The sequence below is a fragment of the Hesperophylax consimilis genome, chromosome 17 (assembly GCF_061612785.1).
Source record: "Hesperophylax consimilis isolate HC1 chromosome 17, BYU_Hcon_1.0, whole genome shotgun sequence".
Taxonomy (NCBI): Eukaryota; Metazoa; Arthropoda; class Insecta; order Trichoptera; family Limnephilidae; genus Hesperophylax; species Hesperophylax consimilis.
In genome coordinates this window covers 15,017,238-15,079,854 of record NC_142852.1, presented here as the reverse complement: position 1 = coordinate 15,079,854, position 62,617 = coordinate 15,017,238, and the positions used below count along the sequence as shown (strand labels likewise).

At 36.6% G+C, this 62,617-nt stretch overlaps 1 protein-coding gene and 1 long non-coding RNA gene across 3 annotated transcripts; both read left to right on the top strand.

Annotated features, from left to right (window-relative positions):
* Positions 1-1,949: 1,949 nt before the first annotated feature.
* Positions 1,950-43,311, top strand: Tcs4 (Threonyl-carbamoyl synthesis 4). Of its 2 annotated transcripts, none has more exons than XM_089642043.1 (9): positions 1,950-2,265; positions 5,253-5,386; positions 13,299-13,414; positions 14,631-14,768; positions 17,355-17,488; positions 19,976-20,049; positions 23,324-23,472; positions 24,465-24,610; positions 43,078-43,311. In XM_089642043.1, the coding sequence occupies exons 1-9, from the start codon at positions 2,021-2,023 to the stop codon at positions 43,103-43,105; spliced, it is 1,164 nt and encodes a 387-aa protein (XP_089498169.1). In that variant the 5' UTR covers positions 1,950-2,020; the 3' UTR covers positions 43,106-43,311. The 2 variants fall into 2 exon arrangements, with proteins under 2 accessions (XP_089498169.1, XP_089498168.1); XM_089642042.1 differs by lacking the exon at positions 43,078-43,311 and adding an exon at positions 27,099-27,381.
* A 7,301-nt stretch (positions 43,312-50,612) lies between these two features.
* LOC149416073 (uncharacterized) lies at positions 50,613-57,805 on the top strand. Its single transcript, XR_016303635.1, has 3 exons — positions 50,613-50,752; positions 52,248-52,522; positions 55,724-57,805. It is a non-coding gene; the product is annotated as an uncharacterized LOC149416073 (long non-coding RNA).
* Positions 57,806-62,617: the final 4,812 nt, after the last annotated feature.

Genomic DNA, 62,617 nt, shown 5'->3' with positions numbered 1-62,617 from the left:
ACTACGACAAATCTTCCAGCGGAAAAAAGTTGAACTAGCGCACTGCTCATACAAAGCACGTTATTAGAAGTTTATATAACTATTTTTTGTTGTAGTTATAATTCTCACCGCTAAAGCGCTAACAATTGAAAAGAAAAATTTCGTTTTTCGACAAAATGTTTGCTAAACTTAGCCCGTCGTTCCACGGGTGGGGAAGGGCAAGAAATCGACATAAACCGTAAGATCCTGTTTAGAAAAGTCACAGGTTAAAAATAAAGAACTTCATTCAATTCCATCGTTATTGAACAAAGCAAACGCGCGTGGAGAATTTTGTTCCTCTCATCTCAAGCCAACTTCTATTCAAACACATTATTTGGACCTTTTTGCCTTGTTTTATGTGAATACTGCACCTGGATCCAGTGAGACCATGGCATCCCCAATCAGGTAATGTTGTGAGGCTGAAGATGGGTGAGTACCTGGCTATTTAGATTTGGTCACCAAACACAGCTAAAGTCGTTTCAAGCAACGTTTCAATTCTGAATGGTGGTCTTATACAAGGATGATAATGAAATAATCTTCCACTCTGAAACTTGCCGAAAGTTTACATTTAAGTTTAAATTTACTTGCGCAAGCCGGGATCTGAACCCGCAACCTTCAGCTTGCTAGTCAATAGCCTTACCCCTAGACAACGGAGTAGTGGTGAGTCCAAAAACGACAAACACGTTTGCACAACATGTTTGGAGTTAAAAAATGCCCAAACTGTTATTTATAATCCGCACAAACAGTTTGTCCGTTTTGTCGCCTCTTCTAACTTATATCAAAAAAGCACGAGTATGAATGAAAAAGAACTATTCCAAACGAATAACATTATATTACTCTCTCGCACTAACGTCGTAATAATATGTAAGAGTGAGATAGGTCTGTTGCAGGCGAAAAACAGTACCTGTTTTTTCCGGGAAAAAACACTATCTTAACGTTTCACACTTAAGGCCCATTACGGGTAAAGAGCGAGAAGGCAATCCACAACAGGTAAGGGTTGTTTTCTATAAGGCACCCTGTTTAGCTGTTTTTTCCAGGAAAAAACACTATCTTAACGTTTCACACTTAACACCCATTACGGGCAAAGAGTGAGAAGGCAATCCTGTTATTTTTAAAACGGGTTGAAATTGAAATCACATAAATAAGGGGCTGTTTTCCGTTTTCCATTCAGTTGTTTATTATTACAAAACGAGAACGAGAGTAACGAGAAAAACGAACAGACCTCACCAAACGGCTCGTATACTTGATAATGTAAAGTTGTTTATTTTCTGAACGACGAATTCTTGGTTTTGTGAATATAACTTAATTTTAATGATACGTAGCTATCTCGCCCCTATAGATAGCAGGGTATTATTACTTTTATTGTTATGGACTGTAACTTACAGTTACGCAACTAACCCATTACTAATTCACACAAATTACCTCATAAAACGGCTCGTTTTTTTTCAACAGTTTGGGCAAACAGTTGACGTTTTACAAATAACAGTTCGTTTTCGTTTTTTAAAAAGAACAAAAACGCCCACCACTACAACGGAGGCCGTTAAAGTATACAGTAAATTTGACATCAGAAAATCGTTATTGATAGAAAAATAAAATTACCGCGTAAGTTAAACGTTCTAAGAACTTCCGTGAGAATTGATTATCATAAGTCGGATGAATATATAAATACTCCTGTGAGTAATTTCAAAAACTTACGTAAGCTGTAACTTTTACAATTCGCAGGGTTTTACAGCATCGATTTATTACCGGACCATGGGACAACGGGCTTATACAAACATTAATAATTTGTTAGATTGAAGTGTTCATAACTATTTTTATTTTAGGTTCTCGTCGGAAAAGTACCTATGTTTTAAAGAAATAAATATTTGAGGATTTTTTTGACCTAACGACCGGCAACACTAATCTATGGTTATGATCTGTCAAAACAAAATTAAAATCAGTTTTAAAAGCGTAAACATTACCAATCAATATATCCTTGTATTTAATACTTCAACGTTATAAAATGAAAGGTTTGATGTCATTTCTAAATATGCGTTCACGTATTTCATCTTCTTACAAGTTAGTCAGTAACAATGGGCAAAGTTTTCGGAACTTAACTCGGAGTTATTCGAGTAATAATAATATTCCAAGAAAGCCCATTATTTTTGGTATCGAGACATCTTGTGACGACACGGGCTGTGCCATTGTTGATGGGAATGGAAATATATTGGGAGAAGCTATTAATTCACAAACTCTTATACACCTAAGGTAAATAATACTGCAATACAGTTGTGCACGTTGAATGCTTGGAGCAGGTGGATGAGTTTGTGTTTTTGGAAAGCGTGTTTACGAGATATGTGTGAAAGAAGGGTTAATGCAGTAAACTACATTTATTAGACCCAACCCATCCCTGTATTTGTATTGGGGTTTGCAAACTGTTCCAGCGGGTCGATATTGATATATTTTACATCAAAAAAGCATAGTTTTATCGTCAAGCTTTGTTGATATCTGCTTTTATATATTTACACTGATAGATATAATCTTTAAGAGGAAGCTACAAGCCAAAAATGTGTATATTCTCGGTATACCTTATATTGTAGGTAATAGGCATTCAAATCGCTTGATAAACGGAGTCTAGAAACATTCGATTTTAAGCACAAAACTGGTTTTTATTTATTTTGTAAACAATTTTATAAGAAAGCAAAAAAAATAATCACGTGAAACTGTCACAGATAATCTTAGCTATAATACTGTATTTTTAAAAAGTTGTTTCCTTTACGTGTTCATACATTTCTATTGAAAAAAATTTTTTTTTAGTAGTTTACATTTATATTTTTTATTGAGTAATTTATTTTTTTATTTATATTCTACTCAAGCGAAACGATAGGAAAATCTTCAATTTATCTAAAGCATATTTTTTGGTATTCATAATGTACACCAATTCGTTTTAAAGATTGATCAAAATAATGATTTGGCATTAAGCTTTGCCTTAACAGAAATCGTTGTATCTACCTTACTGTCATGGTGAGAAATATGATATAAACGGTGTTAGAAAGAGAAAACACCACGCTTTATATTCAAATATAGAAATTAACCACAAAAGAATTAAAATGTGTTCCTTTATGAAACCAAAGGTATTGACCACAATTTGCAAAAAATTTAACGAGACTTGTGAATTTTTTATTAAATATTTTTATATTAAACTATAAAAATGTGAGGTGATGATTCCATTTGTAATACATTTCTCTAATAAAATAAGTGTGTGTTTTTATATATTTTTTCATTATCAGTAATTTTAGTTACAAAAACGTAAAGTGAGCAATTTAATTTATTTTTTATGTTTATATCCTAAATTTTTTAATTTAAAAAATGGATTTATTTATTTCTAATAATGAAATATGGGATGGAATTTCATCACTTTTCAAAAACAGTTCTTAGTTTTCGGATACATTCATAAATACAGTCAAACTTGGTTATAACGAGCACGAGGGGACCAACTAAATTTGCTCCATATAGCCGTTAATCTTTATATCCAAATAGGTTTTTTTTAAAGTCGTATGTACCTAGTAATTGCCTCTACTATCAATATATTCGCAAATGTGCAGTATATTTTCAAAATACGAGTAGGTATTACCTATTAACAAAATAAATTTGAAAAATACACTTATGTTAGTCAAATTTATTATCAATGATTTTTTTAAGATTTTGCTTTTATGCTTCTCAATTTCCTCTTCAAAACAATCTACGCATTATAACTATCATCGCCTGATTCAAGGCTTCCAAGAAAAATATCACTGAATTGTGTATCTTTTATCACTAGTTTGTGCGTACTGTACCTACTACCTACCGCTTGTAAAATTGCACTTGTCACAAATGCGGGATTGTTTTGGTTTTCAGATGTAAAAAAATATTTGTCACAAACCAGTGATGCACAACCCGCAGCCACATTCTTGCGGCCGAGAGAGAAAATCTAAATGTTTGGGATAATTCTTGAAAACCCTGGCTGAGAACATTTTTTAATAGAATTTTGGTTAATTTACGCTGCATTTCCTAAATGGAACCGAATTTGAAGAACCAGTTTGTATAACACAAAATTCAACAGAAACCTTAACTCTTGAATTTCGCTGTCAACCCCCTCCCCCTCAATAAAAAACAAAAAAAAAACTGTTTGTAAGGTTGCACCTGTTCACGAAAATAGGCAAAGCGGTCCCTCTGTTGAAAAAGTTGTGCAGGGATGTACTCGTAACTAGGTACCTTCACAAACATATTTATTGGTTTTTAAAACAAAATTGACGATGAGTTGTAATACAAAAAAAAGATGTAAAAAAGGAACAAATTTGCGAAGCTCAAATTTTGCAGATTTTTTGACAATTTTACATTGTGCCCGATGGATAGTAAATGGTTCACATAGCCGACAATCTTACACAGGTAGTGCCATAAAAAATATGAATCCGTCCCTAACTTGACGGCCGGCATAGTCCAGTGGTAACACATTGGACTGCCATTCCAAAGGTCGCGGGTTCGAACCCGGCGTGCGCAAATAAATTTTATTTGATTAATTTGTGTTATTTCACAATTAATTAATTAAATTAATACATAGTATATTTGCGGCACGTTCCAGAGTGGAAGATACTACCAGTATCGCCCTGGTGTAAGACCACCATTCAGAATTGAAACGTTGCTCCAAATGGCTTTAGCCGTGTTTAGTGACTAGATCTGAATAGCCAGGTACTTCCCCACCTTCCTCTTTCCCTTCCCCACTTACCTTCAGCCTCACAACATCCCCCAATCGGGGATGCCATAGTCTCACTGGCTCCAGACGGGAGCAGTTGGGACTCTTGTGAGGTATTCACTATAAAAAAAATAAAAAAAAAACGGGATAGGAAATTACCGGCCCTTTGTTTGTACACTACTTACTTCCAGAATAATTCTTGAATAATTTAAACTACTTTTCAGACCCATTCATGTATATACAAACTGTGTTGACAAAATTATTTGCTCGGTATATCAGTGAATCGACCTCGTTATAATATTCAATAATTATATGAAGAAAAGCCTGAACTAAAATATGGTTTTGTAATTGCTCATTATAGCCATTAACTCGTTATTGCCGTGATCGTTATAACCAAGTTCGACTGTATTCCATTTATTTGTATTTTTGATTATGTCTGAGGAGTTGAAAAATTAATAATATGATTGAACTGAAGTCAGAGGCAATTTATGACATTAAATGTTGTGTATTTTTTTATTTTTAGAAATGGTGGTATTCTGCCTCCCGTTGCCCAGGACTTGCACAGAAGTAATATGGAACTGATAGCGGACCAGGCCTTCCAAGATGCAGGACTGACGGGCGCTGATATAGACGCTGTGGCTGTTACTGTCAAACCAGGTGCTGTACTTGAGACATGATTTTAGATTTTCACGGCCAAAAGTAATATCTTTATTGATTTTCAGGTAATTTTACCGTGTAGTGCTTTCTCATTCTTAACAAAGTTTTTAATACTTGCTTGTCAACATTTTTGGGTATCTGGTAAGGAGACAATGAAAGATGATAGTGTGTTCTGTCACAGTGTTTATTCTGAGTCAGAAGAGTTGCGTAGTTAGGAGATGACGGACCGATGAGGATGACACCAGGTGTAGACGGCAATGACGGTGATGGAGAGGTCGAGGCGCAGGTCAGTGAGTCGACACAGCGTTGGTGGAGACCGGACTCGTGGATGTGTTCAGCACTGGTGAAGACGTGGAGTTTTCCGGCTACTCCAGTGTGAACGAGGTAGCCGAAGGTGCGATGGACCTGGTGGGCAGATAAGCGGGAGATGCAGGCCAGGGCGCTGATGTGATCCCGAGGAGTCCATATTGATTTGTAGTCCGTGCAGAACCAGGTGTAGGTGATGGTCCTGTAGCAGCGCGGTGAAGAAAGACCGGGGCGCGACGTGGGGGGAAACGGCGGTCGGTGGTCGGCTGCTTCAGTATGCAGCAAGCAGTCGCAGCGCTCGCTTGCTGGCCACTCGTAAAAACTGCTAATTAATGATTACATCTCGATGCGCCTCATTATATAGCCGCTCCGTGCATTCGAGAACATTTTGATCTGTAGGGGAATTCTGAAAGCTCGCATTGTGTCTAGAGCGTTCTCGCTACATTGCGTTTTGCATTGGCGAGCGTTCCAGAATATTCTCGTAGCATCGCTACACATTCATATGTGAACAACTGTAAAAATCAGTAGCGGAACACCCATTCACAGTTGATGTCGGCTTCATATGTTATGGCTCGTATGTGGAACAAGCTACCGGCATCAGTTATTCCTCTTTTATATAATACGGCCCTTTTCAAGACCTGCATTAATAAATCCCTTCCTACAGTTCCTACCTTAACCCTTCTCACAATGCTGTCAAACCAGGTGGCAACTTAGTTCCCCTGTCTTTGCACTATACAGAAAAGGGAGCTCTTGTTAGGTGTCACATAAAAAATAGGTGTAATAATTAGTCGACATGTCAAGGGGCGCAGAATAACATAAGAGTATTCATGAGACGATGTATGAATGTGATTCAAGCAAGGAGTGTGTCAAGACAGTTATGTCTGTAGCTCTATCAGCTCTGCTTACCCATGCAGTAACACCGTGATGGTTGCTTAGTAAATACATAACTCCTTATTTCTAATTTTATCTTATTTAATGAATCACAACTAAAATTTCTCACGCTATCCCCTACAATTTTAGAAGGTATCGGAATCCTTAAAAGTCATTCCAATCTCCCGGCCCGTACTATCAAGAATATGTTCAATGACATTATTTAATCTAAATAACCCAACTCTTCTTCTCTTTTATTTACTGATGGATCCAAATCTCCATCATCAAAGATAGATCCTGCAATGTTTGGGCAGAGTATTGGCACATTGCTAGTCAATCCAAGGGAGCCTGCTATGCCTCAATACAAAGGACTATCCCAGCAAAACCGTGGTTTGAACAATTCCCCCATTTTTCCAAAAAATTAATTTCTTCTCTTATTCGAATGAGGATCGGACATTGTTACGTTCCTTCCCACCTTTTTGATTGTACATTCTGTGGTCTAGAAGTAGGAACTTTAGATCACATATTTTTTGGTTGTCGCTCTCTAAACCAATATCCTCTCTAATATCAAGCCTTATCTAAAATTGCCTCCCCTCCATCAACATCTCATCTCTTTTAAGTCTGAACTTAACTCCAATTTTCATTATTATTTTGAAATTTGCCTATTTAAATAAAATTAATATTTAAATTCACCTTTCATTTCTCCATAATTTTAAATGATGTCCAAGAACACCATTGAAAAGGTGAACACCGATGAAAGCCAGAAATAATGAAAACTAAAATTTCCTCTGAAATCATAAGATTTGTGAGTACTGTTTGAAATCATAACTTTCTTCAGACAGGTAGATACTATAATATTGATTAATCCAATTTGACAGCTCATAGGGCCCGTTCCCACTTCCGTTTTAAAAACGGAGGCGGGTCCCGTTTTAAAAACGGATGCCCCAGTGGCTGTAGTGGATGTATGGAGCTGTTCACACTTGTCCGACACGATTTGAATACGGATCTGAAATTTTTTGTCGGATGGATCGCCAGCGCAGCGCGTCCGTTTTCAAATCGTGTCGGAATACGCTCGCTCATAGTGTTGTATGGAGCTGTTCACACTTGTCGTCTAGTCGTTCCGGCAGAGTCCCCTCCACACCCCGACCCCTCCCCGCCCGCTCCCAGTCGCAAGGAAGCAGGCACGCTGCATGCTTGTATTTGGTTATTTTGGTAAATAAATCAAAACTCTAATAATGGATAAGGAAATAAATCCCGAAAATTTAATACCACTGGTCGAAGAAAGAGTGTAGTAATATTTTATTTTTAACTAAATAAAAACAAAACACTTGGTGTACACAACTTTTGTATATCAAAATTTAAATTTTAATTTTTTAATGTTTACTTTTTTTTAAATTTTAAAGCTTTAATGAGATGCACGATGCACGGAAGAGCGTATTAGTTTAATAAACACATAATAAAAAATATTTGAGTTGTTATTGTTTTCTTACTTTAAAATATCGATAGCCTTTCTTCAGGACAAATGCACTTTCTCAATTTTGTATTTTGATATGTTAAGCTCTCTGAAACTCATTCCAGTAGATGGTTAAAGGAAGTGATAGACATTCTCTTAAACCATTAAGCGCCTTTGAGGTGATTTTCTCACGGTGAAAACGGCGCTATATAAATAATCCAATCATTATTATTCTCAAATAATTAAAGAACTTTACTTTATCACTTCTCAACTCACTAATTAACACTTGGAAAATTCCTACAGAAAATCATTCAGCTATGATTGGGTGAACCCAAAATTTTCTTTTCACTTTTTTCCTTCTTTTTAATAAGTACCACATGACAACAAGAGCTTCATCGTCGTCCATTGCGCACCATTACTGAAGAATGAGCAAATAACATGTTTTTGTTGAATCGACAATTATTTTTTTTCGTAGAGTATGGTCCGTTTTTAAAACGGAAGTGTGAACAGGGCCATTGGCCATCCGTTTTTAAAACGGGACCCGCCTCCGATTTGAAAACGGAAGTGAGAACGGGCCCATAGTAGGAACCATAATCTTGCAAACTCACTGCCTTCTGTATTAATACAGGCCATGCTGTAGAAACTGAAGTGACAGAAAGAGACCTATTTTCGGACTTACTGCACTGGGTTTAGCAGCGTTTAGTATCTAACTCTGCTAAACGCAGTGCAAGAAATCTGAAAACAGACATTTTTCAACACATATTCAACAAGTTATAACTAAAAAAAGAGTAGGTAGTTAAAAACATGAAAATGTGGCAGTGACTGTTAGTTCAGTTTCTACAGCATGACTTTTATTAATGAAGATGGCAGTGGCAAACTCTGTTGGGATAAAAGGTACTATCTAACGCGGCCACCATCTTAAGTTAAAACAGGACCAATTAATTAAATACAGAATGATTATTTTCACAACATGTAATAATAATAATAATAGTAAAAATAAAAAATAAAAATAAAATAAAATAAATTCTCAGACTATAAAAATATTACCATTCGTTATTTCGGCTACTGGCATTATACCTAGCTCTCTCATTCAAAATTTAGGAGTATTAGATCTATCAAAAAATTTATATATAAAGATGCAAAAGTCGATCATTTTAAATACATGTAGGATAACGAAAGATTTTTTAAATATTTATGTTGAGGGATCAGTAGGATTTATAGGCCCTATTAGAAGTTCTACTGAGCCGAACCCTCTGATATGAAAATATCTGGAGTCGGTGAATTATTTTCCCATTTGATCTTTGGTGAGTTGACGTGTTGTTCTTGTATTGTTTTGTATTTATTTTGCTTATATAATACACTTACATAATGTTGATTGACCAGATGATCATTTGTGGAAAAGTGTGTGGAAGGGTTTAGTTTTTCCTATGGGGAAGATTTAACCCGGACAATAAAATCGGAAGTTTAAATAAGTGTTTATTCCGGTATGTGGGGAAGTTAGTGCAGTCCCACACATTCCATATAGAGATACATACAGTATAAAAATATGATAAAAAACAAAAAAACAGAAACAAAAACATAAAACTAAAAAAACTATCGATATCATCATCATCCATCAGATTACTGGTGATTATGTGTCCAAGGTATTTAGTTCCTTCGGTCACCTTCAAGTTCACACCGTTCAAGGTAGCTGGAGGAATATTTTTCGGGCCTTTCCCATGTCTTATGACCAATAGAGCCATTTTAGCGGGGTTATACAACATATTTGTTTCTTCAGCATACTCTTCACAGATTTTTAGAAAAATGCGCAGTCCCCTTATAGATGAGTCGTATAGTTCCTATCTACGATAAGTCCACTTTCGTGAAATGTTGGCAAATTGATATTTTTTAATTACAAGGTTTTTTAAATAAAAACTAGAGAATTATTTATTAAGTGGGCTTTGTTGTCAAACTACAGATGTAAATAATAAGATAAAACCATGAATTTCTTAATAGTTTAGGAGTAATTACGTAAATAATGATGGACTTATCGGCATTTGAAAGTAACTGTCAAATTAATCGTATATAGGAACTCACAGCCTGTGACTTATCGGTGTTTGTTTCTCAACACCGTTGACATGTGAATGACAAGTATAGGGCCAGCAAAAAAATTGATTTAAAGGAAACGAAAATATTTAATAATTATTTTTTTTTCACAAAAGTTAGTTAAGAAAAGTGCATAGAAGAAAAATAAAATAAAATACAAATGTGCTTACGTATTTTTTTTTTTCGATTTTTTTTTTCATAAGTTTTTTACAAAAAAATACGATGGATTAGAATATGTGTTTACAAAAAGAAAACCTAAAAATAATTTTTTTATTGTTTTCCTAAAAAAATAAACAAAATATTTTTTATACTCTAAACAAAAGTAAACAATATTTGCAATATTTAAGAATTAAACAAAACCAATTTATAGAACGAAACATAATATTATTATAAAAAAGTAAATGCAGATATTTTATGATTACGATTTTTCTGTATTTATCACAAAATATTCAAAAACTATTGTGCCAATCAACTAAATTATAGAACAAAACTCAACAATATTATAAAAAAAGAAATGCAAATATTTTGTGATTACAATTTTTCTGTATTTATCACAATAAATTCAAAAGCTATTGTGCGAATAAACTAAATTATAGAACAATATATATTATTAAAATGATTAAAGAAATGTAACAATTTTATGATGATAATATTTTTTTGTATTCATCTCGATAAATTCAAAAACAGATATTTTTTACACAAAAATCGAGGATTTTAAATTATTAATTCTTAATAAAAACTCGTGGTTTTAAACAAAACAAGTGTATTATTTTTATTAAAAAAACTTTGGTTAATTTGCCAATAATATTATGTACCTTACTTATTACAAGAAATAAACAAATAAAATAAAAACTTTTGTTAATTTGTTAATAGTATTGTGTACCTTACTTATTATTAGAAATAATAATAAAAAACTGTAATAAAAATTAAACTTGAAAACAATAGATACAAACTTAAAAATTATTAAAAACAACTGAGCGAAGTTTTGAGATCACCCAGTAATGACCGACTCTCAATGAATGATTCCACTCAAAATAGGAGATTTTTAAGGACCTATTACGGCTATCCACGTGTTTTTTCCAAGATTCCTTGATGATAACTCGCTTTCTAGATGTATTACCCGCCACTTGAACAACATTTGTGGTTAGATTGGACATTATTTAGCTGTAAAAACGTATAAAAAGGCAGACACTTTTACAAAACAACTGCTTCAGCGGCCATGTTAGAATTTGAAAAATGCTTCCCCCCCATTGGCTGCCTGGACGAAATCTTTCTCGCTCATTGGCTGCCTACACGAGCGGTGGACTTATTGGCTTTTGGAACATACTGCTCCGTGGATTTATCGTTGTTTGGAACTCATTGCGATTTTTAAATCCACTTTTCGTAGGATTTTACGGCCGTTTTGAACTCATTGATATTTGACTAGTATGCTAAAGAGCCGCTAGAGTAAAACTGCATCATTAGTTCATTTTTGGAAAATAGTGGACTTATCGTAGATAGGAACTATACGACTCAGATGGTGCCATCAGGACCATGTCGTCCGCATAACTGACGTTATTCAGACACTGTCCTCCGATGTGGCAACCTACTCCTGCATTGTTTAGCCTTTCGGTGAGTTCGTCCATGTACAGATTGAACAGTATCGGTGACATGCATCCTCCCTGTCTGACGCCACTCTTTAGGAGGAAAGGTTCGGAAAAATCATCCTTCCATCTTACTAGGTTTTCCTGCTGTCTGTGCTACGAGTCGAGGATATGTATGACCTCCGATGATATGCCTCTTTCTCTGAGTTTAGCCCATAGCCGAGGGTGAGAAACTCTGTCTTCTCAGGTCTTTTCTGTCAAGAAACATGCATATGAGGTGGTCTTTTTATTCCTGTAGTATTCCAGGGTTCTTTTTACCGTAAATAAAGCAGTATCGCTAGCAGTTTGCTCTTTGAATCCCATTTGGTTGTCATAAGTTGTTATGATGCAGGGCTAGACTCTTTTTGTTTTAATATTTTATTCATTAATTTGTTCTGCATCATCACATTTATCCTCGCCGATTCTCTAACCTAGTTAGGAACTGGGCGATTGTCGCTGGTATTGGTTTTGGTAAAATTTCGAATCATAATTTAAAATTTAACATCTGAACCGGGCGGAAACAAAAATCACTTCTTGGCTGGACAGTCAACGTGTGGGATTCGTGGACTGTACAGACGATGGTCGCAGTGCTTTTCGTTTTTTGAATAATTAATTGTACGGAATGTAATTCCCTTTTTTGTCGCCGATGAGTGCGATTTTGCTTACGGGCACGGCGGTAAACGTTTTTGTGACCGAAAAATAACCATTCCCGAAGTGGGTAATAGTGATTTCGCTGGACGGAAGTTGTTACGGACGGACCACGCGACCGCCGTTATACGAGTGAACGGGAATCCGTAAAGTAACGGTCAATCCTGCGTAGGATTGGATCATACGCGATTTATATTTTGTGCTATGCATGGCTGTCAAGCGGGAACTTCGTTCTTTTTGATTTCTGGAGTTTGAATCCCGACATCGCACGTGTTCGACGGGCCGAGAAAGAGCCCTATGTATGGGTTGCAGCATCCCCAGGAACGGCTACCCGCTTATAGATAGCTGGAGTTTATGGATGTGGCCAGGAGGAGTATATCCACCTTTCCAGAAGACGGATCACGCTTCTACGGAGTTACGTCAGCCGCCGAATGGGTGTGCGGGACGTTCCGTCGCTTCTCCCATCAAGAAAAGCAGTGTTTTGCATTAGAAAACGCGATGTTTGGCACCCGTAGTTTAGATACAGATAGCTAAAAACTGGTCGGTCTTTGGGGTAAGTCAAAATTATATAATTCTGTTAATCTGTTGAGCTAGGGCTCATCAGCAAAATGTCCAAAAGGTTTCCAATACATGTAATATCAATCCATGCACCGCCTTTTATTTATGTACATTGAGATATCTTCCTAAAAAAGAAACTATCGTGATACTGACACGCGACCTTGGTTGCGAACTTTCACACCTGAGATTATTGAGTATAAACATTCTAGATGATTAATTCTAACCTAGATTGGCGCGTTCTACCGAACAAAGTTTATACAATTATTATTGTTTGTACCCTGGGTCAAACCCGCTTAACAAAGTTTCCAAGCTGGGTCCGATCCTGTTTAGTAATAAACGTTTGAATAATCGTGATATTTGTATGTTCTAGGATTGCCAATGAGTTTGGTGATAGGAATGAAATATGCCAAACATCTCTGTCGTAAGTTTAATAAACCGATGATTCCAATTCATCACATGGAGGCCCACGCCTTGACAGCCAGAATGGTAAGTGCCCACCTACCTAATGCCGCATACTCACTTTTGAGCTGTACTGCGGTGTAAGCCGACGCCTGTATAACAGATCTAGAGTACACACTAGAGCCTGGTTGCCGAGTCTGCAAAGGTTACCAACGGTTAAGGCTTGCAGGTGAATACTCGGCCATGATAATTCCTCATACTGCCGCCATCCAAATATATAAAAATGAATGTTTCTTTGTTCGACCCGAAAGCGTACATATACCATTCATCCGATTTCGGTGAAATTTCAAAATTAGATATTATTAGTATCAAGAGTAGTTTGAATTGTAAAAAAAGTTGGGAACGCCATTATCTCTGCACTGGAATGAGAAACAGAGTCGAATTATGGTCGACATGATGTAGTTTTTTAAAATGAATGGTAGAAAATGATGGCAATGCCGAAGAAGACATTAATCAAATAATTATTTGTGGTAAATTGAGACGTAAATGATGATGAAAGAAAGAGGTTTAAGAAGTAAGTAAGGCTTGGAAGTGAATTGTTGAAGAGATCGAAGACGCCCGAGGAAGACATGGCATGATTAAGTGCAACAAATACATTTTAAAATACAATAATGCAGGGTTTTCCAATAAGAGGTATTATTTTGAATAGCCCGCTATTTCGGTAGATGTTACTTTTGAAGCTGCCATTTTTTGACATTTGACAAGTAGAAACTACGCCATTAGTAAAAATGGAACGATACACGCTTCAACAACGCATTGAAATTATTAAAATTCACTTGAGTGAATCAAATGCAAATCATCTTGAGTGATGAGGCCCATTTCCACCTCGGTGGCTTCGTCAACAAGCAAAATTGTCTCATCTGGGGCTCGGCAAACCCAAGAGTTATTGTTGAAAAGCCTCTCTATCTTCAAAGTGGGACTATCTAGTTTCTAAAATGGTATTTATTTTTACGACAACTTCAAAAATAAGAAATTTGTAGCACTTTTTAGATATCTACTAGACTCAAAGGTAAAAATAGTATATGGGTAAACATGTGAAACGCCAGTGTGTCCATATGAATAATTTCTATGATTACAAGTAACCATTCTGCAGCATTTACGTATGGTAGATTATATACTATTTTTGTAAATATATAAACACATTTTTTAGTTAGACAGTATAACTTACAGCAAAAAACAACTGATGAAAATTCTTAATTCAATTTTTAGCCTTGGTATTTATGGTATGTTATTTGATTTGCAGGAGAACGATGTAGAATTCCCATTCCTGGTTCTTTTAATATCAGGTGGTCATTGTCTCTTGTCTCTGGTTAAAGACGTGGATGATTTTCAACTTCTTGGAACAAGTATTGACGATTCTCCAGGAGAAGCATTTGATAAAGTAAGAAAAAATATATTAATTTATCTCACCATATTCTAGAGTACCTCAAGTGTTAACTTAGAATTATTCATAAACTGCTCATTCATTAAATTATTTTAGGTGTTAATTAATTAATTCTTACTATTGTGGTGAGAAATATGATCTAACCGGTAATAGAAAGTGAAAAAAACACGCTTTATATTCAAATCTATAACGAAACCTAAGGTACTGACCAAAATTTAAAAAAACACTTTTAATAGTGACATTTTTTATTAATTATTTTTATATGAAACAACAAATAAGTGAGGTAACGAAAACATATGTAATATATTTTTTTTAAATATATTTTTTCAATGTAGGTAATTTTGGGTACAAAAATCGTAAAACGAGATACTTTTATGGTTGCATTAAAATGTTTATCACAAGTAGTAAAATATGAGAGCGTTTTTCATCACAATAGTTTTTAGTTTTCCCTGACAATTGATCTTCCGAGAGTGGACGATTGATCCCTCAAATCTTCCGACAGTTGATCCCATGGTCAATAGAGCCCTCTGCCAGTTGATCCCCCGAAGGAATGTAGGAACTGCTCGCGTAAATAATTTTTAGTTTCTGGGAAGGTCCACCATTTGGCAACACCGAAACTATGCCACATTCTATTGCGGCCGATTTTGGAACTTCGTTCCGATCCGAGTGTAACTCTGCTGAGGACACACATACTTTCTCCCCGTGTTCCTGCCGTTCAACTGCCCCTTCGAACACTTGATCCCTCGGACACTTGATTCCTCGGACACTTGTTCCCTCGATGATTTGATCCCTTAAACACTTGAATCCTCGGATACTTGCTCTTTCGGACACATTATCCCTTAGACACTTATTTCTCAGACACTTGCTCTTTTGGACCATTGATCCTTCAGACACTTATTCCCTGGAAGATTTGATCCCTTAAACACTTGAATCCTCGTATACTTGCTCTTTCAGACACTTTATCCCTAAGACACTTTAATTCTCAGACTCCTTGTTCTTTTGGACCATTGATCCCTCGGACACTAAATAACTTCTACTTGAAGGGGAATAGTGACTGGCATATTGTATGTGTATATATTATACAGTCATCATCATCGCTTTTGGCTCTACAACCCCTGGTGGGTCTTGGCCTCCTCAAGAGTCTTCCTCCACTCATCTCGGTCCCGCGCCAGCTCTCTCCAGTTTCGAAGCTCCAAGGCAGACAGATCGTTGAGGACGTTGTCGCTCCATCTTAACCTTGGCCTTCCCAGGCTCCTTCTCCCTATCGGTCTTGAGCTCAGCAGGGACTTTGGTTCTTGATGCTCGGTCATTCTCTCCACATGACCTAGCCACCGATATATTATACAGTAAGGGAGATAATATATCGCCTTGGGGTAGACCCTTCCAAATAGGTACATTTTGAGGAGATATATTTTCAGGATTTATACCGAAAGATTGTCAAAGGCGCCTTCTATATCTATAAAGACTGCATTTCATTATCTAAAAAGCGATTGGCATTTAAAATTTGAAACCAGGATGTCACTTGTATGTCAGTTTTTCGTTTTAAGCCGACGTCAGACCCGCCGTGCCCACATGCTTTGAGTTGACAGCAGTGCACGGTTTGACGCCAATGGTTTAGTTGGCAGAGGGATCAACTGTTCATGGGATGAACTGTCGGGGGAACAACTGTCGAGGATCAAGAGTCAACATATTTTTTTGCAAAGAATAATAATAATAATAAATTAAATTTCAAATCAAAAATATTACCATTCGTTATTACGGCTACTGGCATTATACCTAGCTCTCTCATTGAAAATTTAGGTGTATTAGATCTATCAAAAAATTTATTTATAAAGATGCAAAAGTCGGTCCATTTTGAATACATATAGGATTACGAAAGATTTTTTAAATATTTATGTTGAGGGATCAGTAGGATTTATAGGCCCTGTTAGGAGTTTTACCGAGCCGAACCCTCTGATATGAAAATATCTGGAATCGGTGAATTATTTTCCCATTTGATCTCTGGTGAGTTGACGTGTTGTTGTTCTTGTATTGTTTTGTATTTATTTTGCTTATATAATGCACTTGCATAGTGTTGATTGACTAGATGATCATTTGTGGAAAAGTGTGTGGAAGGGTTTAGTTTTTCCTATGGGGAAGATTTAACCCGGACAACAAAATCGGAAGAATTAAAAAAAAAAAAAAAAATTTATTGTCTTCTTTTCTTAGTAACATATAGAGATAATGATATCCTCACTGGGATCTCCCGTGCTGAGGATTTCATTTACATATTATAATTTAATTATAAGAAATTAATATTACAACAAAGTAACATATGAATTTAATTATAAATATATATTATGTAGTATAATTTTTTTAAATAATATTAAAATAAGTAAGATAGTGTTTTTTTGTATGGTTCAGCTTAGTAGATTCGGTTTTAGTCTGTGTTTGATATCAGTATATTTTTTATTTCAGATCTCCCTATATTAAGAATCCAGCTTTTTATTTTTTTATTTTTATGTATTAATCCAACGTGTAAAACAGATTTAAGTGCATGTTTCATCGACATGTTTTCATTATTATTTAATTTCCTTCGTTTAGACAGCCAGGAGGATGAAACTTCGCAACGTGGAAATGTTTTCTCAATTGTCGGGAGGCCGGGCCATTGAACTCGCCGCTACATTTTCTAAAAATCCAGAATTCTTTGAATTTCCACTACCAATGGCGACTTACAGGTAAAATAAACCATATATACACACGCAATCTTACTTATAAAGATTCATTAATATGCCGCTGTAGCGCTGGTTTACCTATTCGGTGAGGAAGGCCGTATACTGCTTGGCCGTATACTGCTATACTGCTTGCTTGCTCGTATACCTTAAAATATTTGCTCATAAAATATTCATGGAAGATTTTTTTATACTTGCACCACTTTGTTCCAATCCTCAAAAACACGGTCATTTTTGCATTTCGCGTTTAGTTGCTAACTCGGTCTGCTTTGAATTTTATTTATTTATTTATTGACGCCCTATTGGGCTTTTAAGTACATAACAATTACAAATTTCGTTTAACAACAGTATAAAACAAACAATTGAAAATCGAAATAAAATGTAATGAGATCTCATAAATTATTTACATTTAAAAAATGGTGGACTAATTTGGCTTTAAATGTATTGAAGTTTAAATTAAATATGTCAGCGACATCACTTAGTTCATTACCCAACCTATGTATTCTTTCTAACACAGAATTCGTAGCGAAGTTATTGTTGTAGAATAAAATATTCCGTCTAGTATATTTTGGAGGTATATGTAAAGATAGCAAGTTTATAGTGTCAGGGCAGTCTAACCTTGAATGAACAATTTTATATAATGAAAGGAGATCAAATATTTTTCGCCTTTCAGATAATTTCGATAAGTTAAGTTTACTGCGTAAATTGACATAATTGATTTCAATAATAGGAATACCAATTTCGCTTCGAAATTTGGCCAATTTGATTATGCGTTCCGTATTTGCTTTGGTAAATCGATTTAAAATATTCCTCTGAAAGTGCTACCAATGGGTATTACTGCTTTTTTATATTTTCACTTATTTGTCAATTCAACAAGATTTTTTAGCAAAGTCCACAATCTCCGTCTTAATACCATAATAATACGTCCCTAATCCTTGAGGTTGGGCAGTTTAAAAATCTGTCAGCCACTAATACTGCGGTATGTATTAGGAACTAGCTCAGAATAAAATTTAAATAAATTGCTGTTTTAAACTTGCCTTTCCAGTCGTATACTCTTTCTCCACTTTGCCTTCTCACCAATTTGGGTCGCCTGGGTCCCCGGGGACAAGGGAGATGAATTTAATTATTATTATTATTATTTTTTTTTTTTAATGCAATAAACAACATAATATATTATAATTTTACTGGTCTTCCATTAAAAGCCTTAGCTTGTGGATGGAAGAAGAGTTAACATTTCACATATTATGTACAAATAAAGTCACGTGTACAGTTAATACAATGCAGTTAATACAGTTAATACATTTCATATAATTACAATTACTATTATAAATATCTAATTAACCCTTGAGACGTTGTTGATTTGCACGGATCGAACCTTCTACAAGTTTCCATTTTTTCAAAGACACTATTTCGTTCTCTTTCTGACATAAAAGAAATAATTAATTTTTAGATGAGAGGAAGAGAGATATATGCATTTTAATAATGTGTGGTCGTTCTGGGACAAATATGGTCTTAGGAGAGTATAATGCGCGCACGGCATTTGGGACTGTTTGGGTCTTAGAAGGTCCCAAGGGTTAAGTACATGGATTTTAATTATGTTTGACACAATCTTTTAAATGTTAATTATGCTTAGGTCCACTTATATCTAAATCTTAACTAGTTATCACATGGTTTGGGGTTAATTCTCAATTGTTCATATCGTCAATGTTAATTAAACGCACATATCGTTCATCGTTAATACCTTGTTGTCACTTATACGTGGGCCTTAGTAATGCCGAGGTCCGCTTCTGATGGTAACTTCTGCAATTCACCAGCTCAGGCCCTCCTAGCCGAGTCTCCAGCGTCTTCATACTTCGCACTTTGGCCATTGGCACCGCATTTACATTGACTCATGCCCACTTTACGTCGCCAAGCAGAGAAACACGTATCTAAAATTCAACTGCACTACTTCATGCATCGCCCAGCATTATGCCGACGGGCGAGGAACACGTACTTGGTGTTTCACCACCTTTCAGTTTCAGTCTCGACTATCCTTTCTCTTCTCTTGGTCTTGACGAGCTCCTCGATGAGCTTGTAGGACCTGTCGCTCTACCCCGCACTTCTCACTTCTTTCCTTGCAACCCACGTCTGCAAATCACTTGTGACGAAATTTGATTCGTCACAGTATGCTTGGAATCAACCATCTACGAGTCAGGAGGGATGTACACGTTGCTACACGTTTCTTCAGACTGATTCGTAAATGCTTTGAAAACTCGGCAATCGTGGGTAGCATTCTTTTCTATGTTCCCAATAGTTATCTCCGTTACCCACAGTGTAGACCAGCCCGCAGGACTAACTGATTGCCTGCAGGTCATGCCGGTGGGGAGAGCAATCTTGCTGTTGAACAGAATCAATTCGGATATCGACATATTTAGCATCAATGAAATTGTCTTTAAAAAGGTAGTTAGTTCATACTGAAAACCAATAAATTGATAAATTGATGTTCTGTTTCAGAGATTGCAACTTCAGCTTTTCTGGACTAAAAAATTCAGTAATTCGACATATACAACAACAAGAAAGAATTCATGGCAAGTAACACATTTAATGGATAAGATTAAGAAAGGGCGCTTAGATGGTTTAAACACCTATTACGAGTGTGAAGAGAAAGGAGAATATATGACGCAGAAGCAATGACGTTACAATATAAATAGACGAGTTTTAGAGTTCTCAAAGTCGCAACCAAAAGAAACGATAATGGATTTCATGGTTTTGGTAATAAAATGTCATGCATCGCGTAAACTAAATTGCTAAAAAGGTGCCAAATGCCAGGTCAAAGCCAAGGAATAACTTTCCATTCGTAAATACACAGAAATTATTATAAGTTACCATGGGATTAAGTGGCAACAAATAAAAGTAAGGATGGGTTTATTATCTAGAAATATAAAATATTTAAGAATAAATGTATTACCACAAAAAAGACATAATAAAAAAGAAATTAATTAGCATCCTACTATTAAATCTGTCTGGCAAAGGGCTTGCATAGGTAAAATGAAGGTGTGATACCAGTTCGTTCTTGATGCGTTTATAATTTATCCAAAAAATAGTCTTGTAGTCCAATGCAAAACAGCCTCTCGCCGCTGGTCTCCAAAAGGGTCCCTCTTAACCAATGAGGATCGGCAGATGCCATCCGATTCCATCAATCCAATGGTCAATGCTCCATATGCAAAGCTGATGCTCACAAAAATTGGCGAACTGGTTCGTCGAACCTCAGCCAAGAGGAATGCCCGCTGCTCTGGGCTGGTGATCAAAGAATGCCCACTGCTTCCAATGCAAATCACAGATCCTTGCTTCCTCAGGTTTGGCAACTCTCCAAGTCAGAATTCCAGGCTGTCAATTCGACCGATAGCAAAATGACAATGCACACACACCTCGTTACAAATCTTATATGTATGGGAATTGGTAGTGAGACAATGAAAGATAAGGATGTTGTTGTTGTGGTGTTTATTGAGAGTCAGTTGCCGTGACGAGGAGATGATGTAGGACAGATGTTGAATACTCCGGTTGCTGCGATGATGTGGTGGTCAAGCGCGGGTCAGTGAGTCGACGCCGGGCGCTGGTGACCGGGACTCGATGAAGGTCAGGTACTGGCGAAGAACGTAGGTCTTCAGACACTTCAGTGCTGACGAGACGGCCAAAGGTGCGGTGGACCTTGTAGGCGGTTGAACGGGCGCGGTGTGACCAGTGAGGATGCTGCGTGTCCTCGTGGTGGTCACGATGCGTGGAAAAAACGCTGGTCAGAGACGCTGGGACCAGGGCGCTTGTAATCCGAGTAGCGCTTGCCAGGGACGGCGATCCGGACAAGGCGCTAGGTTGATGTCCCGGTAGAGTCCATGATGGTACGGGCGAAGCCGGGTATATGTCCTTCGCGGAGGGGCGCGGGGCCCCCCAGTTGTCACTCGTGAGATTAGTAAATTGTTGGCGGCAGATTGATGACTTACTGACTACTGACTACTGACTGACTTAGGTCCTCCACCGCTTATATAGCTGCTGATTTCTTTGTTCTCGTCTGCCACGGGTTGGAGTAGCGTCTGGACTTCGAACCCGCAGGACCGCTGACTCGGTTTATTGTCTGGGCGTTTGCATCACCCTATATGCAAGTCAGCAGTCTACGTATGGTGGTACCGATATTATTATTGAAGTCTCGAGAGAATAATTGCTGTCTCGGCTGTTTAACACATGCCGTCTGGTTATGATTTTGATGACTCTAGGAGCGGTGACATAACCGCTACATATGTAACAAATAATACAATCATTTCTAGAAGAGAAAGTGAGAAAGCGAACGTAGCAACACATAAGTAGGATGACCTACTAGCGGTAGATCGTCTTATACAGTATTCCATATTCGTATAAGTAAGTGAGCGTATCTTGGCATCTCAGTCACCCCTGTGATGTAGAATGTTTGCCGCCCCGTTCTTATCGTTAATACACACACTTGCTTTGTATGTCTATCTTTGTCGTACACGAAGTACGTTTGAATTAAGAATTCACTGAAAATGTATTTGTTTCTTACTTGGCTACATTTTGTGAAACAATTACAAGTCTATATTCATTGTGACGTCATGAAGAAATCGGAGACACCTCCGTGGTGGAGGGGTGAGGCTCTCGACTAGCAAGTTAGAGGCCGCAGTGCCCAAGTAAATTTAATTTGATTAATTTATGTTATTTGACAAATTACACATATAAAATAACATATATTATATTTGTGGCACGTCCCAGAGTGAAATATACTCTCAGTATCGCCCTGGTGTAAGACCACCATTCAGAATTGAAACGTTGCTTGAAATGGCTTTGGCCGTGTTTGGTGACCAGATCTGAATAGCCAGGTACTTCCCCACTTTCATCTTCCCCTTCTCCTATATCTCCGCACTACCTTAAGGGGGTATTTCACTATGTCGGGCTAAATATCTGACTAGCTAGCCGTTGGCTGGCTTTAAAGATCAGAATAACTTCGTTATTCAACGGCGACCGTTTCACCATTGTTGCCGAGCTTCCGGATAGATAACACTCGAAATAGTCTGGCAACATCGCAAAATGTTTGCAGTTACCCCATCTACTGCCACGCCTGTCATGTTTTGCCGCAATGTCTATGGAATGCTAGCGTCAACGCCAATTGATCTGTGGTCAACGCCGTCATCCAGTTTCCCGCCACAGTCCGCACACCGCAAAGTGTGCATTTTTTGGTTATGTTATGCTGATTATCAGGTCATTTTAGATAGATTCGTGTCGAATTAATACATTGTTTCTTATTTTGAACACAATCAAATAATTCAGGATGGATCATACAAGCATTCAAATACATTCAAGCTGTTAAAACTCGCGGCCTTCGCATCGCCGCCCTTTCACCTGCTTCTGTAAATCAAAAACCTCGGTATCCATAATAATTCGCAACAAAATTCAACTCACTTCTCCGCTGTCAAACTCGGAATGTTTTGACGCCATCTTTGATTCGAGGAATAGCGCCTAACGTGAGGTTCGAGCACTGATTAGTCAAATTGAACTTTAACCCGAGCGTTAGCGTTATTCAGATATAGTGAAAACGAAAAAATGACTAATCCGCGGATTAGTGCTTAGTCAGAACATAATCAGAGATAGTGAAATACCCCCTTAGTCTAATAACACACCCCGATTGGAACTTTTTGCGGTTTCAAACTAAAAAAATAAAATAAACATATCGGAGACGCCCGTTGAATAATAGTCGAGTATTTATGAGGCGATGTCTGAATGCGAAGAGTTGTGTTGCGATCTATCTTTTCTGCCCACCCCTGCGGAGAAACATAAAAATTTGATGTGTTTTTGTTGTAGAGATTGAGGGTGACGGGGTGATACCGGAAGTACACGACTTGTGCGCCGCGTTCCAACTGGCCGTCACCAGACATATATGTCACCGTACACAGAGGGCCATCGATTATTTAGACATACGCAATCTCATGCCCAACGAGAATAGAACTCTGGTGAGTCTGGAATTAATTAATCAATCGAAACTAATCGATCCGTGCGTAGGTGGGAAACGCTCCAAGCGCAAACCCAACATTTGTACACGGTTGACAATTTGTCACATGATAATGCGCCATTTCTACGACTTGTTCTTAAGTTTAACAGTTCGGCTGTGGTCTATGCCGGCTTCTGTGTTTCCTCTGTTATACAACATGAGTCGCCCCAAGAACCATGCTCACTCATTCCTCTCCTAAAAAAAGGCCCTCCACAAAGATGATTACGAATTAAGTTCCGTCAATCGCACGTAAGAACATTGACAACTGACTTTGTTCATCTTCTGACTCCATAACATTTTAATATATGTGAAAAAACTGGTCCTAATACAGGGTTTTCCAATAAGAGGTGTTATTTTGAATAGCCCGCTATTTCGGTAGATGTTACTTTTGAAGCTGTCATTTTTTGACATTTGACAAGTAGAAACTACGCCATTAATAAAAATGGAACGATACACGCTTTAACAACGCATTGAAATTATTAAAATTATCTTGAGTGAATCAAATGCAAATCATCTTGAGTGATGAGGCCCATTTCCACCTCGGTGGCTTCGTCAACAAGCAAAATTGTCGCATCTGGGGCTCGGAAAACCCAAGAGTTATTGTTGAAAACCTTTCTATCCTCAACGTGTGACTGTTTGGTGCGGTTTATGGTCCGGCGGAGTCATTGGACCTTACTTTTTCGAAAATGATGCTGGAGCAACAGTTACGGTGAATGGATTGCGCTATCGAGAGATGATTAATGATTTTTTATGGCCGGAATTGGATGGTATTGATCTGGACAACGTTTACTTTAAACAAGACGGCGCTACGTGCCACACAAGCAACGAAACCATTGATCTTTTACAATTGAATATCAAAATAACACCTCTTATTGGAAAACCCTGTAGATAAAATAAAACAATGTATTTTTTTTTATTATTATTTATAAAATAATGATTTTATTTATTTATTAGGTGGTTTCTGGTGGAGTAGCGTGCAATGATTTTATAGCTAAGAGTCTAGAGTTGGTCTGCAACGAGACTGGCTATAGACTAGTTCGTCCCAGACCAAAGCTCTGCACCGATAACGGAGTCATGATCGCTTGGAATGGTGTGGAAAGGTAATTATTTTATTTTTTATCTGACTCCTCGCGAGAATGCCCCGGTCTGTGCAGTATAAAGACAGGGGAACTCGGTTATGGGGCGAGGTAAGGTTTACAAGCTGCCCTGGAAACGTGGATAACCAACACCCGTGTCATGGGTCATCCGCTACGTTTGGTGACAGGGATGCTCGGTTTCATGGGGTGAAGTATGTCCCGGTCTTGGTGGCGGATACACCTGCCCGCTAACTGCGCGGCAGGCGAGATCGAAAGAGACTGGATGAAGGAGACATTTTGACCTCTCCAGCGTGCTCTATCGGAATATCGCTTGCACTTCTGGACACACTGTTCCTCAGATAACCTGATACCTTCTTACTTCTCAGAACTTCTTCTCCTTCCTTTCCTTAAAATGCCTTTTACGCAGCATCCTCAAAGAAGAAATTAGCCCCGAGGGGAATTATTTTTCTCAGTAGGAAGCACAGACATATGAATATATAGACTAGAAATTAAAGGTGAGGGGTAAAATCAACTGTTGAAGAACGAAGGGGGTAAAGCTGACTGTGATTCGTCAATAAATCAATCTGACAGTATATAGGCATCTCGCATTATAATATCACCATTTAGTTCTTAAAAGTAAAATCTGCTTTTGAATGAATAGACATTTTTACATGGGAGCGCAAATTACTCGCCACGTTATGAACAAATTTGCGAAGTCCAAATTCGGCAAAAAAAATTTTCTTCTATTTTCAGAGTCGAATATTTTGTTTACGTATTTAGTTAAGACACTTTTATAAGTGTTCATAATTTACTTCCCAGTAACAACGATGCGCACACTTGAGAATCGCTACATTCGACCAATGTTGGCTCGATGTGATAGTATATGTTTCTACAACTGATTCATATTATACGACGTGAATAAGCTTAAAATGATGCTTACATATGGAATGTAATACGACAATTGGGTTTATTCTCTTTTTCACATCTATTTTTACAAGTTTTCATATCACAAGCCACTATTTTGCCGTGTTATTTCATAAAATGCCTCGACCATAGCTCGACGCTAGTTCGAACAAGTATGATGCTTCTACAATATGGAATCCTCAATATAAGGTATACATAGATTTAGTAGAAAGTATACAGAATAAATTTTCGAAACATTTACTCAAGAAATACAACAATACTACAAATAATATGTTAACTCTACAAAAAAGACGCACATTGTCAGACCTGTTGTTTCTACATAATCTGCTAAATAATAAAATAGATAGTCCCGAATTACTTTCCGTCATTGGTTTAAATGTTCCAACGAGGCGTACCAGGCACACTACACTATTTCATATTGAAGCCAACAATACCAATGCAGCAAACAACTCAGTAATTACTCGCGCAATCACAACATACACCCATTACGAAAAATTACTACATTTAGACATCTTTCATGATTCCTTTCTAACATACAAAACTAACTTATTAAATTTCTTAGCATGACAAATTTCAAAAATATTTTCACATCATTTTTCAAAACTCCTATGTATTAACAGTCAATTACAATTCGTGAGCTTATTATAATTCTTATTTTCAATTCATTTATTATTATCTATCCACACACTTCCTTCCTTTTATAACAATCTCAGGCGAAATTACGTAATGACATTTTATGGACATACGTAATAGGTACTACAACTATGTAATAACTAAAAAAATTCTAACTGTATCTTATTGTACTGTGTATGTCTTAACAAATAAATAAATAAATAAATGATGACGTCACATTCTCAAGATTCACGGGAAGCCATACGCGAGCCCAGCCGGCTCCAATGGAACCGGTATGGGGAGTGGGGAATAATACGCTTTTAATCACTTAGGGCAGGTCTACTAATATTCATATGTCTATGGTAGGAAGGGATTTATTCTATTTATGTTTCTTCAGAATTTATTGTAGTAGGTATAAATATTAGTTGAACATTTTTTATTTATTTACAAATGAATTGTAAAAATTATATAGTATTTATTATACATTACTAAATTGCCTCAGTAACAATCTTTTGTATTTGTTAAGTGATAAATTGAAGATGTCCACTGACTCGGTATAATTATTTCCCTCCATAAGTATTCTGGGCAATGAGGAATACATATGGTAGTTAGTCCCAGAAATTCTGCACTGAAATAAATCCCGACTTCTATTATTACGTAGTTGAATCCGAAAGCTTATCAATGCAACCAATTCTGGATTATCTAATGGATTATTTAGAATTTTATTTAGAAATACCAGGTCAGTGAAAATCCTCCTGTCTGATATTTTGAGTAAGATCAGAACGAATTCATCTATAGGCGGTGATAATTTTTTTTTTACGCTTACTTTATGTCAACTAGGCTGGGATTTGTATAAAATATTTAATATAAGTTTTTTTTTGTATAAAACTGTATATATTAATTTATTTATTTCAATAGTTTGTATTTTATCAGAAATTTTAAAACTTGAATTGGGTGTTTTCCATTTTGTTTTCAGAGCAAGAAAAAACATTGGACTAACGTACGATTTGAACTCAGTAGACATCCAAGCGCAATGCGCGTTGGGAACAAACATTGTAAATGACGTCTTGGAACTGGCCATCAAATGTAGATGTATTCAAACCAAAAAAATATTACAAAATTTTTGTTGAATAAACCACATTTTTGTTATTAAATTGTAATATTATGAGTGCTTTATTATTAACATGTAGGAAAAATAAAAGTGATTTTTATTTTACGCAGCCATAATTAAAGTTTAATTGTTTTATATAAATAAAATAACAAACTAGGAATCCCAAATATCAGATCTTTCTCAAAGATATCACTGTGGAAAATGAATTAACATGCACAAATACACGTACTCCCAAGTGAATATTGTTTAGGCCAACTCTAATAATTGATAACGGCTAGTAAGTTATCTCATGCGATTTTCACACCATCTTGTATTAATAGTTGTGCTGAGTCAGATTGATGTGTCCTTTGAATGACGTTTCCGTTGAGCACACGTAACCATATTAGCAAAAAGGGAATAATTTTTTAAGATAATTATTTTATGCAGAGTGCGTGTTGTTTTGTGTTTTTAATGTTTTGTTTATGGACTTGAATACTGTATTAAAAACACGAGAAGTCGGTAAATATTGCTTAAAGAATTTTCTAGAAACTCAAAATGAAATGCTGTTGATACCAACCCTGATGTATATGACAGAAAGGGATGAAACTTGCAGAGGAAGTGACGAAAAAAGACAAAATTCTGTAAACTGAATGGAAATACCATGTGTGACCGTACTAAACATCTCCAGCATGGGTTCCAACATGCTTAACTAAACTTTATTTCAGTATGCAGTTGAAAGTACATTCCCAGCACTAAAATGGTTTTTCTACTTCGTGGGTTCTAGTATGAACAGCCAAATTGTTCTTTTGACTGCACCTGTAAGGGCATTCCGAGCACGAAAATGGTTTCTCTCCAGTGTGGGTTCTAGTATGAATAGCCAAAGCTGTTTTTTGACTGCTCTTGTAAGCACATTTAGTGCACGAGAATGGTTTTTCTCCAGTGTGGGTTCTAATATGAACTGCTAAATCGTTTTTTCGATTGGTCCTGTATTTGCATTCCAAACAAGAGAATGCTTTCTCTCCAGTGTGGGTTCCAGCATGCCTACCTAAATCACCTTTCCAGCTGCACCTGAAACTGCATTCCGTGCACGAGAATGGTTTCTGGTCATTGTGTGTTCTTATATGAGCAGTCAAAGTGATTTTATGACTCGAGCTGTATGAACAGGAAGGGCAGAAGAACGATTTCTTCTCTTTGACTGATGTTTTAGCTCTCGTTTTTTTTGTAACAATAGAAGATAATGTTGATGAAACGAAATCTGTAAAAATAAATTACAAATTAACAAATGCATTGAAGGTAATTGTTACATAAACGATATATTAAAATCAAAGTATAAGTGTTACAACCTTTCAGTTTTAACACTAATACACCTTGAACATGTTTGCATAGTTTCGAAAAACACTGAAAACCCTTAGATAACAAATAAATGAATAAAAAAATGTATATATATTTGCAACCATGACTTAAAACTATATGTAGAAATCAGGACGGTTCATTGTTATGTTCTCTCTAATATTTTGAGTGGCGTCTAAACCAGAGTGCTGCTTAGCTTTATTACAAACGATTTGAAAGAAAGAATTTAGGAATGTGGAAATATACAAACATACTTAAAATACCCTGGGGAGATAGAATGACTTGACCGAAGTCCCAATGCAGAGAGAAATGGAATAATGAGTCAATAGTTTACCTCGACTTTGGTCTGTTCTTTCAAGATGAACTAAACATTCGTTTTTAAAATCAGGAAAGTCAATATCTATTTTAGAGTATGCGCCACATTCTTGCGTATGTTCCTCCACCGCTAGAGTCCCAGGTTCACACTTGAACGCAGTAGCGTCTACTATCTCTTGTTTGACAATCCCAAACTGTAATACTGCATCACAAGGGGATGTTGGACTCTCTTCTTCGGGGATTGTGTCCGTTTCTGACTTTATGACACCGACATCTGAGCTCATAAGATCCATTTCAGGTGATTTCCTTTGTGATAGTATTCTGAAAACATCGTAAATGTAATATTGTGCTACGAAACCACACTGCGGTGGACGTCAAACTCGGACGTCGGCCTTTGTGTCAGAGTCATCATAGTTTTCTTAAAACCAGTTTTGTTTCCATTTTTAATTTTTTAGTTCCGCGTTTGAAGTGAAATAGCTTTTTGATAACATTGTTTTATTTTACTTGTAGTTCATTTTTGTATGTTTTATAAACGTTTCCCCAGATTTCAATCAAGTAATTTAAATGTGAATGTACGATATAGTGATTTGTTTTGGGGTATTATGCAGTATTGCGCTACTTCCTTCTTTAGCTAACGTTTCGGACAGCATTGCAGTGTCCATCATCAGGGCAGACGTGTAATCAGATTAGACATCTGCTCTGACGATGGACGCTGCATTGCAGTCCGAAACGTTGGCTAAAGAAGGAAGTAGCGCAACACGTCATAATACCCCAAAAAACAAATCACTTCATTACCTACTTTTGACCGTGAAAATGTCAAATCATATCATCCAGTGTTGGCATACTCAAATAAGTCACCACTGATTTAAAAAAAAAATCATAAAATCTATAATAGCAGCGCATCCGACTGCCTATAATGATATGGCATTAATCTGTACTCGCGTTGAGATTTTCTTATTTAATTCGTATTTACGAATATATATTTGTTTTTCCTCTTTCTTTTATAAATCTCTAAATAGTATAAAATAAAAGTAGCTATCCGCATCTGTCTATTTGTGCGCTTAGTGCTTCTAAACCAGTGGTTCTTAACCTTTTTGGGGGTACCGAACCCCACCAGTTACATATGCACATTCACCGAACCCCTCCTAATTTGAAAAATTAGGAGTAAATGTCTATGGTCCGTATATAATGACTATGGTCATTTTCGGGCGGCCATCTTGACCGGTAATCGCAAGCTCTACCGCTGCGTGATCACCTTTAGCCAATGATGGACAAGCGGGGCATGTCACCACGAATCATATAAGTCGGGGGTCTTGACCTCCACCGAACCCCCGAGACTGACTCACCGAACCCCTGGGGTTCGATCGAACCCAGGTTAAGAACCACTGTTCTAAACTGTGCAACGGATATTGATAGGGTTTTCACTTTCATTTAGAAATTTTCTTTCAGAACGCTTACATATATGATACGCGTGCATGCATATTATATTTATAGAAAGTAGAGAAAAGTCTATGTTTTATAAACAAGTCGTAAAAATATATTTATAGGTACTAAATTTCCAACGCTGGCTTGAGATACATCAAATTAATGTGCTACGGAATTGTATATCTTAAAAAGGCCTACAGCAATGTAAGTGATGGTATATGTCTATCTCCTAAGGACAATCCCTAGCAACGCTGGGTACACGTCAGCTAGTATTTAATAAAATAAAACACAGTTATTATTCATTTTCATTCAGTTATAATGTTAGAGAAAATTAAAATTATTCCTCAATTAATTGGAATACATATATAACTTACACTTGAATTATTCAATTTTACGAATCCATTTGTAAAAAAAACTAGGAACAAGGGAATGGTTTTTCTGGTGAGTTAACATAACTGCACTGGGTACAGCAGAATGCTTTGATAGGAAACACACAACTCTGCGTGGAACAAAATAAATATCGTCACCTTAAAGCAATAGTGGGATATCTTAAAAAATGCTGTTCTGAGATAATAGGACTTTTAGGTTTGCGTGAGCTCTAGCAGCATCAAATTAACTAATCTTGCAGATTAATGATATGGTAAAAGAGAGGTAAATTATTTAACATCAACACAGAATTGTAATAATAGAAAAATAATTAACTTTTTCATACTAATTTCGACAAAGTATACGTACATCTGGAAATATCTCACTGTTGCGTGGAGTGTTTGGTAATCATCTCAAATTATCTCAGTGTAGCATAGTAATAATATTACGAGTTTAGATGGATAAATGAATTAATAATTGTTTCTCGGGAGATTTTTTCAATGTGGACGACTGTTTCAGGCTAATTACTATTAACTATTGCTTAAAATAACTAATAATTCTTATTTCTGCATGTTTTTCCATACTGTTTATAATCATAAATACATTTTCAACAGTACACACGCAGTCACTCCGATAGTTTGTCAATACGACAATTGTAAGGTGGAATTTATTTATGAGAAGCGTATGTAACAAAAATAACAGAAAACCAAGAATAAAAAGTAGGTATGTATCAAAAATAACAGAAAAGTATGTAATTTTTTTTACAGAAAACTTTAAGAACAAAAAAAATAAAACAAATATGTGTTGATTCCCTGGAAACCTACAATGAACATTCGTCGTTATTTTCTTCTTGCACATCGCGGTCTGTATTGGCAGTATTAATTAATTCAAAAAAAATTATGAGGTTTTTTTGGTATAACACCACTTTGGCAAAGAAATAAGAAATCACGATTTTTATTGGGTGGAATTGTAGGTGGAACTTTATACTATTCTCATTCCGAACATTCTTTAGTCGCTCTCTCACATTAATACTCTGATTGAATGGATCCTCGGTGTAGGTGCTTTTGTATTTGATAACTGACGGTTCATCTTTAGTGATCTGTAAAATCTTAACTTTATTCCAAATACATTTATTTTTGTCCATGTTTATTGAGATTTTTTTTCCAGTCTTCTCACATACCTTCTTCCAGTCAATGAAGTCCGTTGTTTCCATTTCAGTTAACTTATAACGAGGTTCATTCTTCTTGGAACACTTTATGATCATTGCTAACTCCGTTGGAATAAATATTAGGCCTTGTTTTAAAACCCTGACCTTTTCTCTGTCGATGCAATAATGAATGGATTCTCCTTCGTTCTCTGAGTGCCCAACAATTAGATATTTAAGGGTAATGATTTGAATATCAAGTGTTCATAGTGCATGCATGTACATGGAACATAAAAATTTGTTTTTATTCTGTGCCACACAAAAGTCAAAAGTCTTTTAAAAATTTGTACACGCAGGTAGACATTTCAATTGCGCCTCTTTTAGCTACACCCTCATGCCGCATATAACAATGGCCCTGTTGTGTTTTGGTATTGTAAATACAGAAGTTTTAAAGTTTAACTTACTCTTATAAAAAAAATACATATATTGCCATTCGGCAACGGCACAACAGCTTGAAAGTCATAAATGGCAACTACAGTATCATCAGTGGTCTTGGTAATGTTTTTATCTTTTTCTTGTTGAGATAGCTTTACATTCTGAATGTGTTCAGAATATTATTATTTTTTCTAATTTCTCATTTGCAGTAATATAGTTGTAATATACACAAAATGCGCAAGGGTTCTTTTTTGGTTTAAAAAATTTTATTGAATTTGGTATTGACTATTTTCCCGTATGTAGAGTGTGTAACATAGAGATTAGCGACCGAGACACACTTCTATTTGTACAAATTGTACATCTTTTGGATATTTGGAGATCCGAGCTGATCCTGCACGACAATAGTGCGATTCCACTCTACTAAAGCTGTTGATGTGATTCATAACACCATCAACTAAATCATCCTTTTGCAGGAAGCTGTCTGTTTTCTTTTTTAATGCAGTGCTTAAGGAATTATTTCTTATATCTAAGGTTGCCATAAAAAATCTTACATACACGTATGTAATGTCCATCTCTCTCAAAATAATAACCACTATTAGCTAGCATTCATGGAATCATAAATATTAAAATATTTTAATCGATCAACTTCCAAAACAGATTCAGAACATTTGTATTTACAATTAGTACACAGTAGAGGCTTAATTTGTTTTGATCTGCGTACCTTTCCTGACTTTGCTACATACTCCTGACCAGTATTCACCTTCAGTTTCTTTATGTTTCTCTTCGAAGATCACCCAACTTATTGAAAACTATAGAGCATCAGTGAGACAATGAATTCATTTCAGTATTTTAAACGGCCTTTTGGAAGCAACAGTGGGACAACATCAATATCTCAGTGTTGCTCTGAGTGACCGAACATTTCAATACTGAGATTTTACTTGTAACACTGGCATTTTTTTTTACAAAATATCCCAGTAATGCATCACGTAGAGCACAAAATTTTACATCGAACTGCATACTTATCTCAAAAGTGTATTTTTCGAAGATATCCCACTATTGCTTTAAGGTGACGATATGTTACTAAGTCGTTTTTGTCGTGTTATATCTAATTATTTTGGTATTTCCAGTAGGCAAATTACCAGGGGTTGGTAGTTTGTTTTAATATTGTTCAGCGAAAAACCTTACAAGTAATATGAATTATTAATGATCGAATTTTATGGTCGAATCGTTATTATGATATATGGGATTATGGGATTTCTTTAAATTATTTTTTGTTGTATTTTGAAGGGATGTGTTTACATTGGTATAGGGATGGTCATTATATAAACTATATACATATTTTAATTTCGGAATTATTATGAAAGTTTTAATAGATTCAAAAGCGGAGACTTAACAGATGATTATAATTGCTTATTCATTACAATTTTTTTAGTGAAGCGGGTAATTTCAAAGGATTCTAGTCTATCAAGTTTATGACCTGTATTACAAGTATGGAGAATTTTACCTTCTCTGTCTTTATCAAACGAATGTTTGTTTATAATGAAGCATCAGACTTGCGTCCATCAGGAAGTGTTTAGGGAGTCTGTGTGTGATGTAATCTAAGATTATTTTTTGATTTTCCAGATACTTATTTTCCATGAAGGGGTGAATCATTTAAATTTACTGAATTTAATGTTTATGTTCTTTATACAAATATAACGGTGTCATATGAGCCTCACATTTTTTACCTCATATGGGTGTTTAAAATGTTACCTGGCTATTGTAGACTTAGAGCCTTTGTGTTTTCTCGGTAGGGAAAAAAATTGTTACCTTAATACCCTAATAATCTAAGGTTGATTTGATTTTAGATTTTATGGATTCTTTCGTAATCCTCTAACTGGCAAGGGTTTATAACAATACCGTTTTATTTTTCTAACTTACTAGTACTGCCGCCCATTTGGCCTTATTACTATTACCATCAGAATGTTGTACTTACTTGTCTGAATTTACCTTACATAAATGAGTTTTATAAATTCTTAACTGGATTAAAAACCTTACTTTAAACACAAGGACTTTTCAAAACATTTTTAAAACATTACAGCGGCGAGTAGCAGGCGTCCCCGGTGCGGGCCAAAACTGTTGGTAAATTTTGCCAACATTCGCGGCCTGCACACAAATTTAAATTCCGTCCATCACCATCTTTTGTCCCAACGTCCCAACCTTCTTTTCCTATCCGAAACTCAGATAGCCGAGCCGCCAGACTCCTCCTATCTGGACTGCCCGGGCTTTACCCTCGCAAGCAAATTCCGACTGAAAGGAGGAGTCTGCCTCTATAGTCGAGCTGACGTCAACTGTGTGCGACTATTGAGTCTGGAAAACTCCAGATTCGACGTAATGTGGGTGCGCGTCAATCTTGCCAGTACGGCAAGATTCTACGCATGTCTATACCGCTCACCGAACCATAGCGAATCAGACACTTCCGAGCTCTTCAAACATTTGAGCGATACTATTGATGATCTCTTGCCCCGCTACCCTTCGGCCGAGTTTGTTGTTCTGGGGGACTTCAACGTACATAACGAACCATGGTTGAAGTTCTCAGGCCCAACGGACTCGGCTGGCCGACAGGCGGAATCCTTTGCCATTTGCTACGGATTAGAGCAATTGGTTCAGGAGCCTACAAGGGTTCCTGATGTCCAGACTCACCGCTCCAATCTGTTAGACCTATTCTTAACTACTGTGCCACACGGTTATAAGATTGACGTCACAGCGCCTCTGGGATCATCTGACCACTGCCTAGTGACGACATCAATCCCCGTTAGCCTCAGACCAACCAATGAGAGGCTGAGGAGAAAAGTGTGGCACTATAGGTCAGCAGATTGGTTCGGTATGCGGGCCCATTTCAATGCTTTTCCGTGGTCAGCTGTTTGTTTTCGGACTTCGGACCCTTCAAGATGTGCCCAGGAGATTGGTGAAGTCATCAAATCGGCGATGGATGGCTTCATACAATCGACTACTAAAGAAACTGGTGTGGGCTCAAAGCCGTGGTTCAGTCGACAATGCTCCGAAGCAGTTCGACGAAAAAACGCGGCTTACTGAGCCTACAACACATCTCGAACGCCCGAAAGCAGATCAGCATACAACAAATCGGCAAAGGAATGCAAGAGAATCATCAATAGGTCAAAATTCGAACACGACCTGCAGATCAGCAAAAAGCTGGCTGCCTGCCCGCATGGCAGCAGAGCATTCTGGTCGCTTGCGGGCTCAATAGGTCGAAATTTTTGCAAACCCAGTTTGCCACCTCTTACCAGACCTGACGGCTCACTAGCAAACACCGCCACCGAAAAGGCAAACCTTTTAGGGAAAATGTTTGCGGAAAACTCGACCCTCGACGACCGGGGTGCTGTTCCGCCGTCGGTTCCTCACTGCGGCTTCTATATGAAAAAGCTGAGGATCCGGCATCGGGATGTACTCCACGTCATACGGGGGCTCAATGTTAACAAAGCTAGTGGACCTGATGGAATACCTGCCCTGGTATTGCAGAGGTGTGCTGCGGAAATAGTTCCAGTTTTGACAAAGCTCTTCAAAATGTCCCTGAAGTGTGGCACTGTGCCCGCTGGTTGGAAAAAAGCGGTAATTCACCCTATTCCCAAGAAAGGTGACCGCTCCAACCCGGCCCACTACCGCCCCATAGCGATCATATCAGTTCTGTCCAAAGTGATGGAACGTGTGATCAACGACAAACTGCTCACATACCTCGAGAAGAACAAAATTATCAACGACCGTCAATACGGATTCCGGCGGAACCGCTCGTGCGGTGATCTTCTCGTGTATGTGACGCATGTTTGGGGGCGGTGCCTGGAACGTCACGGTGAGACCCAAACGGTCGCACTAGACATATCCAAGGCCTTTGACCGGGTCTGGCACCGAGGACTTGTCAACAAATTGCATTCTTACGGACTTCCCGCATCCCTGTGTACGTGGATTGCTGACTTTTTAAGGGATAGGTCGATTCAGGCGGTAGCTGACGGTTTCACCTCTTCCTCGCACTCCATAAATGCTGGCGTCCCACAGGGATCGGTTCTGTCTCCGACTTTGTTTTTGTTGCACATCAATGACCTTTTGACATGTGCACCGATTCATTGTTACGCGGATGACAGTACAGTTCATGATAGCTTTTTGTTTGACAAGCCCCCAAAGGGCACACAAACTCCAACGGCTCGGAGGGCTTTGAAGCAGAGAATGGACGGTTATCTCGAGAGTATTTCCTCCTGGGGTAAAAATAATCTCGTCGAATTTAATGTTTCAAAGACCCAATCCTGTCTGATTACGTCTAAAAGGGATCCAAATGATAATCTAGTCTCCTTCAACGGAAGCAATCTTCCGAACAGGCCATCCATTGATATGCTTGGTGTAACTATAAGTGACCAGCTCAGGTACGGGGGCTCCATCGAAGTCATTGTAAAGTTGGCCTCTCAGAAGCTGGGCGTACTGTACAGGGCCCGCAGATACTTTAATAGTACACAGCTGCTCACCCTGTAAAAATCGCAAGTGCGCCCTACTGTCGAATTTGGCAGCCATCTCTGGTCTGGAGCCCCAAAATACCTGAAAAAAACCCTTGACTCTGTGCAGAAACGGGCGGTCCGTTTGATAGATTCCCCAATCTTAACAAACGGACTGCAATCTTTAGAGCACAGGCGTCAGGTAGGTATGCTGTCCTTGTTCTATCGGTATTACAATGGAAGATGCTCTGAGGAACTAGCGTCATTGATCCCTTCGGCACCGGTGCGTAGTCGGGATACACGCCAAACGCGCGCCCAACATTTGTACACAGTTGACACTTGTCACATGAGAACGGGTCGCTTCTACGATTCGTTCTTAAGTTCAACAGCTCGGCTGTGGAACGAACTGCCGGCCTCTGTGTTTCCTCCCTCCTACAACATGGGACACTTCAAGACCCATGTTCACTCCTTCCTCTCCACAAACAGACCCTCCACACAGCATCCCCAAATATGACATAGGCCCTGAGGGAAATTATTTTCTTCAGGGCCTCCTGTGTGGAGTAAATATAAAAAAAAAAAAGGTGCAAACTCATCTTAAGAATCACTTGAATCAAATTCATTTTAAGATTCACTTGACCCTTCAGATCGCCATAATATGTACTTTTTGAAGCGTCTGGAGCCAGTTTGACTAAGTCATCTCGAATTGGGGTATTTTGGGAAGCTGAAAGTAATTGGGAGGGTAAGGATTCATTTGAGATGTCACCAAACACGCGCAAAGTAATTTCAAGGAACATTTCAATTCTGAATTGTGGTCATACACTAGGGCGATACTGAGAGCATCGTCCATTCACGAACTTGCCGCAAATATATTGCATTTACATATACTTATAATAATGCCGGGATTAGAACCCGCGACCTTTGGTTTTTTAGTCGAGAGCCTTACTCTTCGACCACAAAGGCCGTCAAATTAATTAAATCACCACTTATATTTCTCATTTATTCGCTTAATATTAGAGTCAGGATCAGTAATTTGGAACGCGCCACATGATGTTAAGTTTGGTAGAATAGAAAAAATTTATTTTCTGAACCTGTTAGATTTGAAGTCCTACCATTAAATAAACTACTTACAAAAGAATGAACGATTGCAGGATAGTCATATTATTTTTTGTTCCGTTTCATGTACTAATGTGTTTTGTCTATGGTCGTATTTGTCTTTGACATCATTTTACCCATGGACCTATCTGTCATCACACGTCTCTCAATTTTCAATTAGTTTTTCAATAATTAAATTAGAAAAATACCCGCAACTGGCGATTCATGCTCGTCAACACAAAAACGAATGTGCATATATATGTCTCATTCTAACCAATCAGTCGAAACGGTAAGTGCAATTACTTTTATGTTGCGACCTCGTGAGACATTTATTCAATTAGCAATCTCAACAGGACTTGAAACTGTAATACCGGTTGTTTTGATCTCATTTCTACGTTTAGTACCCACCATTATAAAAAATAATCCACATCTCAAAAAACCGTAGTTGAGTCCCGGTATATCAGTAGCTCCGTATCCTCGCTAAGTACGATATGCATCACTCAAATTTAAGCAGACAAAATCGGCGGCTCAATCCTTGAGCCGCAAAGCTGTTCCATTTAAAGACGGCAAGCCGTTTGGAGTGACACTTGTTAAGTAGACATTTACATAAATAATACCTGCTTTCTTCGTCTCACAGAAATTTACGTACATTGCCTACTTTTATCATTATCAAATTTAATGCCTCATTGAGCTCAAACTCACTCTAAAACAGTCCGGTAAGGTATTTAAAAGATTTTAAAAGTTCTAATGTGGCAACAGTTTGTGTTCAGCGGTTATTTTGTCATAATTTTATTAATATAATTGAAATCCTTATTCCCACCACAAACCCGATAAATATTTTGACATCTGCTGATTATGAGTTTCATCGAATTTCTGTCGTCGTTGATTACATCATTTAAGGTGAGATATCAATATTTTCTACTCGAATTACAAATATTTTAACACATAAAGACGTGTTCTATAATAAAAACAACTGTTCGATTCACTGTTCACAGTAATTATCCAGAAAATCGTTAATGACTTTTAACGTTCATTCAAATTAAAAGAAAAAGGGTGAAAGGGTTAAAAGCAACCGATATTTACACACCTTTTTACATGTGATAAGTATAACGAAAGCATTAAGCAAATTAAACTCATGATTCGTTAATCGAGGCAATACTGTTTTCAATCAGAGGGGCGAGGATTTCATTTCTTTTATTAATGAAATCGCGACAACAATATACATGAGTTTGGTTTTGCAAAGATATCAATACACGTTTCTCTATGAAAATCTTATTTATGAAAACAACAATATGTTGGTGATATCTATAGAACTTATATACGGATTATATGCCTAACCGCGTTTAAAAACCACTGATATACCGAGCGTCAGACCCATTTTTGTACTTGATATCCGCTTAACTAGCACATCATACATACAAGTATTTAAAGCCCAACTAACTAGATAGTATTACAATAATCAACCGTTGGAAAAATAAACTGAATTATTATTAATGTTTGCAAAACCTGTCCATAAACAAGCTTATTCCATTTATGGGTGTATTATTTTAAATATGTGTTTTTGTTATTTATAGTGCTCCTCTCACTAGATAAAATTATATTTCATGCTATCGAATTGTTATAAATTACGATCTTGAAGCATTTTTGCATTCAAACTTCAATAAAATCCAATGTCTTGGATTAATATTCACGACAGAGTAGTCATCAAGTGCCATAGTAATATGGCATATCAACGATTATTTCGTTTTCCAGAATATCATGCTAAAATCAGAATTAAATTGCAGTTCACCTGAAATGGATCTTGTGACCTTAGATGTCGGTGTCATAAAGTCAGAACCGGACACTATCTCCCAAGAAGAATGTCCAACATCACCTTTTGAAGCACTATTGCCGTTTGGGACTGTCAAACAGGAGACCGATGAAGCTACTGCGATCGAGTGTGTCCCATGGACTCTAGTGGTAGAAGAACATGCCCAAGTATTCTCGGAAATAGATATTGATTATCCTGACATTAAAAAGGAATGTTTCGTTCATCTTGAAAGGATCGAACAAAGTCTTGGTAAGCTATTCACTTATTCTTCCGATGACCTCTCCTATCGAACATTAGTTTACCCCGCAGACTGCCGCCCTAAAAAGCTCAGGAGAAATAAAACAGACCGGTAACTTCGGTTTCGATACGTATCACCGCTAGAATTTGATTTGGTTTTGATGATCTTCAGTTGGAATTCCTAATTTAAAATTAATGAATCTCAGGAACTTATACTGCACTCTCTCAATTTTTAGTTAGAGAGCTTATAAAATGGAGCCCAGATTATTGCATTATACTAAAGATTACTTCTCACCAAACCAATGAATAGCAATTTAAAGAAGTTAATTAATTTTAAATCTTTCACCGTTCTCAAAATAAACCATAAACATTTCGTGGCCTTGTTAGTTATTTCATTTATATGAGGAATAAAATATAATGCACTGTCAAAATCAATCCCAAGGTCCTTAATTTGCTCTACTCTTTTAAGAAAATTTTGTTAATTCTATATTGATGCAATATGGGTTTTTGATTCGTGCAAAAGTTATTGTTTGACATTTTTCGATGTTAAGAAACAGTTCATTACGGGTGCACCACTCTTGTAGCCTCATAAGATTTTATTTTAATTCGTGACGGTCATTAGTAATAGTTTTGTAAATTTGAAGATCGTCTGCATATATGAGTATTTTAATATATGGAGTTATAACTCCATCAAAAACGGTAGTTATGTTGTTGATAAACAAGATAAACAATACTGGACCCAAATGTTACCCCTGTTGAACACTGGTGAAAATTTGAAATTGCTGTGAATTGTGTTAGTTGAGTTTGACTGATATTTTTCCGGTTATTCCAAGGATTCTTAGTTTATGTATGGGTATTTTATGTGAGACTTGGTCGAAGGCTTTACTTAAGTCAGTATACACCACGTCTGTTTGAAGACGCTTGTTCATGTTATTAAAAAGATATTCCTGATATATCATTAAATTTATAAGAGTCTATCTTTTGCCATGAAACCATGTTGTCGATGTGAAATCACTTTATTAAGCTCGGGCGATAGTTTTAAGAGAAGAACGGATTCTAATAATTTAGGGATTGACGACTGTATACATATAGGTTTATAGTTAGAAATGACTAATTTGTGACCTTTTATAAATATTGGACACAGAAAACTTGTTTTCCATTGTTTCGGTAAGGTACCACTTTTTAAAGACGAGTTAACAAGTTTTGTGAGAGGAGAAGTTAAGACTGATAAACATTTGGATAAGCATATTGGAAAAATGTTATCGGGGCCTGCCGATTTGTAAAGATCAAGGGATTTTAGTTTAGTTCTAATATCACTTTCTTCAAATATAAATCGATTATACTTGATCTTATTTTTATTTATAGCTGTTGTAGTGTCGTAACAATGGAGACTGTTTGAACAGATTCACGACTTCTTGTGGGTTATCGGCCATTTAATTATCTAAATACATGTTTGAGGGTATACTTGAATCATTGTAATTAAGCATGTTTGAAAATTTATAAATGTTCTGATAGCTGACAGAAGTCAATTCTTCGCTGTTACCGATGCATTTTTTGTAACATAACTTCATCATTTTTTGGTAATCTTTCTTAGTTCGCAAAATTTTGCATAATCATTAGCTTTATTTCTTATTACTCTAATAAGGTCGTTATTAAACCATTTTGGGTATTTATGCGAAATATTTTTAGACACGGGTAAATACAGATCGATAGCATTATTAAGAATAAAAAAAAATTATTTACCATTTCATTGACTTTTTCTTCAAAGTCCAAAAATTCCAGTGAGTAGAAGACAAAAATTGATAATTTGACTATAGTCTGTTTCGATATCGTTCGTTCACTTCGGATTTTCTACGTGTACAAGAAGTAATGTGCAAATAGAACTCCCTGTTCCAGACTAAGGAACCACTCATACATATAATATCGCAAACATACGAACGTATTTAATGAAACTAGGCACTCAAAAAAATTAAAACTCTTACAAATATATAAAAAAAATTCACATTTTTAATTAATGTTTATGAAAAAATTATTTCACTGTCGAATAGTGGGCGGGCACAAACGAATTGTTCCGCGGGCGCAATGGTGCCCGAGGGCACGGGGTTGGGAACCCCTGATGTAGACGGATGTTTTTTTATTATTGGAATGTAGAATTCAACCGTTAGAGGGGGATGATACTTTTTGATTGAGAGAATGAATTCGTCAGATGCGGATACTTTAACGGGGGAAGAATTGGAAAAATACAAGATCGAGAAGACGAGAGTTTGCACTGTATACATAGTTCAACTGCCGAAGGCTTAGAAAATTTGACATTTCGATTATTTCATGAGAAGCATGATTGATGTTGTCCGTGCACGAAGTTTTATTGTTTTCTATGTCCATGTAACATATGCTGATTTTAGTCTCCTGCCGAGATCATAGTGACATCAGGAAATTTTCTTCGGAATGTTTCAGCATCTAGGGTCTTTATAAAGTTGGGCGTCGGAAGATGGGGGAATACAGATACAGCCGATTATATTTTTTTCCTTTTTGGCAGACACCATTATGAATAGTTGTTCTAGATGTGGATTGATGCATTTGAGTTTTCTTGAATTAAATTTGTTATGTATGGATACTAACACAACACTTCCTCTAGCTTTATTGCTAGTGCTTCTATCTTTTCTATTTACGTATGTTCAAGGAAACCCAACTCTTTATTGTGTATGATTTTATTTAGCCATGTCTCAGTGAAGGTGTAAGAGTCGTAGTCCAAGTAAGGTAAGGTTGATTTCAGGTCCTGTAATTTAGTTCTTAGTCCACGTACGTTTGATAGAAAATTTTTATTTTAGAATTTAGGCTTTTGGGTACATTTTGACAATTGTTGGATTATTGGTAATTTATTTTTTTGTGGTGTCCGTTTCGCCAGATGTCTTTCTTTTTTCTAGTTCGTCTCTTAGGTCAGATAACTGCTTACGCTGTAGAATTATTTGATCATGGTAAAACCTTATATTGTTTAAAAATATGTTTCTTGCCTAGTCATATTTTATGCCACTTTGCTTCTGGAAAGTCGACATTTATTCCTCTCGGTTTGTCAACATTCCTTTTACGCATTCTATAAATTTTATGGTCTAGGTTTGTTGTTGAAATTTCAATGTCAACATTTTTTTCTTGACAGATGTTATGTTTTGCTGTCGATAACGACGATATCATTATAAATTATTTCTGTGTTTTCAGATTTCGTTTCATCAAAAATATCTGTTAGTGATTCAAAACACCCGAATGCAAAAAAGTCTTTCACAAGAAAAAACATATTTTCCCGCCCAACTTGTACCTACAGGGCTAGGAACAAAAGTGTTCTGATTACGCATATTAGAACACACACCGGCGAAAAACCATTCTCGTGCTCAATATGCACCTACAAAAGCTCTTCAAAATGGTATATGCTCTCTCATGCAAGAACCCACACCGATGAGAAACCATTCTCGTGCTCGGAATGCACGTACAAGTGCTCTATTAAAAGCAATATGGTTTCACATACTCGATCCCACACCGGTGAGAAACCATTCTCATGCTCGGAATGCACATACAAGTGCTCTCATAGAAGCAGTTTGATTTCACATACTAGAACCCACACTGGAGAGAAACCATTCTCTTGCTCGAAATGCACGTACAAGTGCTCTGTTAATAGAAGTATGGTTTTACATACTAGAACCCACACTGGAGAGAAACCATTCTGGTGCTCGGAATGCACGTACAAGTGCTCTATTAAAAGCAATATGGTTTCACATACTCGATCCCACACCGGTGAGAAACCATTCTCATGCTCGGAATGCACATACAAGTGCTCTCAAAAAAGCAGTTTGATTTCACATACTAGAACCCACACTGGAGAGAAACCATTCTCTTGCTCGAAATGCACGTACAAGTGCTCTATTAAAGGCAGAATGGTTTCACATACTAGAACCCACACTGGAGAGAAACCATTCTCTTGCTCGAAATGCACGTTCAAGTGCTATATTAAAAGCAGAATGGTTTCACATACTAGAAGCCACACTGGAGAGAAACCATTCTCTTGCTCGGAATGCACGTACAAGTGCTCTATTAAAAGCAACATGGTTCGTCATACTAGAACCCACACTGGAGAGAAACCATTCTCGTGCTCGGAATGCACGTACAAGTGCTCAAATAAAAGCAATATAGTTTCACATTCTAGAACCCACACTGGAGAAAAACCATTCTCTTGCTCAAAATGCACGTACAAGTGCTCTATTAAAAGCAGTTTGATTTCACATACTAGAACCCACACTGGAGAGAAACCATTCTCTTGCTCGAAATGCACGTACAAGTGCTCTATTAAAAGCAATATGATTTCACATACTACAACCCACACTGGAGAGAAACCATTCTCGTGCTTAGAATGCTCGTACAAGTGCTCTATTAAACGCAACATGGTTCGTCATACTAGAACCCACACTGGAGAGAAACCATTCTCTTGCTCGAAATGCACGTACAAGTGCTCTATTAAAAGCAAAATGGTTAAACATTCCAGAACCCTCAGTGGAGAGAAACCATTCTCGTGCTCGGAATGCAAGTGAATGGCAATTTAATGACAATAAATGTTTCATTTGCGCCATATGTTCAAAAAAATTGCTTTTGTTAGAAATCCTTCCCATGGTTGGATGAAATTTTTAGTTTGATAGTTTTATTTTGAAGAGCCAAAAGTTTTAGTATGTTACAGTATGTATTGAAATTCGTATAATTATCAAACCAAAATTTTCTGACGTAGAGTTATATTATACGCACATGAAAAATATACCGTCCATTTGCATGACTAGCTTTATTGCAACGGATGGTGAAAGTCTCAAAGATTAATATTACAGTCAATCTAGAAAAAAAATCGACCCTAACTGGATAAAACTAGGGGAAAGCTGAATATTCGCAGATGAGTAGTACTTCCTCCAGGAAGTATTTTTACAAAAGTCCCTACTCTTCCCACAATTTCTTCCTCACCTGCGCTCCCCCAACCATTAAATTTGAAGGTTCTACCAAAGCCATTATATCTCCTAAACTAAAAATGTACTAGTTAATTTTTTCCAGAAACCAACTTCTTATAAAATTACCTTAAAATAATTAAATATTTCTTTTCATCTGCAATAGTTAAGACATGTTGTGCAGTGAAACAGTTGAGCGCAGGATTATGAGTAAATACGAAGGTCAAAAGTTCAAGAATGGAAACAATATTCCATTATGTTGATGTTCTCTCTCTCACTTCTATATTCCTATAAATATACTGTAAATCTGTGTTGGATTTAATAAGTTTTTATAAACTTGATGAAGGTTCAGAGTGAACTGAAACCGATTGGTAAGTTTTTAGATTCTCACGGCCAAAAGCATTTTTGTTGTTTGTTTTTGGGGTGTTATGCCGTGTTGCGCTAACTCCTTCTTTAGCCGACGTTTCGGACAGCGTTGCAGTGTCCATCATCAGGGCAGATCCGGTAGATACACATACACATCTTCGGATCTACCGGATCTGCCCTGATGATGGACACTGCAACGCTGTCCGAAACGTCGGCTAAAGAAGGAGTTAGCGCAACACGGCATAACACCCCAAAAACAAACAACAAAAATGAAACCGATTGGTTGTATGTGTTGAAAATAATATATGCAATAAAGTTGTTTTAAAAATTAAGTTATTTTATTTTAATTTTGTATATTCACAAAGTGTTTGCTACATATGAAAATTTATTTAATTAGAAAGCAATCCGTTAATTCGTACTAAATCTAATATTTCTATTTTTGATACTGACAATTCATGGTGGAATTCCACTATAATAAAACAAATATGAAACTTTGTTCCACTTTAATTTTACTGACCGTAACCGGTTTTAGCTCGTTAAAGCCAACTTCAAACTGGTTATAGACAAATTATTCTTAGTCTACGGTTTAAATACATAACATATGGGGGTGGGGGAGAGGGTGGTCTACAATGGTTTTTAATCAATTATTATATTAATTACATAGTTACTAAGTCGTTTTTGTCGTGTTATATCTAATTATTTTGGTATTTCCAGTAGGCAAATTACCAGGGGTTGGTAGTTTGTTTTAATATTGTTCAGCGAAAAACCTTACAAGTAATATGAATTATTAATGATCGAATTTTATGGTCGAATCGTTATTATGATATATGGGATTTCTTTAAATTATTTTTTGTTGTATTTTGAAGGGATGTGTTTACATTGGTATAGGGATGGTCATTATATAAACTATATACATATTTTAATTTCGGAATTATTATGAAAGTTTTAATAGATTCAAAAGCGGAGACTTAACAGATGATTATAATTGCTTATTCATTACAATTTTTTTAGTGAAGCGGGTAATTTCAAAGGATTCTAGTCTATCAAGTTTATGACCTGTATTACAAGTATGGAGAATTTTACCTTCTCTGTCTTTATCAAACGAATGTTTGTTTATAATGAAGCATCAGACTTGCGTCCATCAGGAAGTGTTTAGGGAGTCTGTGTGTGATGTAATCTAAGATTATTTTTTGATTTTCCAGATACTTATTTTCCATGAAGGGGTGAATCATTTAAATTTACTGAATTTAATGTTTATGTTCTTTATACAAATATAACGGTGTCATATGAGCCTCACATTTTTTACCTCATATGGGTGTTTAAAATGTTACCTGGCTATTGTAGACTTAGAGCCTTTGTGTTTTCTCGGTAGGGAAAAAAATTGTTACCTTAATACCCTAATAATCTAAGGTTGATTTGATTTTAGATTTTATGGATTCTTTCGTAATCCTCTAACTGGCAAGGGTTTATAACAATACCGTTTTATTTTTCTAACTTACTAGTACTGCCGCCCATTTGGCCTTATTACTATTACCATCAGAATGTTGTACTTACTTGTCTGAATTTACCTTACATAAATGAGTTTTATAAATTCTTAACTGGATTAAAAACCTTACTTTAAACACAAGGACTTTTCAAAACATTTTTAAAACATTACAGCGGCGAGTAGCAGGCGTCCCCGGTGCGGGCCAAAACTGTTGGTAAATTTTGCCAACATTCGCGGCCTGCACACAAATTTAAATTCCGTCCATCACCATCTTTTGTCCCAACGTCCCAACCTTCTTTTCCTATCCGAAACTCAGATAGCCGAGCCGCCAGACTCCTCCTATCTGGACTGCCCGGGCTTTACCCTCGCAAGCAAATTCCGACTGAAAGGAGGAGTCTGCCTCTATAGTCGAGCTGACGTCAACTGTGTGCGACTATTGAGTCTGGAAAACTCCAGATTCGACGTAATGTGGGTGCGCGTCAATCTTGCCAGTACGGCAAGATTCTACGCATGTCTATACCGCTCACCGAACCATAGCGAATCAGACACTTCCGAGCTCTTCAAACATTTGAGCGATACTATTGATGATCTCTTGCCCCGCTACCCTTCGGCCGAGTTTGTTGTTCTGGGGGACTTCAACGTACATAACGAACCATGGTTGAAGTTCTCAGGCCCAACGGACTCGGCTGGCCGACAGGCGGAATCCTTTGCCATTTGCTACGGATTAGAGCAATTGGTTCAGGAGCCTACAAGGGTTCCTGATGTCCAGACTCACCGCTCCAATCTGTTAGACCTATTCTTAACTACTGTGCCACACGGTTATAAGATTGACGTCACAGCGCCTCTGGGATCATCTGACCACTGCCTAGTGACGACATCAATCCCCGTTAGCCTCAGACCAACCAATGAGAGGCTGAGGAGAAAAGTGTGGCACTATAGGTCAGCAGATTGGTTCGGTATGCGGGCCCATTTCAATGCTTTTCCGTGGTCAGCTGTTTGTTTTCGGACTTCGGACCCTTCAAGATGTGCCCAGGAGATTGGTGAAGTCATCAAATCGGCGATGGATGGCTTCATACAATCGACTACTAAAGAAACTGGTGTGGGCTCAAAGCCGTGGTTCAGTCGACAATGCTCCGAAGCAGTTCGACGAAAAAACGCGGCTTACTGAGCCTACAACACATCTCGAACGCCCGAAAGCAGATCAGCATACAACAAATCGGCAAAGGAATGCAAGAGAATCATCAATAGGTCAAAATTCGAACACGACCTGCAGATCAGCAAAAAGCTGGCTGCCTGCCCGCATGGCAGCAGAGCATTCTGGTCGCTTGCGGGCTCAATAGGTCGAAATTTTTGCAAACCCAGTTTGCCACCTCTTACCAGACCTGACGGCTCACTAGCAAACACCGCCACCGAAAAGGCAAACCTTTTAGGGAAAATGTTTGCGGAAAACTCGACCCTCGACGACGGGGGTGCTGTTCCGCCGTCGGTTCCTCACTGCGGCTTCTATATGAAAAAGCTGAGGATCCGGCATCGGGATGTACTCCACGTCATACGGGGGCTCAATGTTAACAAAGCTAGTGGACCTGATGGAATACCTGCCCTGGTATTGCAGAGGTGTGCTGCGGAAATAGTTCCAGTTTTGACAAAGCTCTTCAAAATGTCCCTGAAGTGTGGCACTGTGCCCGCTGGTTGGAAAAAAGCGGTAATTCACCCTATTCCCAAGAAAGGTGACCGCTCCAACCCGGCCAACTACCGCCCCATAGCGATCATATCAGTTCTGTCCAAAGTGATGGAACGTGTGATCAACGACAAACTGCTCACATACCTCGAGAAGAACAAAATTATCAACGACCGTCAATACGGATTCCGGCGGAACCGCTCGTGCGGTGATCTTCTCGTGTATGTGACGCATGTTTGGGGGCGGTGCCTGGAACGTCACGGTGAGACCCAAACGGTCGCACTAGACATATCCAAGGCCTTTGACCGGGTCTGGCACCGAGGACTTGTCAACAAATTGCATTCTTACGGACTTCCCGCATCCCTGTGTACGTGGATTGCTGACTTTTTAAGGGATAGGTCGATTCAGGCGGTAGCTGACGGTTACACCTCTTCATCGCACTCCATAAATGCTGGCGTCCCACAGGGATCGGTTCTGTCTCCGACTTTGTTTTTGTTGCACATCAATGACCTTTTGACATGTGCACCGATTCATTGTTACGCGGATGACAGTACAGTTCATGATAGCTTTTTGTTTGACAAGCCCCCAAAGGGCACACAAACTCCAACGGCTCGGAGGGCTTTGAAGCAGAGAATGGACGGTTATCTCGAGAGTATTTCCTCCTGGGGTAAAAATAATCTCGTCGAATTTAATGTTTCAAAGACCCAATCCTGTCTGATTACGTCTAAAAGGGATCCAAATGAGAGAATGGACGGTTATCTCGAGAGTATTTCCTCCTGGGGTAAAAATAATCTCGTCGAATTTAATGTTTCAAAGACCCAATCCTGTCTGATTACGTCTAAAAGGGATCCAAATGATAATCTAGTCTCCTTCAACGGAAGCAATCTTCCGAACAGGCCATCCATTGATATGCTTGGTGTAACTATAAGTGACCAGCTCAGGTACGGGGGCTCCATCGAAGTCATTGTAAAGTTGGCCTCTCAGAAGCTGGGCGTACTGTACAGGGCCCGCAGATACTTTAATAGTACACAGCTGCTCACCCTGTAAAAATCGCAAGTGCGCCCTACTGTCGAATTTGGCAGCCATCTCTGGTCTGGAGCCCCAAAATACCTGAAAAAAACCCTTGACTCTGTGCAGAAACGGGCGGTCCGTTTGATAGATTCCCCAATCTTAACAAACGGACTGCAATCTTTAGAGCACAGGCGTCAGGTAGGTATGCTGTCCTTGTTCTATCGGTATTACAATGGAAGATGCTCTGAGGAACTAGCGTCATTGATCCCTTCGGCACCGGTGCGTAGTCGGGATACACGCCAAACGCGCGCCCAACATTTGTACACAGTTGACACTTGTCACATGAGAACGGGTCGCTTCTACGATTCGTTCTTAAGTTCAACAGCTCGGCTGTGGAACGAACTGCCGGCCTCTGTGTTTCCTCCCTCCTACAACATGGGACACTTCAAGACCCATGTTCACTCCTTCCTCTCCACAAACAGACCCTCCACACAGCATCCCCAAATATGACATAGGCCCTGAGGGAAATTATTTTCTTCAGGGCCTCCTGTGTGGAGTAAATATAAAAAAAAAAAAGGTGCAAACTCATCTTAAGAATCACTTGAATCAAATTCATTTTAAGATTCACTTGACCCTTCAGATCGCCATAATATGTACTTTTTGAAGCGTCTGGAGCCAGTTTGACTAAGTCATCTCGAATTGGGGTATTTTGGGAAGCTGAAAGTAATTGGGAGGGTAAGGATTCATTTGAGATGTCACCAAACACGCGCAAAGTAATTTCAAGGAACATTTCAATTCTGAATTGTGGTCATACACTAGGGCGATACTGAGAGCATCGTCCATTCACGAACTTGCCGCAAATATATTGCATTTACATATACTTATAATAATGCCGGGATTAGAACCCGCGACCTTTGGTTTTTTAGTCGAGAGCCTTACTCTTCGACCACAAAGGCCGTCAAATTAATTAAATCACCACTTATATTTCTCATTTATTCGCTTAATATTAGAGTCAGGATCAGTAATTTGGAACGCGCCACATGATGTTAAGTTTGGTAGAATAGAAAAAATTTATTTTCTGAACCTGTTAGATTTGAAGTCCTACCATTAAATAAACTACTTACAAAAGAATGAACGATTGCAGGATAGTCATATTATTTTTTGTTCCGTTTCATGTACTAATGTGTTTTGTCTATGGTCGTATTTGTCTTTGACATCATTTTACCCATGGACCTATCTGTCATCACACGTCTCTCAATTTTCAATTAGTTTTTCAATAATTAAATTAGAAAAATACCCGCAACTGGCGATTCATGCTCGTCAACACAAAAACGAATGTGCATATATATGTCTCATTCTAACCAATCAGTCGAAACGGTAAGTGCAATTACTTTTATGTTGCGACCTCGTGAGACATTTATTCAATTAGCAATCTCAACAGGACTTGAAACTGTAATACCGGTTGTTTTGATCTCATTTCTACGTTTAGTACCCACCATTATAAAAAATAATCCACATCTCAAAAAACCGTAGTTGAGTCCCGGTATATCAGTAGCTCCGTATCCTCGCTAAGTACGATATGCATCACTCAAATTTAAGCAGACAAAATCGGCGGCTCAATCCTTGAGCCGCAAAGCTGTTCCATTTAAAGACGGCAAGCCGTTTGGAGTGACACTTGTTAAGTAGACATTTACATAAATAATACCTGCTTTCTTCGTCTCACAGAAATTTACGTACATTGCCTACTTTTATCATTATCAAATTTAATGCCTCATTGAGCTCAAACTCACTCTAAAACAGTCCGGTAAGGTATTTAAAAGATTTTATAAGTTCTAATGTGGCAACAGTTTGTGTTCAGCGGTTATTTTGTCATAATTTTATTAATATAATTGAAATCCTTATTCCCACCACAAACCCGATAAATATTTTGACATCTGCTGATTATGAGTTTCATCGAATTTCTGTCGTCGTTGATTACATCATTTAAGGTGAGATATCAATATTTTCTACTCGAATTACAAATATTTTAACACATAAAGACGTGTTCTATAATAAAAACAACTGTTCGATTCACTGTTCACAGTAATTATCCAGAAAATCGTTAATGACTTTTAACGTTCATTCAAATTAAAAGAAAAAGGGTGAAAGGGTTAAAAGCAACCGATATTTACACACCTTTTTACATGTGATAAGTATAACGAAAGCATTAAGCAAATTAAACTCATGATTCGTTAATCGAGGCAATACTGTTTTCAATCAGAGGGGCGAGGATTTCATTTCTTTTATTAATGAAATCGCGACAACAATATACATGAGTTTGGTTTTGCAAAGATATCAATACACGTTTCTCTATGAAAATCTTATTTATGAAAACAACAATATGTTGGTGATATCTATAGAACTTATATACGGATTATATGCCTAACCGCGTTTAAAAACCACTGATATACCGAGCGTCAGACCCATTTTTGTACTTGATATCCGCTTAACTAGCACATCATACATACAAGTATTTAAAGCCCAACTAACTAGATAGTATTACAATAATCAACCGTTGGAAAAATAAACTGAATTATTATTAATGTTTGCAAAACCTGTCCATAAACAAGCTTATTCCATTTATGGGTGTATTATTTTAAATATGTGTTTTTGTTATTTATAGTGCTCCTCTCACTAGATAAAATTATATTTCATGCTATCGAATTGTTATAAATTACGATCTTGAAGCATTTTTGCATTCAAACTTCAATAAAATCCAATGTCTTGGATTAATATTCACGACAGAGTAGTCATCAAGTGCCATAGTAATATGGCATATCAACGATTATTTCGTTTTCCAGAATATCATGCTAAAATCAGAATTAAATTGCAGTTCACCTGAAATGGATCTTGTGACCTTAGATGTCGGTGTCATAAAGTCAGAACCGGACACTATCTCCCAAGAAGAATGTCCAACATCACCTTTTGAAGCACTATTGCCGTTTGGGACTGTCAAACAGGAGACCGATGAAGCTACTGCGATCGAGTGTGTCCCATGGACTCTAGTGGTAGAAGAACATGCCCAAGTATTCTCGGAAATAGATATTGATTATCCTGACATTAAAAAGGAATGTTTCGTTCATCTTGAAAGGATCGAACAAAGTCTTGGTAAGCTATTCACTTATTCTTCCGATGACCTCTCCTATCGAACATTAGTTTACCCCGCAGACTGCCGCCCTAAAAAGCTCAGGAGAAATAAAACAGACCGGTAACTTCGGTTTCGATACGTATCACCGCTAGAATTTGATTTGGTTTTGATGATCTTCAGTTGGAATTCCTAATTTAAAATTAATGAATCTCAGGAACTTATACTGCACTCTCTCAATTTTTAGTTAGAGAGCTTATAAAATGGAGCCCAGATTATTGCATTATACTAAAGATTACTTCTCACCAAACCAATGAATAGCAATTTAAAGAAGTTAATTAATTTTAAATCTTTCACCGTTCTCAAAATAAACCATAAACATTTCGTGGCCTTGTTAGTTATTTCATTTATATGAGGAATAAAATATAATGCACTGTCAAAATCAATCCCAAGGTCCTTAATTTGCTCTACTCTTTTAAGAAAATTTTGTTAATTCTATATTGATGCAATATGGGTTTTTGATTCGTGCAAAAGTTATTGTTTGACATTTTTCGATGTTAAGAAACAGTTCATTACGGGTGCACCACTCTTGTAGCCTCATAAGATTTTATTTTAATTCGTGACGGTCATTAGTAATAGTTTTGTAAATTTGAAGATCGTCTGCATATATGAGTATTTTAATATATGGAGTTATAACTCCATCAAAAACGGTAGTTATGTTGTTGATAAACAAGATAAACAATACTGGACCCAAATGTTACCCCTGTTGAACACTGGTGAAAATTTGAAATTGCTGTGAATTGTGTTAGTTGAGTTTGACTGATATTTTTCCGGTTATTCCAAGGATTCTTAGTTTATGTATGGGTATTTTATGTGAGACTTGGTCGAAGGCTTTACTTAAGTCAGTATACACCACGTCTGTTTGAAGACGCTTGTTCATGTTATTAAAAAGATATTCCTGATATATCATTAAATTTATAAGAGTCTATCTTTTGCCATGAAACCATGTTGTCGATGTGAAATCACTTTATTAAGCTCGGGCGATAGTTTTAAGAGAAGAACGGATTCTAATAATTTAGGGATTGACGACTGTATACATATAGGTTTATAGTTAGAAATGACTAATTTGTGAGCTTTTATAAATATTGGACACAGAAAACTTGTTTTCCATTGTTTCGGTAAGGTACCACTTTTTAAAGACGAGTTAACAAGTTTTGTGAGAGGAGAAGTTAAGACTGATAAACATTTGGATAAGCATATTGGAAAAATGTTATCGGGGCCTGCCGATTTGTAAAGATCAAGGGATTTTAGTTTAGTTCTAATATCACTTTCTTCAAATATAAATCGATTAAACTTGATCTTATTTTTATTTATAGCTGTTGTAGTGTCGTAACAATGGAGACTGTTTGAACAGATTCACGACTTCTTGTGGGTTATCGGCCATTTAATTATCTAAATACATGTTTGAGGGTATACTTGAATCATTGTAATTAAGCATGTTTGAAAATTTATAAATGTTCTGATAGCTGACAGAAGTCAATTCTTCGCTGTTACCGATGCATTTTTTGTAACATAACTTCATCATTTTTTGGTAATCTTTCTTAGTTCGCAAAATTTTGCATAATCATTAGCTTTATTTCTTATTACTCTAATAAGGTCGTTATTAAACCATTTTGGGTATTTATGCGAAATATTTTTAGACACGGGTAAATACAGATCGATAGCATTATTAAGAATAAAAAAAAATTATTTACCATTTCATTGACTTTTTCTTCAAAGTCCAAAAATTCCAGTGAGTAGAAGACAAAAATTGATAATTTGACTATAGTCTGTTTCGATATCGTTCGTTCACTTCGGATTTTCTACGTGTACAAGAAGTAATGTGCAAATAGAACTCCCTGTTCCAGACTAAGGAACCACTCATACATACAATATCGCAAACATACGAACGTATTTAATGAAACTAGGCACTCAAAAAAATTAAAACTCTTACAAATATATAAAAACAATTCACATTTTTAATTAATGTTTATGAAAAAATTATTTCACTGTCGAATAGTGGGCGGGCACAAACGAATTGTTCCGCGGGCGCAATGGTGCCCGAGGGCACGGGGTTGGGAACCCCTGATGTAGACGGATGTTTTTTTATTATTGGAATGTAGAATTCAACCGTTAGAGGGGGATGATACTTTTTGATTGAGAGAATGAATTCGTCAGATGCGGATACTTTAACGGGGGAAGAATTGGAAAAATACAAGATCGAGAAGACGAGAGTTTGCACTGTATACATAGTTCAACTGCCGAAGGCTTAGAAAATTTGACATCTCGATTATTTCATGAGAAGCATGATTGATGTTGTCCGTGCACGAAGTTTTATTGTTTTCTATGTCCATGTAACATATGCTGATTTTAGTCTCCTGCCGAGATCATAGTGACATCAGGAAATTTTCTTCGGAATGTTTCAGCATCTAGGGTCTTTATAAAGTTGGGCGTCGGAAGATGGGGGAATACAGATACAGCCGATTATATTTTTTTCCTTTTTGGCAGACACCATTATGAATAGTTGTTCTAGATGTGGATTGATGCATTTGAGTTTTCTTGAATTAAATTTGTTATGTATGGATACTAACACAACACTTCCTCTAGCTTTATTGCTAGTGCTTCTATCTTTTCTATTTACGTATGTTCAAGGAAACCCAACTCTTTATTGTGTATGATTTTATTTAGCCATGTCTCAGTGAAGGTGTAAGAGTCGTAGTCCAAGTAAGGTAAGGTTGATTTCAGGTCCTGTAATTTAGTTCTTAGTCCACGTACGTTTGATAGAAAATTTTTATTTTAGAATTTAGGCTTTTGGGTACATTTTGACAATTGTTGGATTATTGGTAATTTATTTTTTTGTGGTGTCCGTTTCGCCAGATGTCTTTCTTTTTTCTAGTTCGTCTCTTAGGTCAGATAACTGCTTACGCTGTAGAATTATTTGATCATGGTAAAACCTTATATTGTTTAAAAATATGTTTCTTGCCTAGTCATATTTTATGCCACTTTGCTTCTGGAAAGTCGACATTTATTCCTCTCGGTTTGTCAACATTCCTTTTACGCATTCTATAAATTTTATGGTCTAGGTTTGTTGTTGAAATTTCAATGTCAACATTTTTTTCTTGACAGATGTTATGTTTTGCTGTCGATAACGACGATATCATTATAAATTATTTCTGTGTTTTCAGATTTCGTTTCATCAAAAATATCTGTTAGTGATTCAAAACACCCGAATGCAAAAAAGTCTTTCACAAGAAAAAACATATTTTCCCGCCCAACTTGTACCTACAGGGCTAGGAACAAAAGTGTTCTGATTACGCATATTAGAACACACACCGGCGAAAAACCATTCTCGTGCTCAATATGCACCTACAAAAGCTCTTCAAAATGGTATATGCTCTCTCATGCAAGAACCCACACCGATGAGAAACCATTCTCGTGCTCGGAATGCACGTACAAGTGCTCTATTAAAGGCAATATGGTTTCACATACTCGATCCCACACCGGTGAGAAACCATTCTCATGCTCGGAATGCACATATAAGTGCTCTCATAGAAGCAGTTTGATTTCACATACTAGAACCCACACTGGAGAGAAACCATTCTCTTGCTCGAAATGCACGTACAAGTGCTCTGTTAATAGAAGTATGGTTTTACATACTAGAACCCACACTGGAGAGAAACCATTCTGGTGCTCGGAATGCACGTACAAGTGCTCTATTAAAAGCAATATGGTTTCACATACTCGATCCCACACCGGTGAGAAACCATTCTCATGCTCGGAATGCACATACAAGTGCTCTCAAAAAAGCAGTTTGATTTCACATACTAGAACCCACACTGGAGAGAAACCATTCTCTTGCTCGAAATGCACGTACAAGTGCTCTATTAAAGGCAGAATGGTTTCACATACTAGAACCCACACTGGAGAGAAACCATTATCTTGCTCGAAATGCACGTTCAAGTGCTATATTAAAAGCAGAATGGTTTCACATACTAGAAGCCACACTGGAGAGAAACCATTCTCTTGCTCGGAATGCACGTACAAGTGCTCTATTAAAAGCAACATGGTTCGTCATACTAGAACCCACACTGGAGAGAAACCATTCTCGTGCTCGGAATGCACGTACAAGTGCTCAAATAAAAGCAATATAGTTTCACATTCTAGAACCCACACTGGAGAAAAACCATTCTCTTGCTCAAAATGCACGTACAAGTGCTCTATTAAAAGCAGTTTGATTTCACATACTAGAACCCACACTGGAGAGAAACCATTCTCGTGCTTAGAATGCTCGTACAAGTGCTCTATTAAACGCAACATGGTTCGTCATACTAGAACCCACACTGGAGAGAAACCATTCTCTTGCTCGAAATGCACGTACAAGTGCTCTATTAAAAGCAAAATGGTTAAACATTCCAGAACCCTCAGTGGAGAGAAACCATTCTCGTGCTCGGAATGCAAGTGAATGGCAATTTAATGACAATAAATGTTTCATTTGCGCCATATGTTCAAAAAAATTGCTTTTGTTAGAAATCCTTCTCATGGTTGGATGAAATTTTTAGTTTGATAGTTTTATTTTGAAGAGCCAAAAGTTTTAGTATGTTACAGTATGTATTGAAATTCGTATAATTATCAAACCAAAATTTTCTGACGTAGAGTTATATTATACGCACATGAAAAATATACCGTCCATTTGCATGACTAGCTTTATTGCAACGGATGGTGAAAGTCTCAAAGATTAATATTACAGTCAATCTAGAAAAAAAATCGACCCTAACTGGATAAAACTAGGGGAAAGCTGAATATTCGCAGATGAGTAGTACTTCCTCCAGGAAGTATTTTTACAAAAGTCCCTACTCTTCCCACAATTTCTTCCTCACCTGCGCTCCCCCAACCATTAAATTTGAAGGTTCTACCAAAGCCATTATATCTCCTAAACTAAAAATGTACTAGTTAATTTTTTCCAGAAACCAACTTCTTATAAAATTACCTTAAAATAATTAAATATTTCTTTTCATCTGCAATAGTTAAGACATGTTGTGCAGTGAAACAGTTGAGCGCAGGATTATGAGTAAATACGAAGGTCAAAAGTTCAAGAATGGAAACAATATTCCATTATGTTGATGTTCTCTCTCTCACTTCTATATTCCTATAAATATACTGTAAATCTGTGTTGGATTTAATAAGTTTTTATAAACTTGATGAAGGTTCAGAGTGAACTGAAACCGATTGGTAAGTTTTTAGATTCTCACGGCCAAAAGCATTTTTGTTGTTTGTTTTTGGGGTGTTATGCCGTGTTGCGCTAACTCCTTCTTTAGCCGACGTTTCGGACAGCGTTGCAGTGTCCATCATCAGGGCAGATCCGGTAGATACACATACACATCTTCGGATCTACCGGATCTGCCCTGATGATGGACACTGCAATGCTGTCCGAAACGTCGGCTAAAGAAGGAGTTAGCGCAACACGGCATAACACCCCAAAAACAAACAACAAAAATGAAACCGATTGGTCGTATGTGTTGAAAATAATATATGCAATAAAGTTGTTTTAAAAATTAAGTTATTTTATTTTAATTTTGTATATTCACAAAGTGTTTGCTACATATGAAAATTTATTTAATTAGAAATCAATCCGTTAATTCGTACTAAATCTAATATTTCTATTTTTGATACTGACAATTCATGGTGGAATTCCACTATAATAAAACAAATATGAAACTTTGTTCCACTTTAATTTTACTGACCGTAACCGGTTTTAGCTCGTTAAAGCCAACTTCAAACTGGTTATAGACAAATTATTCTTAGTCTACGGTTTAAATACATAACATATGGGGGTGGGGGAGAGGGTGGTCTACAATGGTTTTTAATCAATTATTATATTAATTACATATCGTCACCTTAAAGCAATAGTGGGATATCTTAAAAAATGCTGTTCTGAGATAATAGGACTTTTAGGTTTGCGTGAGCTCTAGCAGCATCAAATTAACTAATCTTGCAGATTAATGATATGGTAAAAGAGAGGTAAATTATTTAACATCAACACAGAATTGTAATAATAGAAAAATAATTAATTTTTTCATACTAATTTCGACAAAGTATACGTACATCTGGAAATATCTCACTGTTGCGTGGAGTGTTTGGTAATCATCTCAAATTATCTCAGTGTAGCATAGTAATAATATTACGAGTTTAGATGGATAAATGAATTAATAATTGTTTCTCGGGAGATTTTTCAATGTGGACGACTGTTTCAGGCTAATTACTATTAACTATTGCTTAAAATAACTAATAATTCTTATTTCTGCATGTTTTTCCATACTGTTTATAATCATAAATACATTTTCAACAGTACACACGCAGTCACTCCGATAGTTTGTCAATACGACAATTGTAAGGTGGAATTTATTTATGAGAAGCGTATGTAACAAAAATAACAGAAAACCAAGAATAAAAAGTAGGTATGTATCAAAAATAACAGAAAAGTATGTAATTTTTTTTACAGAAAACTTTAAGAACAAAAAAAATAAAACAAATATGTGTTGATTCCCTGGAAACCTACAATGAACATTCGTCGTTATTTTCTTCTTGCACATCGCGGTCTGTATTGGAAGTATTAATTAATTCAAAAAAAATTATGAGGTTTTTTTGGTATAACACCACTTTGGCAAAGAAATAAGAAATCACGATTTTTATTGGGTGGAATTGTAGGTGGAACTTTATACTATTCTCATTCCGAACATTCTTTAGCGCTCTCTCACATTAATACTCTGATTGAATGGATCCTCGGTGTAGGTGCTTTTGTATTTGATAACTGACGGTTCATCTTTAGTGATCTGTAAAATCTTAACTTTATTCCAAATACATTTATTTTTGTCCATGTTTATTGAGATTTTTTTTCCAGTCTTCTCACATACCTTCTTCCAGTCAATGAAGTCCGTTGTTTCCATTTCAGTTAACTTATAACGAGGTTCATTCTTCTTGGAACACTTTATGATCATTGCTAACTCCGTTGGAATAAATATTAGGCCTTGTTTTAAAACCCTGACCTTTTCTCTGTCGATGCAATAATGAATGGATTCTCCTTCGTTCTCTGAGTGCCCAACAATTAGATATTTAAGGGTAATGATTTGAATATCAAGTGTTCATAGTGCATGCATGTACATGGAACATAAAAATTTGTTTTTATTCTGTGCCACACAAAAGTCAAAAGTCTTTTAAAAATGTGTACACGCAGGTAGACATTTCAATTGCGCCTCTTTTAGCTACACCCTCATGCCGCATATAACAATGGCCCTGTTGTGTTTTGGTATTGTAAATACAGAAGTTTTAAAGTTTAACTTACTCTTATAAAAAAAATAGATATATTGCCATTCGGCAACGGCACAACAGCTTGAAAGTCATAAATGGCAACTACAGTATCATCAGTGGTCTTGGTAATGTTTTTATCTTTTTCTTGTTGAGATAGCTTTACATTCTGAATGTGTTCAGAATATTATTATTTTTTCTAATTTCTCATTTGCAGTAATATAGTTGTAATATACACAAAATGCGCAAGGGTTCTTTTTTGGTTTAAAAAATTTTATTGAATTTGGTATTGACTATTTTCCCGTATGTAGAGTGTGTAACATAGAGATTAGCGACCGAGACACACTTCTATTTGTACAAATTGTACATCTTTTGGATATTTGGAGATCCGAGCTGATCCTGCACGACAATAGTGCGATTCCACTCTACTAAAGCTGTTGATGTGATTCATAACACCATCAACTAAATCATCCTTTTGCAGGAAGCTGTCTGTTTTCTTTTTTAATGCAGTGCTTAAGGAATTATTTCTTATATCTAAGGTTGCCATAAAAAATCTTACATACACGTATGTAATGTCCATCTCTCTCAAAATAATAACCACTATTAGCTAGCATTCATGGAATCATAAATATTAAAATATTTTAATCGATCAACTTCCAAAACAGATTCAGAACATTTGTATTTACAATTAGTACACAGTAGAGGCTTAATTTGTTTTGATCTGCGTACCTTTCCTGACTTTGCTACATACTCCTGACCAGTATTCACCTTCAGTTTCTTTATGTTTCTCTTCGAAGATCACCCAACTTATTGAAAACTATAGAGCATCAGTGAGACAATGAATTCATTTCAGTATTTTAAACGGCCTTTTGGAAGCAACAGTGGGACAACATCAATATCTCAGTGTTGCTCTGAGTGACCGAACATTTCAATACTGAGATTTTACTTGTAACACTGGCATTTTTTTTACAAAATATCCCAGTAATTTTTTTATTTTTTTTTTTTTTTTATTGAATAAATAGTTAATACATAATATCAAAAACAAGTCCTGCTAAGCCGATTGAATTGGCTTGTCAACAGGTGCTTAAAGTTAGTTTCAAATACATTTTTTAAAGTTATAATTTACATCTTACATCTACAGAATTAACAATTTTTTCATACAATATTTCATACATATTAAAATAAATATTTTTTTTCCGATAGCCAATTTTTCACCATATATTTAACCTTATTCATAGATTTACATTGCTTTATAGTGTCAGGTAATAAATTAAATATCTTCGGTATGTTGTATTCAAACGTTCTCTGTCCGTATTTATTATTAAATTTCGGAACTATTAACCCGTCATTGCGCGTGAATCTAGTACTGTATTTATGTTCTAATTTTTCTTTATGCTGCGGGGTAAATATATACTGAATTATGATTTTTTGCCATAGTATAGCCTTAACAGGTAAAATTTTGGCACTCTGAAACAGCAACGGTGTATTATGTCTCTGTTTAAAAATATTAGGGACGACTAGTAATTTTACAATTGCGTTTTGTACAACTTGGACTTGTTTCAGATTGGTTATACTAGTATTTCCCCATATGGTTAATCCATATCTTATAATAGATTCTGCCATTGACATATAAATTATTTTAAGTGTTTCAATTGATAGGAAAAAATTTAATGTGTACATTCTGCCAGCAATTGATCTGAGTCTTTTACAGGTTTTTTTAATATGTTTGTCCCATTTGAAAAAGCAATCTACTGTAACACCAAGATAGACATATTCTGTAACTAATTCTAAGCTTTCACATTTACAATTAGTCGGGATATTTTTATGGATGCAATTAAAACTATGAGAAATAATATTTGGATTAAATTGAAATCTGGCATTAGGTGATCTTATATGCATAACTTTGGTTTTTTTAGCATTTATTAATAGTCCTGCATCATGTGACCATTTACAAAGTTGATTAAAGTCAATTTGCATGAGTTCAATTGCAATTTTTAGATCTTTATGTGATATGACCAATGCCGTATCATCTGCAAATACAAAATGTTTAACAAAAGAGAAAAGTTTTTTCATTATAGTTACATAAATTATATATAGTGTAGGTCCCAATATGGAACCTTGTGGAACTCCTGCAGATACATTCTTTGTTTTACTAAAAGTATTATTTATTTTGGTACATATTTTTCTATTTCTAAGATAATCTTTAAATAAATTTAACACATTTCCTCTTATTCCAATTTTTTCTAAGGTTTCTAGCAGTTTTTTAGAGTTAATTGTGTCAAAAGCTTTAGAGTTATCGATAAATAACACAATAACATGTAATTTATTATTTAATTGATTATTTATGTAATTGGAAAAATCTTGCAGTAATTTTTCAGTATTTTTTTTTCTTTGAAAGCCATATTGATTTGGATCTATGATAGCGAATTTTTCAATGTAATTATTTAATTTATTTGATAAAAATTTTTCGAGAATTTTTTCTAACGCAGGTAGTATACTAATAGGCCTATAATTTCCCAGTTCAATGTGTTTTCCACCTTTAAATATTGGTCTAGTAATGCTACATTTAAATTCTTGTGGAATTTTTGCTTGCTTTATTATCATATTGATTAAATGAGTAATTATTGGCCCAAGAGTTTTTATATTTCTTTTTAAATCAAACATTCTTATATTGTCAATACCTGTGCTTTTAGAGTTTTTCATTTTTTTAACAATGTTTTCAATATCAGTTATAGTAGCTCTTGGTATAAATAAACTGTGAGGCAGTTCTTCCAGTA

Bases quoted from the DNA above. Each gene is read 5' to 3' on its own strand.
- Tcs4 (XM_089642042.1), top strand. From the start codon at position 2,021: ATGAAAGGTTTGATGTCATTTCTAAATATGCGTTCACGTATTTCATCT. The intron at 2,266-5,252 runs GTAAATAATACT...TTTTATTTTTAG, and splicing joins CAAACTCTTATACACCTAAG to AAATGGTGGTATTCTGCCTC. The intron at 13,415-14,630 runs GTAAGTGCCCAC...TTTGATTTGCAG, and splicing joins ACGCCTTGACAGCCAGAATG to GAGAACGATGTAGAATTCCC.